At 31.6% G+C, this 61,488-nt stretch overlaps 3 protein-coding genes across 7 annotated transcripts; 1 reads left to right on the top strand and 2 right to left on the bottom strand.

Annotated features, from left to right (window-relative positions):
* On the top strand, positions 1,243-12,436 carry LOC109711807 (subtilisin-like protease SBT2.6). 3 transcript variants are annotated; one of them, XM_020235050.1, is made up of 11 exons: positions 1,243-1,555; positions 2,836-3,065; positions 4,009-4,153; positions 4,582-4,979; positions 6,066-6,161; positions 6,433-6,505; positions 8,308-8,593; positions 8,894-9,219; positions 9,797-10,064; positions 10,974-11,255; positions 11,759-12,436. In XM_020235050.1, exons 2-11 carry the CDS (start codon positions 2,884-2,886, stop codon positions 12,166-12,168), a joined length of 2,466 nt encoding a protein of 821 aa, XP_020090639.1. In that variant the 5' UTR covers positions 1,243-1,555; positions 2,836-2,883; the 3' UTR covers positions 12,169-12,436. The 3 variants fall into 3 exon arrangements, with proteins under 3 accessions (XP_020090639.1, XP_020090637.1, XP_020090640.1); XM_020235048.1 differs by having other exon boundaries at positions 1,243-1,565; XM_020235051.1 differs by having other exon boundaries at positions 1,243-1,589.
* On the bottom strand, positions 14,389-24,245 carry LOC109711211 (oxysterol-binding protein-related protein 4C-like). 3 transcript variants are annotated; one of them, XM_020234143.1, is made up of 7 exons: positions 24,088-24,245; positions 20,674-20,893; positions 16,312-16,557; positions 15,869-15,965; positions 15,309-15,603; positions 15,118-15,220; positions 14,389-14,806 (listed from the first exon to the last, which is right to left on the bottom strand). In XM_020234143.1, exons 2-7 carry the CDS (start codon positions 20,872-20,874, stop codon positions 14,537-14,539), a joined length of 1,212 nt encoding a protein of 403 aa, XP_020089732.1. In that variant the 5' UTR covers positions 20,875-20,893; positions 24,088-24,245; the 3' UTR covers positions 14,389-14,536. The 3 variants fall into 3 exon arrangements, with proteins under 3 accessions (XP_020089732.1, XP_020089734.1, XP_020089733.1); XM_020234145.1 differs by having other exon boundaries at positions 20,674-20,847; XM_020234144.1 differs by lacking the exon at positions 24,088-24,245 and adding an exon at positions 21,456-21,509.
* LOC109712076 lies at positions 57,671-58,416 on the bottom strand. Its single transcript, XM_020235504.1, has one exon. The coding sequence runs from the start codon at positions 58,289-58,291 to the stop codon at positions 57,800-57,802; it is 492 nt and encodes a 163-aa protein (XP_020091093.1). The 5' UTR covers positions 58,292-58,416; the 3' UTR covers positions 57,671-57,799.

Here is a 61,488-nt window from a genome sequence, read left to right as displayed (position 1 = left end):
CATAATAACCTCGCTCTCCCCGTGGAGAAACTATTCGCTGGACCTGGTACACCGTGGACCTGTATATTTAAAATTAGGCTAAACATACAGAAAATCCCTTACAAATACTTTTTTTTTACTTCCCCTCTGACTCTGAAAAACGTGTATTTTACTCCCTCCTTCGTCAGGGTTACGTAACTATATCGTCTTTTTTTTTATAATTTATATCAAAAATAATCTTAAAAATAATAAAAATAGATTAAAAAATTATTTATTTTTTACAGAATAAGAAGGGGTTTGGTCATCTCGCACTCTTTATTAACACCATAAATTTCTGAAAATATTTCTAAAATTTTAAGAGAGTAAAATGTAGATTTTTAAGAGTCATGAGAGAAAAAATAAAAAATAGGTATTTGCAAGAAAATTTATGTATTTTAGTCTTAAAATTATTAGATGTAATATTCAAGATCTAAATATTTATCTTAATTTTTTATAGCTTTTATAACACTTTTTTTTTTGCTTTGAGCCATTAATTTTTCTAATATTACGTAATGGCTTTCCTATTGGGAGAAAATCTGCGTGTGTACTATAGGGCAATTTGAAATGACCCCATCTTTACTTTGTTTTTTGATTGAGGTTTAGGTATGCAAACGGGGTGGATCTGTGGGCGGGAGCCCCGCCCCGCTTCCCACCCCGACTAGCAAAATTCCACCCCGCCTTCCGTCCCGAATCCGTGACGGGTTAAAAAATATATCCCATAATCCACCCCGTCTCGTAACCCGCCTCCTGCCTGCGCTTCGAATCCGCCCGCCAACTAATATTTTTTATAAAATTATAATATTATTAATATTTTATAAAATATAAATTAATAATTTTTAATAATATTATATATATAATTTAATAATATTAATTATAAAAATAAAAAATATCAATCACAATTCAAAACAAAATTGAAAAGTTTCAAATACATTAGAAATAAGAGTACAACTTATTTGTATTTTGAACTTTTTTTTGTAAATACATTACTTTTTAGAAATATTTTTTTAAAATATAAATAATTTTCGGGGCGAATTCGGGACGGATCATGGTAGGACGGATTTGGGACTAACTTGATACATTTTAAACTATAGGGTACTAAAGTGAGAAAAAGTGAAACCACATGGGGGTATTTGAAGTTTTCCCAAATTATAAAGCGGTTGAGGGATGACGTGGTGGAGCAGGTCCATGTTATTAAATTCCTCGGTGCGTGATCTCGCTCCACCACTCTCTCTATTTGCTCGCTCAGTGGCAGAACCGTAAATACCAACTCCCGAGATTCTTTTCTTTCCCTCCCCTCCATTAAAGGCGACACCGGAAACCTCGCGAAGCTTCTCCTCCTCCTCCTCTCACTCCACACTCCCCCCCTCTCCCTCCTCCTCCTCTCAAACCCTAACCCTAACCCTAACCCCCACGCCTCCCCCTCTTTCGCTCTTCGTCCAATGGCGTGATCGTACGAGTCGATCATCACCCTCACCTCGTCCTCGCTTCGACGCGCTCTTCGTCGTCGATCCAAACCCTAGCCGTTGTGAGGTTTAGGGTAAGGGAAGGTAAAGAAGTCGGTTGTTGACGAGGTTTTTTTTTATCTCTTAATCTCTCGTGCATTGTGCGTTGCCTCTTGCTCTCTGTTGGGTTGATCTGTTAGTTGCTAGCTTTCTTTTGGTTTCTGGTGATTTGAGTGGGGATAATCATGCGCTGTGTGTGATTTATGTGGAAAAGATGTGATCTCCTTTGGATCTTATGCTTCTGTGGAAATGTAGTTGGTAAGGTTTGTTTGTAGCATGTGTTAAGTTCAAACTCTTTTTCAATGATAGAGCCGCGCCCACAAAAAAAAGCTACTTTTTTTTTTCTCTTATCTCTCCCTTTTTTTTTTTTTTTTTTTTTTTTTTTTTTTTTCCAGAAACACCATCAAACTGTCGTTTTCTTATCATCTCTAAACACACCGAACTTTACATTAATTTCTACCCTGTATTATTATTATTATTATTATTATTATTATTATTTCAAAGGCATTACTAAACTATTATCTTTTACACTATTTTTTACACAACTGTCGATAAATCTATTGTTTTAAGTAAAAGCTAACAACTCTATTAAGAGGCACTAGTTAGATGCTAAGAACAAAAGAAAATGACCTCCAAAAGAGTTTAGTGGTGTCCAACAGTAGTCTTAATATTAAGGCTTAATTACAATATACTACAGTTGCTTTCGAGTATTTTTTCTTTATTTCCTACACTGTAATTTTTTTTTTCTTTTTGCGTAAAAATGTATAAAACTTACCTCAACTATCACCCATTCTGATCCGACTACCTTACCTTTTAAAATTTTGATTTACTAGCTAGCCTTTTAATTTTTTTGATTTGCGTCAGTCAGTGACTCTTTAACTTCAAATTTTGAATGCACCGTTTATCTTTGCGGGTTTAATTAGTATATTTTATACAATTCACGTAATTGTAAATTCATTAATGTAAGCAAATAACTTAATTTTATATCCAAAGAGTCATCAAATCACATAAATTAAACAAATTGAAAGATTGGGTAGGGAAAATCAAAATTTTGAAAGGTTGGGTAGACGAATCAAAATGGTCCATAGTTCAGGTAAGTTTTATACATTTTTATCCTTTTTTTTTTTTTTTTTTTTAAACAAAGAAACCACTACACTTGTTTTTTAAGCTCTTTTATATCTTGAAGAAGCATTTTGGGGACCATGGGAGTTCAAAATAAAGTGATAATGTCCTCTTAATATACCATGAACATGATTGCAGGTAGAAAGCTTTTTATGTAACTGATTCTTATACTCCGGTAGCTTTTCCTTTACAGTTGGAGTCTTCAGAACCGAAGGTTGACTATTATTTAAGCTGCCTAGGCATGAAGATGGAGGCGACAGAGTTCTTGTGTTTACATCTTATTTTCCTGTGGCACCTAGCTTTTGGAGCCCATGATGTTTATATTGTAGCTATTGAAGGAGAGCCTGTTGTGAACTACAATGGTGGCATTGAAGGTTTCACTGCAACAGCAGTGGATCCATTAGAAGAGATGGATATAACCAGGTATTGAATTCTCTGAGCATGCAATCTTAGATGTTAAATTCAATTAGTTCCCTTTTTCAGGATTTCAGCAAAGGTTCAGCATTTTTGTCGTTTGAGAACATAATTTAGTGCCTCTTTGCCTTAGCTTCTGAAATAGCTTCTGACTCAAAAAAAAAACAATGGCCAAGCATTTCACAAATAAAAAGTTTTGAACTTTACTATTTAATATCAAGGTGAAGTGAGCTTCTGATTCCAAAAAGCAGAATTCCAATTGAAGCTTCTGATTTTGCGTAATGTGAAGATTTTTTTGGTGATTTTTTTTTTTAAAAGGTATTAGTGCTTTTTGCAACAACTTTACTCAAACAATGCTTGAGAAGAAGCTCTTGCTGCTCCAAATAGGTCATTTAGGCATTATCAAGCATGTTGTAGTTTGGTGGCTGACATTCTCTATGAGCGTTACATATTATAAGTTGGGTGCGGCCTGTCTGTTTCATTGTTTATCTAAGTGTTGGGATAAAAGTAATCCGTACCATTGGTTTGTGGATTAAATTGAAAAGTTCTCTTTGGTAGGCTGATTTATGATATTACTTAAATCAGCCTAATTCACAAAAATATTCTTGAAGAACTTAGCCATACAGCATTAATTGTAGAAACCTATAGAAACAGCAACTTGTGGAATCGATGTTTTTCTTCTAGTATTTGTTGTGACAGTTTTCCCTTCGATATAATCACTCTGGCTAATCGGTCGGGTTTTTAAGAAGCAGAAATAAACTGTAATATAAAAATTATTTGGTGATATTTATGAACAGATAATCATCATATCATATTTAGAAAGAAGTTATCTGGAAGTATTTACTGATTCAGCAACATTATTTTTCTTGTAAGTTTGCATTTCTCTTCATTTTTCACTTTTGGTGTTAACAATTGATTTCATCATTTTTAAAAAATTCCTTGAACATAACAGTGAGGCTGTAACATCATATGCTCTTCACCTTGAGAGAAAGCATGATGAACTACTTGACTCACTGCTTGAAGTTGGGACATACAAGAAGCTCTATAGCTACCATCATCTGATAAATGGCTTTGCTGTGCACATGTCTCCATTACAGGTAAATTAATAAGATACTTGAAATTTCGTTACTTCACCACAGTGCATATACCCTTGTCATATGAGTTAATTGCTGATTTAATTCTAAATTTTAGTCCCTAGAGTTTGACATTTATTTTGAGTTTTGTCCTCATAATTCATTTGTAACTATTAAGTCTAATTTTGTGTAGAACATAAGTCGTTGAGTCATTTGGCTCATAGCAGGAAAATGGTGCCAAATTAGCACCGTTGTTAGACTTTGTTCTGTTAAATTTGAAACTCTCGGAGGAAGCTGAAGCTGTGGTCATACTTTAGGGATTGAATTGTGAAAAGAAAAAAGTTTAGGATGAAATTCAAATCCAGCCAAACTTCTCAGGACAAAATTATTACAACTAATTCTAAGGACAAAATAGAAGGGTTTGTAATTAACTATTAACTATTTTTTATCAGGCAGAGGCCTTGAGGAGGGCTCCTGGGGTTAAATATGTGGAGAAAGATATGAAAGTAAGGAAATTAACAACACACACTCCGCAATTTCTGGGACTGCCGACAGGAGTATGGCCGACTGGCGGTGGATTTGATAGAGCTGGGGAGGACATTGTGATTGGTTTAGTAGATTCAGGAATTTATCCAAAGCATCCGAGTTTCTCTACTAATCACAACACTGAGTCCTATGAACCTCTTCCTCGTTACAAAGGAAAATGTGAAATTGATCCAGGAACTCGGAAGAGTTTTTGTAATGGAAAAATAATTGGAGCTCAACATTTTGCGAAAGCTGCCATTGCTGCAGGAGCATTTAATCCAGCAATCGATTTCGCCTCACCCTTAGACGGTGATGGCCATGGAAGGTAAATGCTTTGAAGTCCCTCGTTACTCTCCCCAATTTAGATAGGATTTTTGTTTAGAGAAGTTCATTTTGTTCTGTTCTAAAACATGAGGCATCAAATAATAGAAAGAAGCAATTACCTTGTATTTTTCCGTTTAGAGATTTCCTTCCGAATAACATATTTTTGCATGTCTTTTTTAGTTTTTCCATCTTTTGCTTTTGCATTACACTTGGGTCTTTGCTTCTGAATAGCTTCTCGCTTCCCTTCTTGATGACCTGAATATCTCAAGATCTCAAAAAGGTTTTCATGCTTAACTTTTCTAGTTGGCAATGCATGACTGTTATGGTTTTGAAATTGAAGGAACTTCAGAGAATAGAGGAATCTTCCGGTGCCCATTTTGTTATGCGATGTCTTTGAGGTTTGTCAATACTTACAATTAGGAGTGGGCTATCCATGATTTGGGTATTACCCTATGAATGAAAACAACACTTGAGCCAGAAAGCATGCGACTCTTTGGAGCATACAGACTCTTTGGCTTCTCTCATTAATCAAGTAATCCATGTTATGAACCGTCTTTTGTGTAATTGCAAAGTTCTTGGTTCATTTTAGTTCAACAACTAGATTCGGAAGTAGACAAAAGGACCTACAGATGATACGACTAAAATCAGTCATCTAGTTTCAAGTATTCAAAGTTCACTAAGAAATAGTTAATATGAAAAGATGCCCCTCAATAAGTGCAATATCTTATAACTAATAAATGCATGCAACTAAATCAAACAGACTGGGATATTTGAAAAGTTGATCTGTACAGTGAGTCTTACCATTTTTGGAATATTGATGACAAAAACATACCATAGGGTGACATATCTTCTAGGATATCTTGTTGAACTAACCCCATCATATTGCAGGAAACATTGCATCTTTTACACAGTTAAACAAGAATAGTTCTTGCCAATTTAATGAAAATGGGTCTCTGGACAATGGAATTTCCATTGATTATTTTTATCTATATATTCCCCTTTAAGTTCAGCATGATACAATTTCTTTAGTACTTCATGGGTTGATCTGCTTTTTGCCATTCTTACTATTATTATCCTTTCTCACCAGCCATACGGCAGCAATTGCTGCTGGAAATAATGGAGTCCCAGTGAGAATGCATGGTCATGAATTTGGTAAAGCTAGTGGGATGGCTCCGCGTGCCAGGTTAGGCATCTTATTGGGTGATTTCTTTAATGAGCTAGCTTTAGAGTGCTCATACCATATTTTGGTGCCATTCCCAAATGGTTGGTGCTGTGAGCAGCTATAAGCTCCCATAATGCGTTATAGCTAGAGTTTTTGTGCTTAAACTTTCTGCACAATATCTTGCTGAAGTTGACTTGATGAGCGCAGTTTGTGTTATGGAACCTTCTTGTTATTTTTTTTTTTGGTTTGTGATTCTACAAGCATGAAAATTTTCTGTTTGTTTTCTTTGCAGGATTGCTGTATACAAGGTTCTATATAGGCTTTTTGGTGGATATGTATCTGATGTGGTGGCAGCTATTGATCAGGTAAAAATGATAAAGTAGATTAGATATCCCATATAGTATCAATTGCTTGTAACAAGATTGGTTCTGAAGTCTTCTAGCAAAGTGTTCATATTCTATGCATGGTAGCTTGTTGGGCAGCATAAATTCTTGAGAATTTACATGACACAACTTTGTTGTTTTTAGCCTGTATATGGGGTATATTATTATTATATATATTCTGGGTATATATTTATATAGGGGTTTTGAACGAGCGACAGAGGGCTAGGCTTGGCTCGTGTTCGCTGTTTATAACGACGAACGAGCTGGTCGTTAAAGTATCGAGCGAAAATTCGTGTGTTCAGTTCGTTATAATTCGAGTGAACGAGCTGGTCAGATTGGCATAAACCTAAGTTAAGATTAGATTGATGTATATAAAAAAATTTATAAGAATCTTATTCATTGACTTTGATTCTAATAGTTGAAATTTATATATAAATGAGTTTTTAAATTAAGTCTCGATTTATTTTTTATTTTTGCAATTTAATAATAAATATATATATATATATTATTAATTATTTATAATATAATTAATAATTATTAATATAAATTCTGTTTGATGCTGTTATCGAGAGACGACGACGAGCTGACCTACACTAGCTCGTGTTGGTAGTTTTTATATAGCCGAAAATTCAGCTCACGTTCGGCTTGTTTACAAAACGAGCAATTCGAGCTCATTTGAAGCCGAAACACGATGTGGCTCACGAACTGCGAGCTGGATTGCCACCCCTATATATATATATATGAAAGTTAGACTGATCTAAGAGCATAGGATTTGGGTGATGTTTTTTCTCTAGCAAGCTGATTTGGTCATGGAAGAGGAATTGCAATCTTTTAGTTTCCTTTTAACTTCTCTTTGTGTAAAATGTCAAGATAGAATCAGATTAAGCAAATTTAGGTTTAAAAGATAGCGACTTGTAAATAGTCATGTAGAGAACTCGCCAACACCTTCTCTCTGCATGTTTAACCATTGAAAGAATCAACATTTGTGTTTACTTTCCGTTTAGTTTACTTGGGTGAATTGCAATTTTCTATTTCATTGAAATGAGCAAACTTAAGTGGTGGACAGGTGGATAAGGAACCTCGCAATAACTGCACCCAAACATGGGTGTCTATACTGATGCTGAGAGATCAGGTGGTCTGCAAGTTGAAAAAAAAAAGGGGTATAGTAATCAAATTCTGTTGACAAGGGTCTGAAATATAGAAACAGAAGCTAAGCACTTGGCCATGGAATGCTCTGCATGTGGCTTAAATGAGAAGCCAAAATTGGATTCTAGATCTCCAAAAGAAATGGAAACTTTACTGTCAAGTTTCAGCAGGAAGTTTGTGGGACTAGGGTGCTTCTGAGTTGGAGCTTCTCTAACAACCTCACTCAAGCAGCTCTCTGTAGAAGCTCTAGATGGTCCAAACAACTCCAAGTTATATGAACAAAATTCCAATTTAATATATGCTGTTATGGTTAACAATACATTGCTTGAGTGTGATCCACTAGTTTGTCAATGGTTAAGTGTTCCAATCTATATATTGAAAACCAAAGCAATAATTTGAGACAGACGCTCGGGCAGGCATGGACAGCTCTGTAAGACATGGATGATTATAAGCCAATAATGTTTGAATAGACTAGAAAAATATGTCACTGATGCTTGTTTCTCTTGACTTTAGCTATTGATTTTTCTTTATGTTTCTCCTTCCTGTAGACTGAATGCAGAGCCTCACTTTAAATTAAACAGCCTTGTGAAACTTGTAATATATATATGGATGATGATTGATGAGTGGTAAAAAAACAGGCTGTTCGTGATGGTGTCGACGTACTTAATCTATCTGTCGGGCCGAATAGCCCACCGACAGCTACAAGGACCACTTTTCTGAATCCCTTTGATGCAGCTCTTCTTTCGGCTGTAAAAGCAGGAGTGTTTGTTGTCCAAGCAGCTGGAAATGGAGGCCCCTTTCCTAAAACCTTGGTCTCTTTCAGCCCATGGATTATGACTGTAGCTGCTGCGGTGGATGATCGTAGATACAAGAATCACTTGACACTGGGAAATGGACAGATACTACCTGGGCTAGGGCTATCACGTAAGTTTTTTTTTTTTTTTTTTTTCACTTTCTGCGTCTTCTAACTAATCTACTTATATAGGTTAGGGTGCTTATGTAGATAAGTTGCATTGCATAATAGGCCAAGGTTCAGTGTAAGATGAAACATTTTACTTGAGTTGTTCCTTCTATTTGCATACAGTTGTTTCTCCCTCTGTGTTGCAAGCAAATGCATGTTCTAGTTTCTATTGCCTGAGAGTTATTTTGTTTACTAATAGCCTTACTATGATGCTAATATTCTTGAGAAGTAATGGATTTATCTTTTTCATTCTCCAACTACAGCTGCTACACATGGGAATAAGTCATTCAACCTGGTTTCCGCAAGTGATGTGCTGCTAGGTTCCTCTGTTGTAAAATACAACCCATTGGACTGCCAAAAGCCAGAGCTTTTGAATAAGAAGTTGGTGGAGGGGAATATTCTTCTGTGTGGATATTCCTTCAATTTCATATCTGGTACGGCATCGATCTCAAAGGTGTCTGACACAGCTAAAAGTCTTGGTGCGGCTGGCTTTATTGTTGCCGTGGAGAATAATTATCCAGGAACAAAGTTTGACCCTGTTCCTGTCAGTGTTCCTGGGATTCTTATCACCGATGTCAGCAAAACAAAGGTTCTAAGCAATTATCTAAGTGTTTTATGTTTGCTGTTATTTTAATCAGTAACTTGTGTTGGTTTAATGCTGAATTGTTGGGCAGAATTGTGAGAATATCGATACTTAGAAACAGCTGGGCAAAGGCATTTTCTGAAACATTTACAATTCTTTGAATCTGATTTACTTGCATAGTTGTCACACATCCACCAAGGAATACTGCTTAGTGAATTTGCCATTATTGAATTTCTATCACGGGATTATTTAAACTGCCTCTTAGGTGGATATGGTGTTCTGTGAAAGCAAATATAGAGTTTCTAAACTCTATGAATCCGCTATTTCTTGTTTTCTTTCAGGCTCGCCATCCTTTTCTTTTTCCTACTGTCCTAGCTTACAATGACTGATGAGTATCCTGCATCCTCAACCAACAGCTTTTCACTATAAATCCTCATGAATATTGTATTTCATCACATAATCTAATGTCCTGGTTGAGTTATCATGATGAAGGTTTTCTGCATATCAATATTCATATCCATGTCTTTTATAAGAATGACATTTTTAAGTTCTAGTAAGTTCTTTATTAATTTATTGGTTACAGGAGCTTATAGATTACTACAACTGTTCAACGAAAAGAGACTGGGCAGGGCGTCCTGTAAGGTTTGAAGCAACAGGTAGTATTGCCAATGGTTTGGCACCTACACTTTACAATTCAGCCCCCCAGGTTGCTCTGTTTTCCTCCAGAGGACCAGGTGTAAAAGACTTCAGTTTTCAAGATGCCGATGTCCTCAAACCTGATATACTAGCCCCAGGCAATCTCATTTGGGCTGCTTGGGCTCCCAATGGAACAGACGAAGCCAATTATGTTGGTAAGATAAATATCAAGCAAAATTAGCGTGCCAGCAATACTTTTATTTATTAATTTTCTTTTTTCCTTGTGGGTGAAGTTGTACATGTAGAAATTTCGGGTACCATATGCTTGCTTTGCCTTCTAGGCAATTGGTGTATACTGAATTAAGGTCTTGGGAATCTAATTAATAAATGCTCTCTAAGTTTAGTTGCTTTAATCACCTAAATTGAGCCAACACTTGTTTAGAGTAATTTTAGCAGATTCTGTAACTATGGCCGTTCTTACGATTTGGTATTATGATCTGATCAAAGATTGTGTTATTACAAATTTAGTCCTGAAGTTCGATCTTGATTTCAATTTTGTCCACAATGTTTTCATTAACAATTTAGTCCCTCCTGTTGACCCTGACTTAGCTTTCACCCCGCCAGTTTCAATTCTTAACAATTAAATCCCTGATGTTTCACGCATATTGTGATTTTGTCCTCAGAGTTGCACTTCTAATAAAGCTAATTCCATTGCTGGTGCTCACGTTGTTTTCCTTTGATCTTAAGACTATAGAAAACTTAATTGTGATAGCAACAAACTTCAGGGCCTCAACCTTTTCAATCGAAACTATGTGAAAAAAATTGGAATCAAAGTCAAATTTCAGGGAGTAATTAGGTAATCCTAAATGACTTGTATGATATTTCCTGTTCTTTTTGCTTGTATCTTGATCTCTTGGTATGTTATAAGTTACACAATCTAAGGTGATACAATTGCTTGATGCTACAAAATATAGTTGTTTCTGAATAGGGAAAAATGTATTTGGGCTCTCCTGGCTGTAGACCATTTTGAAACAGGCCCGGAACTTTAATTCTTTTAATTGATACCCCTGCATTTGAATCAGAATCTTGGATCACTATATTGAATTCACGTTTGCCCTCTGCAGGAGAAGGATTTGCAATGATATCTGGAACCAGTATGGCTGCTCCCCATATAGCGGGTATTGCTGCACTGATAAAGCAAAAGAACCCTAAGTGGAGTCCAGCTGCTATAAAATCTGCATTGATGACTACAGCCACAATGCTGGATAAAGGGGGAAGGCCTATTAGAGCTCAGCAATATGCTGGAGAAGAGATCATGACGCTTGTGCGGGCTACACCATTTGATTATGGAAGCGGTGCTGTTAATCCGAAGGCTGCACTTGAACCTGGGCTCATTCTTGATGCAGGTAAGCCTTCTAATCCTCTAAACTGAAGATAAGAAATTACAATGATAATATCTTCTTATCAAATGAAGAACAAAGGACCCTAAATTTTCTTTCGTTTACTGGCATATGGCTTGTGTTTTCCTCCTTTTTTCAGTATTTATCAACAAATTATGGCTAGTTTTACTAAGATCTACTTTTTCCTTTATCAGGTTAAATAAAGTTGTACTCGTTTCAATGTTATGCTTTTTTATGGCTTGAAGGCTTTAGCATGCATTCTCTTGGTTTCTGAATGAATACTTCTGTTCTTTTCCATTTCTTGGTTAGGATCAGAGCTAGCGTATTTTTTCAAGTCCAGTTTAATGCTCTTTTGCGAATTTTTAGTGGGTTTTTGCCATTGTGTGCTATGTCATCTTTTTGTAAGAAACTATTGAAAAACTTCTGTTCTATTCATTCCTGGAACAAATGCAATCGGCAATGCATCTTCATCTTAAAATGATTTATACACATACATATATTTTTTACAGCTCATGAAGACTACATCTCTTTCTTATGCTCCATACCGGGCATCGATCACCATGAAATCTCAAACATCACGGGCTCCAGTTGCAACACCACGAAAACCCATCCATCCGATCTCAACACTCCATCGATCACAATTTCTCATCTCGAAGGCACTCAAACAGTAAAGCGGATGCTGACCAATGTGGCTGATGAGATCGAAACCTATACAATCACCACCAGAATGCCCCCGGAAATTGCATTGGAGGTCAGCCCTCAGGCAATGACAGTGCTCTCAGGAGCATCACGGGAGTTAACAGTAACCCTAACTGTCAGGTCTGTCACGGGCACGTACAGCTTTGGTGAGATCCTCATGAAAGGCGATAGAGGCCACCAGGTGAGGATCCCGGTAGTCGCAATGGGCTTCAATAGGTAAAGTGATAACTAAGATTTCACTCCGCTGTGAGCTGCAATAGGTAAGTAATAACTAAGTTTCTCACTTTGTGAAATCTCTTTTCTAATAGCATGTTGTTGCTATTTTTTGTAGTATTGTACAAATAAAAGCTGTATAAGTCCTCTTTTGTATGTTTAGCTATACTTGTACAAGTAGGATAGGTACTATGGTATTTAAAAATATGTGACACTACGATCCAAGCACCGACCTTTTACTTTTATATCTAAAATCTTATATTACCATTCTTGTACTTTCCCGGCATTGCCACTTAGTCCTCAAATTTTCACTTAAACAGTATCACTGAGTTTTCTATATTTCACAATTGCGTTCTTAGCATATGTGGTAAAAAAAAAAAAATCTGAGATCTGCTAGGTTAGAGAATTCATTTTACAGTAAAGGGTAAAATGATCCCTTTACTAGGTAAAATGAACGTTAAAGATTTTGTATAGTTAATGGCTTCAGAAATGCTATTGCTTAATATAATAACGATCATGGACTGGTTCTCTCAGTTGAAGAGTTTAGGGTTTAGTGGTCCTGCCTTGAAATCACAGGGACTGTCATGCATTTTACCCTAGTTATTGGTTTTGCTAATATTTTTTGTAGCTGCAAAGGTAACAGAGCCTTGCGACTGGTAACAATGCGTCAGGGTTTAGCCTTTTCCTTTACTAATACCATTATACAGTATACAAATTGATGCACTTCCATTCTATAGTTACGATATTACGATCAGATTGGGTACCAAAGATTCACGATTAAATCTGCTTTCTATGAATGAGATAAAGACAGAATAATTAGCAGCACTTTCCACTTTTACTTTACTTATATTTAGCACAGTTAATTTAATTTTTTTAATAAATCAGATATTTTTTTTGGCAGTAGTTCAATTTATAGAACAGGGTTGAATTGCATAATGGTAAAAGTAGTAGTGTTTTTTAAGTGCATACCAATATAGCTAGCTACCTATTCTCATTTTCCCTTCTTTTAATCATAATTTCACTTGGATCAACAGGGTTCAGATCCACTGTATCATAGTTAGTATTTTTTTTTATTCAATATATTCAATACAATGAAAGATTAAAGCATCCCTACGTACATTTGTACGTGTATTTATATAGCTTAGTATTTATTGAGTTAAGTTAAGAGTACTACCAAAGAATGGGCAAATTAAGTGCATCTTACTCCCATCCTACAGTGCTTTTGTTTTGCCAATTGTAGGTTTTCTCATGAGAGTTGAGATCCCAGTGATCTTACTGCTGAGAATCAGAGATTAGTGCATTTTGGACTGTGGAAATCCACACAGGATCTAATTATGTAACGATCCGACTCTCCAGCAATAATAACTTGTTGGGTCCAAATTATCGGTCCAAAATGTTTAAGCTCTGTTACTATTACCAGACTGTGAGGCTGGATGATTGGGGTGTTACAAGCTCTTTCTATTTGGACCCTTTTGTTTTTGTCACAGATACATAAACCAGAATTATCAAACGATGTAAGATTCTAAAGGTGGCTTATACGGATTCATAAATCAGAATTATCAGGCGATTAAGATTCTAGTTATCAGGTAATGTAAGATGCTAGAGGTGGCTTCTACGGGTTGGCTTCTACGGGTTCAAGAGGTGGCTCCCACCAAATCCATGGTGTGACACTTTTGTTCCACATAACACTTAGATCTTATACTTCTGACTGGTATTCGGCTCTGATACCAAGTGTTTTGGGCTCAAAATGTTTAAACCAAGTTATTATTATTCGGGTGCGAAGTCTCATATATTCGAATCAGATTTTTTTTTTTTTTTTTTTTTTTTTTTTTTTTTTTTTTTAATTCGATGTGGGACTATTGGCGTGTTACAAGTTACTACCCTCATCTTTGATGGCTATATCATCCTCCATCATTGGCGATTTTCGCCTGGCAGCTATTTTCTGCCTTCAAGATGCAGTTGTTCTGAAGCAAACTCACCAGAGGATAATCACCATAAGGCAGAGACTATCAACAACAACTGGATTAGGACCTGGTATCTGATTCAATATTCCCAAATAAACAGTGCCAAAGTTCACATTCCCTCTCTTCATTAGACAAAACTGAAACCACATGCAGTCATTCTGAAACAGAATAGGGCTGCTTAAATCAGACCAGACTTGTCATTTATCTTGCATGCATGAAATCAGCAAGCAACTAAAAAAACCTTAGTGTTACTCTTTAGAAGATAAATGGAAAGAAGCACTAGATATTAAACTTGTATAATAACTTATTTCACAGTATACACAGTGATAATAAACTCTATCATCCACTTTATCAAAGACAACATATTCAATACATCAGAGCCAAATGAGAATTCACTTTTCTTGGTCTAAACTAAATTCTTTTATCCTGTGGTGGGACAACAATTGGAGCAGGTGGGACTGCTTGTTTCAGTGGCCAACACTCCCACTGGCCTTCCTTTGTGTGGGATAAGGAGAAGTGCTTTGGTATCCACACTTCCCCCATAGACTTTCTCTCTCTCTGCTTCTTCCTTTCTCTCTCCTCTATGCTCCTCTTTGCTTGGAATGCTCTCTCCCAATCCTTGTTCAGTATGGCTTGGCTCACTTCACCCCACACCACTGCTGATTCAGTTAGCAATAAGCTCTGTTCCAAAAAAGCACTTTTTATGAGCATCCTACTATTTCTCTTTATTATAGCAGGAACAAATCATAAGTTTTAGAATCTTCTAATATGTAGCTAAATATGAATTGCAAGGCTCATTATGGGGTTTCTTTTGCCTTTTGAGCAGAACTGTTTGAAGAAGCACATATAGCTTTTTCATCAAAAACCTATTATAGCTGCTTGGCATAGTTTCTGCGTACAATAACTATTCCAAAAATTTAGGTTGAACATGCAGAGTTTAACTAGTGCTGAAATAATAATGGGTAATAAAATCAGATCTCCTTCATAAGTACCTCTCGGTCCTTTACAATCGGAGCCTTAAGTTTTGATATCGCCTCCTCGGCATCATAAAGTACCGAAAATTTTCCGCTGTGAACATCCTTCAATGAAACAGTTCTGCACAATTTTATTAGATCATAGGTTAGCGAGTATTACTCGGAAAATCACAAAAGTAACAACTCTTTGTCGAACGATGAGTATATACCTGTCCCATAGGCCGTCGATTTCATATATCGTCTTTAATGACTTGGAGTGGAAGATCTTTCCCTTTACGGCCCTCGAATTCCCACCGAAGCCTAAGAAAGAATGGCTTCTGTGGAAGCACATTTCGGCTTCTAGACCTGAATCTTTGCAGCTTATTCTGACAGTTCCTGCCCATTCAGCAGCAGGTGTAGGAAGTATTCTTATTAACAAGTTCGGTGAATTCATCTCATAGTTCTCGCCGAAGCTCAAAAGCCTTAGCTGCCTCTTTCCGTGGATAACTGCTTCAACACTAGTTCCTGCAAAGACATGGAAATGTCATGTTTAGTGTTTGTTTCTCTTAACAAAAGTCTAGGGTTTTTCGGTATGGCAGTAAGGCGAGATAACTTTCTGAGTACAAAGTGGAAGCTCTTGTTTCAATCTTGTGTTCAAACAAATGGCTTCGACTAGACTTTTATTTCTGATATGTAAGCGAATTACAAGTCAAAAACTTATAAGTGTTCCTTCGAAGTCGATCGGAATAAAAAAACTACAGTGTAGTGATTAGGGTTTTGGAACTTTTACCATGGAACTTGGGGACAGGGTTGTGGCACCATACCATCTGTATATTCTCTTCTTGATCAGTTGCATGGAGAGCAGATACTGGAGGATGATGTGCAACCTATTCAAAACATATGTGTAAAATAATATAGTTGAAGCTCATTTATTTAGTTATAAATACAGAGATCTTTTCAAATTTCAAGTCATAAGGGCATTAGATTATGTCTTTTTCATACCATACTTAACTACACATGTCAACTTTTACATACATGCATTCGAAACAACACTAGTGTTATGTTATTTCTCTGATACCATGTGAAAGTAACAGTTTCTCTCTGAGAGCTTAAGATCCGAGAATGGTGTTTTATACTTTTTTCACGTTCATTTGTAATACCATGCAAAATATTCTTCTCAATTTTCTTCACAATCATGGCATGAAGCTGAGATATTGAATCTATTAAGATTACCTGCTCAAGTAGGACATTGAGGGTTCCTTTTGAAACATGATGAGTTTCTCCGAGGATCGGGTTGAACGGAGCTAAGCCGAAGATCGCAGGCCTCGTCGTCGATATGCTCCACGCGACGACCGACGTAAATCTTTCGAGGCTGCTCTTCGCTTTAGCACACTTGCTAAGATAGTCCTCCCCAATGCAGTAAACCCCTTCACCATACAGCTGAAGCTGCGACTTCGGCATGTTGAAGAGAGGAGGTAGCTGCATTATTTGCAAAAGGAATTCATTTCATACTTTTCATTAGTTTTCTCTTCTTTCTTTTTCTAGGAGAGTAAAGATGAACTTGGTATGATTTTCATAATATGCTATAGGTTTAGTAATGCTAAGTGCCTGCATTATTAATGTTTTCTTTGTTTCTCATCTCTTTTTCCCTCTTGTTTTCAAGTTTTATGTAGTTGAAGGCATCTAGGGATGAAGTTAATTAGTTTTATCATTGTTGCTTAGGCCCTATTTGTGTGACACTCCAGGTTAGAGAATTGTAACGCCCCAATCATCCCATATCGGATCATGAGATTATGTGTGAGAATATAAGGATTAGAAATTCTAGTACTAATATCTGGGCTTAAACATATTGGGCCAATAATTTCGGTCCGACAAGTTATGTTAGCGGGTTCGATCGTTCCATTTGGTATTACAGCAAGAAAGTGTAAAAATGAAATACTATACAGGACTACGGGATAAAGTGCTACATCATCGGTCATAATCTAGGCGATGAATTTTGTAATGCCCCAATTTTCTCATATTGGGTGATGAAATTATGTTTGGTAATATAAGGACAAGAAAACCTAATACTAATGACTAAGCTTGAGTATTTTTGGCGGAGTGATTTGGGACCTAGGTGTCACGGACACTGATACGGGACACGATACGACTCGGACACCGTGACTCGACAACTTTTAAAAATAAGAACACGGACACGGTATAGACACTGCTAATAAAATATAATATTATTAATATAATAATATATTTTTATTATATATAAAATATTAATTTTGGTAAAATATTATTTTATTTCTCACACAAGTGAAAGTTAGTAAAATTTTTATTGATAGTTCATATATTTTAAGAAAAAAAATTCTCCACCATACATAATTTATTTATATTGTCAAAAAGAAATATATGCATTCATCTAAAAGTTAAAACATTTATCATCTTATATCATACATGTATAGACAAAATAAACTAAAAATAGGTATATATTTTTTTTAGTTGTAAGTGCTATGGATCGGTATTAACCGCTTGTCCAAAAAATGTCCACATCGGACATGTGTCCGACACGGACACACGAGGTTTATAGAAATGTCCGTGATACATAAATTGGGACTAATAAATATGTTATTAGTGTTAGCGGGTCGGGTCGTTACAAGATTAGTTTTACATCGGAAAGCCAAGGACATGATCTGGAATACATAAGGTTGGGTAACTAAGATCTAATAATCGGGCTCTGCGATTTTGGGCTGTTGGATCTAGACTCAATGGATTTTTAGGGCTAGGGTGCCATAGCTAACCAAGTTGTGGCCTCTGGGATGGGTGATCAATCGTCTGAGACGTTACAGTTTAGACATTGTATGATTACTTATTCGGTATGAGAATTTTCTAGTATACTTTATACAAGTCACGTAGCTATAAATTTACTAATGTAAGCAATTAGTTTAAATTTTGTATCGGAAAGCTATTAAATTATTGAAACCAAACAAATTGGAAGGTCGAGTACTAGAATTAAAATTTTAAAATTTTAAAATTTTGGATATCCGAATCAGAAAGGATCTATAATTGACATAAGTTTTGTACATTTTTACCAAAGACAGAGACATGCAAAGTAAATTCGATTCGGTTCAAAAGCAAATTTTGACTAACCCAATAACGAAAGTTTCGCAAGGGAACTGGAGCAAAGCAAAGGAATGAAGGGATGGAGGAAAAACAACAAGACTGCTTTATTTCAACAATTGTCAGATGTCTTCTAGTTCAAAATAAGAACTAGGCTGGAATACTATGAATAGCACCAAGTTATTTGTGCTATTAGTTTTTTAGTTCTTGGATTGAGAAATATACGGTTAAGATAATGTTGATCCTCTAGGGTTGAGTGAGTGGTTGGTTGAATAGTATAATCTAACGGATAAAAATAATCAAAGGATTAAATCTAACGGTGGAAAATTCGATAGCACCAAGCCTTTGGTGCTATCAATAGTATCTCAATTGGACTCTCAAAATAATTCTCAGAAAATATAAAACTTGATTTTTAGAAAGTTCAAATATTCTGGATCATGATAAGTAGTGTAGACCGTCGATTTGGATGCTCCATCAGCAAAAAGAAAATTTCTACAACACAGAGGCCTTGGTGCTATTGATATATTTTTTTTCATGCGAAGCTAGTAAAGGTAACTTCACTTCCACAAGAGTAAATGGTGTAACTCTAATTCACCTGTTTCCACAAAATACACAAGATTCATTAGGAAAAAGATGGTCTCAATCCCTAGTAATAATAGCTATGAAAGGCACATATGCTCTTCAATTCTTAGCGTTTGGTTAGGGGATAGGGATAGGAATAGACCCTTATCCCCCCCCCTATATCCAAACGCTAATTTTTTATCCGAGAATAGTAGTTCTCGGTTATCCCTACCAACACCTCCATTTTCTATATAAAACTACCTAAATTGTCCTTATTTCCGGAAACAACCCAATTCTTATCCAAACACTATTTTTCTTATCCCCATACTTATACCTATCCCTGTAATAACTAATTCTTTATACCTGAACCAAACGGTACCGAGCTCATGTTCTCTAACACAAGGAGAGGCTTTTAGAAATAAAAGAAAAAGAAAACTTCAATTATATACCCATGTGGTTTCACATTTTTGTTACTTTAGTATCTGTGGTTTAAAGTGTATTAATTTAGTGTCCTGTGGTTTTATTTTTATTTTTTATTATCGATTTTACTAATTTTTTTTATTAAATTAGTGACAAAGTTAAAACTATAGAGGTACTAAAGTGAATATTTGATAAATCTAGATAGAATATCTGAAGTTTTTTGTATATAATTTAACAAAATATTAAAAAGAAACTGATGAAAAGATAAAAATTAAACTACAGAACACTAACTTGATACATTTAAATCACATATTACTAAAGTGAAAAAAACGAACCACATTGATGGTATCTGAAATTAACCAAAAAAAAAAAGGGTAAAGCATGAAAGCTAGCTTTTGGTCTTTATTTTGATCAATACAAATTATGGTTATTATTAATGGTCAAATATTGATGTGACAATTTTGCTAGTGGACAGGGGCATCATGTGGGCTTTTTTCACCCACTACCTTTATTTTTTTTTTCCTAAATTAATAGAAATTCAAACACCTTTTCTTTTTTTTTTTTTTTTTTTTTTTTTGGGCTTTCTAACTTACTTTATTCTGTTCACATGACTATTCCATTCATTTAAGTCACTTGCAAGTTGCTATCACTTGTCTTAGCAAAAACTAGGAAAAAAAAGTTTCTTGAGTACTAAGGGTAAGGGTGTGTTACTGACATGTGGCAATTAAATAAGCAACAAGAGATTTATTGTATCTGATAATTGTTACTGATAGATTTTGATTAGATTTGATATGCTCCTATTAAAAGAGCGTGTTATTACATACCGCTTAATGTCGCAGTTAATGAGCGACAAAGATTTATTGAATCTGATCATTCATGCTGATGGATTCTGATAAAATATTCCGATCAAATTTAATATATCTGATTTGCCCCTATTAAAAGTGCTATTAATTTCAAAAAAAAAGATATGTGGAGACTCCGTGACTTTTAGCTCTTTTGCAACCAGGCGTCTGAATTTTCAATTTTAACAAAGAGACTTCTTAAAATTAATCAAATAGTTCAGTAGGCCCCGTTCATTAAGTAAACTTATTAATAATGCAATTGCTTATTTTTACAGATTTAGTTAGCACACTTCATGTAATTCTCTCGCAACTATAAATTCATTAAAGTAAGCAACTATCTTAAATTTTAAAATTATAATATTGTTGTCGATTGAATCAGATCAAACAAACTAAAAAGTTAGATAGTAAAATTAAAATTTTAAAAAATTGAATCGCTGATTCAAAATAGCCCATATTTCGAATAATTTCTATACGTTTTTAACTTAAAAATAATTATGTGTTCTCGTGTTCTCTAGAATTTTTAAACTTTTACTCCTATTTCATTTTTACATAGAATGCTAGGAGTACTCCTTAGTGTACCCCAAAGTATCCCCAATTCAAATTCCACCTACAGAGAGAGAGAGAGAGAGAGAGAGAGGCAGAGAGAGAGAGAGAGATGTATATTTACCTGGAAATGGGTGAGATCAGATCCTGGCCGTACATTCCGGAAGAGGCTGAACACGCGCTGAACCACGTTCGGCGGCCGGTCGCCGTCCAGCGCCAGCGGCGGCGTCAGCACTGCTGTCAGCCCCTCGTCTGTCGCCGCCGCCACAGCTGCCGCCGCCTCCTCCTCCTCCTCAACCTGCACAGGTGCAGATCTCCTCCTCATCAAAAATTCAATTCAACTTCTGCGCTGACCAAACTAATATATCATCATTCCCTGAATCTGCAACTGCTCCTCTGCACTATGTTTAGGGATACAATATTATACTAAGTTTGGTTCAGAGCAACTGCTCCCCTAATTAACAGAAACAAACTAGTATATTTCCAAACCACGGTGTTTTCGATGATGAGATTACTGAATCGACGATTTGCTCCATTAGATTCAATCTAGAGTATCTGAAATATCTAAAAAATAAAATTTATAATAATTTTTTAATATCATTTATCTACTGATCGAAAGAGTTTAAAGTTCATAAATTTAGTGGTGTAAAAATATTCAAATCATGTAAAATTTCTAATGTTGTAATTTTATTCAATAAAAAACAAGATCAATATTTGATGCAAAATTTGTGTCATAACTTTTCGAGAGATTTTTATTTTAGCCCTTTGATCATTAAATAAATAATATTAAAAATTATAATTTTTTTTTATATACTTCAAATACTTTAAATCAAATCTAATAGAGTTAATGGTCAAATCGAAAGCCCCGCCATTAAAATAACTTAAAAGTATAAAAGTTCTTCGTACCTTCGAAAGCATATAAGCCGAACTCATCTAATGGCTAATTATTCCGATAGGACGTTGATTGAATTAAACTTCTAAACTCGGAAGATTCAATTTGTGACTCGAAACAACTGTTAGTGCTTTCTCAAACAACTTAAACCATTTTGCTCCATAATAAGCTTACGGACCAGATACATCATATCAAGCACTATATATTTATCCACGAGTAGATATAAGTAGAATCAAGACGGCAAAAACTGTATCAAAAAAGGGAACAACACACATGATTAAGGTATGTTTGTTTTGCCAAAAAAGTGAAAAGGATTGAAATTGTTTCCGGTCGTAAATACTCACTTTCGCTGTTTGGTCTACATTATCATAACTTTCCTCGGTCGAAACTTAAACTCTCCAGAATAGCGTAATTGATTTCGATCCATCTCAAACCGAAGTCGATTACGGGGAAAAAAAAAGTTAAATATTAATTCATCTTTTACGCCTTCAATTTCTTTGTCATTTATTTGTTACCAAACAAATAACGCAGAATGGGAAAATTTTAATTCAACGACTATATAAATAAACAACGGAAAAGGTCTCCTCCTTTTGCCCTTCCTTTTAGCGGATTGGAACGGATTCAGGACGATTTGATTTTTGATTTGATTTTTATTATATATATTTTTTTACTTTTATTTATTGCTCCATTCAAGACAGATAGTAAACTTTCGACACATAAGAAAGGATCAAAAGAGGAAATGAATTTTTTTGCGTTCCGCTTCACTTTCTTAGCAAATTAGAATGGATTTGAGATACAAAAATTAATATTTATTTATTTTTGACTTTTATTTATTGTTCCATTCGAAACGAATCAGAACGGGAGCTCTACCGACCCGGATCCGCTTGCATACCTACTAAAGCACTGATGTCAAAAAGTACGGAATACTCTAGTAATTTACGACCTGAAAATAAAATATAATATAATATAATATAATATAAATATATTTTTTAAAAATAATTAATAATAATGATTTATGCATTGTGATCTCCGCAGAATACGCAACCGATCCATAATCCACAAAAAAACAACGTACGAATTTTCTCATTTCGACCAATGGTTCGTCGCCACGTATGCGCATGCGTACATACCCAAGCCAATCACAAAACGCCACGTAAGGCAGCTATCTACCACAACACTCTGTTCCACCGTCCATCCTGCTTTGGGATTCGCGCTTACTATTTACGTGATGGATGATAGATTGGTAGAGTCGTTTCATTACGGAGGTCGTTCTCCATCGTAGCTAGAATTTTTGTCCACAAAATACGACAAAAAAAAGTCGCCAAAATAATAATAATAATAATAATAATAATAATAATAATAATTGCTTGAAAAGAACAAGAAAACAATAATAATAATAATATTAATAATAATAATGATAATTCATGCATAGTGATTAATTTATTTTCACATAATAATTTGGTTCTTATACTTTTAACTTTAAACATTTAATATTTTCACATATATTATATTTTTAGGTCTTGATTAATTCTCTAGTAAAAGTTAATATATTCAAAATAAGAACATTTCTAATTATGTTAACAAAAATAAATATTATTTTATAAAAATACAAAAATTTTTATTAATATTTAGAAATTAATTAAAATGTTTATTTTTATGTAAAAATATTTATATATGTGTTGGTGAGTTGCAACGTGTGTTGCCGGCGAACAAAAGTGCGCTCGCATCGAATTTCCCGCGACGATGATATTCTCACCCCCTATATTTTTATCTCATAAATAGAAAAAAAAATACAAGAACACTAAATTTGCTTTTAATATCTATAATAATAATAATAATTAAGTCCTCTAAACTTAATAAAATAATTTAACAATTCTTTCAATTCAATTAAAATTATTTATTACATAGCTATTTTGGTTATATAGTTTAATATATAATCTTATTACAAAACTTCAAAACATTAAAAAAAATTATTTTTACTTTTAGATAATTTTATTTTTATTAAAATCGATGGCTGTATAATTACTAACTTCCATTAAGAAAAGAAATATATTAGACCATTTGATGTAATTTAAGAGATATAATTATTAAAATTAAAAGCTTATACATAAAAGTTCAAGCTGTCTTTGTACATTCTTTTTTTTTCGAAAAAAAAAGAAATTAAATCAAACTTTACAAATAAAATTTAAATTTACTTGCTAGCATCATCAAAACAAACTTACTACTAATAACCTTTTATTTTTTTGTATAATTATTGACTTTTTTTTTTGCATTGAAATAAAATGCAGGTAAAAAAAAAAAAGGAAAAATTAGTGACCTTTTTTAATTCAAACCCCCCACCCCAAATACTAATAAAAATAATATATATATATATATATATAAATATGGGGTAGGAATATCAAACTCCTCTAAAGTAAAAACGCGTGAACGCGCCGAATCATTCCCACCGGGTTTCGCCGAAACCGCGGCGGTTTCCCGGTCACAAAAAAAACCAGGGAAAAAGCGGTTTTCCGTTGAACCGAATACCGCTTCTGTAGCCCCAACATATAAAAAAAACCACAACACACACAAAACACCACATAAAATTAAAGAAAAAAAAGAAAAAAGTAGTAGCACGTAGGAGAAAGAATATATATACATACTTACCATTTGTGGAGACGTTTCAAATCCAAGCAATATTTAATAACGCATGCAGGTTTTAGAGAGAGAGAGAGATTAGAGAGTTTTTAGAGAGAGAAAGAGGGAGGGGTTGTGTTGTGAATTGTAATGGGTTTTTGGGGGTGGAGAGAGAGAGAGAGTATTGTGTGGGGGGGGGTATTTATTATTTTTTGTGTAGAGGAGAATGAATGAGAGATCACGCGTAGTACAACATGCCCTGGCCCTGGGAAAGAGTATGATGCACTGCATGTTTATATAGTTATAGTAGTATTATAACCATTTATTTATTATTACAACTACTATTATTATTATTACTATTATAAGGAACTAGGCTACTATGCTATTGGTAGCATGGAGCTCTTCGTGCTACTAAGTTGTTTTCGATGATGCAGTTTTCAAATCGACGATCGGCCCCGTTAGACTTGATCTGTACTATTGAAAGTATTTGGAAACTAAATTTCAGATTTTTTTCGACATTATTTGACTAGTGATCGAAAGATCTCAAAATTGACAATTTTAATGGCCGATGTAGTGTGTTTGTGAGTTTAACGGTGTAAAACAATCCAAATGCGATGAAAATTTTATAGAAAATTCTTTTCACTATTTAGAGTAAGATCAGTATATCTGATCTTGAATTTAAATCTTTTATCATCATTTTTTATGAGATTTTTATTTTCAGCCGTTCAATTTTAGACTACTTGTTTGATAGGTAAATGATATCGAAAAATTATGAAATTTAGTTTCTAAATACTTTTAATAGTGTAGATTAAGTCTAACGGAGCTGATCGTCGATTTGGAAGCCGCATCATCAAAAACAACTTGGTAGTACGGAACCCCCTGTGCTACCGATAGTATAGTAGCCGGACTCCTAATATAACTATTATTATTATAATGATTCGTTGTTGCCTTATTTGCTACTAGGAAAGCAAGGTGATCACTCCCTATCATATTTTTGCTATTACTTTCCTTTTTACCTCAGGCTTTCGTTTGGTTCGGGGTTAAGTAAGAACTAGTTATTTTAGGAATAGGGTTAAGGAAGGGTTAAAGTAATTTTATGTTTAGTTGAGAATTGGATTTAGTGCAGATATAAGCAAAATAGAGTTTGATTGGAGTAAATGAAATAAAAAAATAGTGGGTAATTATAAATAAAAAATAATAATATTGTTCCAATTATTATATTTGAATTTAATTTTTTTATTTTATATTTAAAATTTTAAATTTAAATAGATAACTTTTAAAATTAAAAATTCAAAATTAAAATCTATATTTTTAAATTTCAAATTTAAAAATTTAAATAATTAAAAAATAACAATTTAAAATTTAAAATTTTAAAAAATAAATATTAATTTTAAGATTGCAAATTATACATTTTTAAAATTTCAAATATAAAATGTCAAATTTAAAATTTAAATAATTAAAAATAAAATTTAAAATTTAAAAATTAAAAATAATAATAATATTAATTTTAAGATTATAAATTATAATTTTTTAAATTTAAAAATTAAAATTAAAATTAAAATTTTAAATTTATATTTAAAAATTAAATTGAGGTGGGATTAACTTAACCCCACCCCAATTCTGGGGGATCATAACGGGTGTTAACCCCTTAATCCTCCTTTTATCCCCGAACCAAATGGTGACCTAAAGTTTCTAACTACTATACCATCGATGACACCAAACGCTTGGTGCTTTCGAGTTTTTCACCATTAAATTTATCTTTTTAATTATTTTTATCCATTAGATTGTACTATTCAATCAATTATCTACTCAACTCTATGAAATTATTAGCATCTTAACCGCACATCTTTTCATCCAACAGTCGAAAACATAACAGCACCAATCACTTGGTGTTATTAATATATATAGTTCAACTTGTAAACTATTAATAATAATTGATATAAAAATTAATAAAATTCTTATTTTAGTCATCCTCAATTTTTTGTACTTTTTTAATGAGTGCAATTACTTATATGCCATTCTTAGGTGACTAATATGAAAATTATCCTTTTAAAATTTTGCTATACTAAAAATTAGCCTTACAAAGTTTCAAGATCTTTTAGATATGCCGTTAGAACATGTTTGGTTGAAAAAATTTGAGGTTTGGAATGAGAATCAGAATGAGTCATTCTCATTATTGGGATTTAGTTTCAGAAATACCATTTCAATTTTCATTCTGGAAGAATCCAATCTCTCCAAAATAACTCCCAACTTGGAGGTAGGAGTACTCATTGATTCCAAAAGGAATTAAGAAAAGAACAAATTTTTTTCAATAATAATTATTTAAATTTAAATATACATATAAATTTAAATTTAGATTAAATTATAATTTTAATTTTAAATTTATATTATATATTAAAATTTAAGTAATCATATCTTAAATTTTAATATAAGTTAAATATTTGAATAAATTCTATTATAAACGAAACAATTTAAGAAATTCATCATTTTTATTTTGTTAGGTTCTGTTAGTGCACCGTTAAAAAAAAATTATTATCCCTGTGAAATAATTATTTTGTTCACTTAAATATATATTCTAATATTATTTACTTTTTTTGATTTGTTTATAACGTTTTTTTTTTTTTTTTACTTTTCTTATTTGCCCTTAAACGGTCTCCTATTTATTTTATTTACTCTTGGAACTGTTATCTTCTTTCTCGAGCAGAAGAAGAAGAGCTTCGTCTTCTTTAGCCATGGCCGAAAAAGATGAAGCTCTTCATTTTCTCACTATGCCCNTAAATTTAAATATACATATAAATTTAAATTTAGATTAAATTATAATTTTAATTTTAAATTTATATTATAAATTCAAATTTTATTATTTTTAAATTTAAATTTTATTTTCAATATATGTCTGATATTTGAATTTAGATATAGTTTTAGATTTTGATTTTGAACTTATTTAGATTAAAAAATTAAATTTAAATTAAAAATTTAGATTACGAATTAAATTTAAATTTAAATTTAAATTTTTATTACAAATTTATATAATATATTAAATTTTTCTTAATCATATAATAATAATAATAATAAGTTGATTCTGATTCCAAATTCTATTATAAACGAAACAATTTAAGAAATTCATCATTTTTATTTTGTTAGGTTCTGTTAGTGCACCGTTAAAAAAAAATTATTATCCCTGTGAAATAATTATTTTGTTCACTTAAATATATATTCTAATATTATTTACTTTTTTTGATTTGTTTATAACGTTTTTTTTTTTTTTTTACTTTTCTTATTTGCCCTTAAACGGTCTCCTATTTATTTTATTTACTCTTGGAACTGTTATCTTCTTTCTCGAGCAGAAGAAGAAGAGCTTCGTCTTCTTTAGCCATGGCCGAAAAAGATGAAGCTCTTCATTTTCTCACTATGCCCTCATTCATTGGCGCCTCCTACTTAATCAAAATCATAAAACCGAGCTCTAAATATACAAAAACTCTTTGCTAATAAAAAAAATCTAAAATAATAAGATCTTACGCAAGAAATTGATCGAAAGATTTATGTCATCTTCGTTAGAAGATTAGAAAAATTGATTATTAGAGGAATTCTCGATACTGTTACGGCAATTACCCCTTTTAATTAAATCACAGATTTTTTTGATTAGAAACAACATATAAGTACAGTTGAATGTACATTAAATTAAAATTAATTAATTAGAACAAACTAAACTATACAGATAATAAATATAAAAAACTAATTTAGACAGTAGAAAATATTGGATGTGACCCACGTGATTTATTTAAGGTGATCTATAAAGATACAATCGGTCTAATTAAGTCGATTTATAAAGATACGGAAGATCTAACGAATGGGATGTATCTGAACACGTTTTTAATGGACGGACGTGATTTAACATCCTTACATTAAGTTATATTTAAATATGTAACATATGAAAGTTTCGGTCTAACCCCAATCCTAATTCCTGTGACGGTTACATCTTCGGGGATAAGAAAATTAGACTCGAAATGTCCCACTCTGCAAATCGCGAGCGAGGACGAACCACGAGTAAGGATCATTGTTTACAATCCAGGTATTGAAATCGAAATCATGACAGAATGTACAATCTTAGTTTCTAATAAAGTTTCAACAGAAAATAGATTCACAAAAGTATAATATGTCTTTAGTTGTAATTAATTATTAATTAAAATCAGCACGAGGCCTTATGATAGAGAATTAAGCAAATAAACTTAAGGCACAAAGATATTCACATACGTGAAATCATAAATAAAAATTGTGTGAATTTACCGACCATCTCTAGAGCAAGTGGCAAAGAGCTTGGTGGTTGGTAACCGAGACCCAAGTTCGAATCTTAGTTGATTCACATTTCCAGCGAAGTTTATTTCTAGATGAAATAAATGAAGCGGGTAACGTGCTACCTATCTCTCAAAAAAAAAAATTTGTGTGAATTTTGGATGAGAAATAAATTTGTTAGACCTATATGATAACACACAGTAATTTATAATTATGTGTAAACAAAGGCAAAAAAGCCGACAACTTTTAATCAGCGTGATATATTTCATTAATATATAGTGGTAAAAATAGTATTGATAATTTTGAATATATATATATATATAGAATTAGGCTGGAATACTATTAATAGTAAAACGTTCTTTTTGCTATCAAGTTTTTAACCCTTGGATGAAAAATTGTAAGGTTAGGATGATATTAGTCGGTTAGATTTGAGTAGCCCCCTAGGGTTGAGCGGTCCCCACTGGGTTATAGTATTTAATCCAATGGTTAGAAATAACGAAAAGAGTTGATCCAAAGGCTACAAACCTGGTAGCAACAATAGAATTTTGCTACTAATAGTAGTCCAGTCCAACTTTATATATATATATATATATATAAGAGTGCGGTTCTTGGGGTGTAACTATGGCAAGGCACGGAGGCACTCCGTGCTTACATTGTTTTCGATTTTGGGACTTATCGACATCGACGATCGCTCGTTAGACTTTGGATCTACAGAAGTAATTTGAAGTATCTAGAAAATTAAATTTCGGCGAATTTTTCGATTATCATTTGCCTAGTGATCGAAGGGGCTCAAATGAAGGATGAAATAAAAATCTTACAAATATGATGACGAATATTAAAATTTAACTCAAAGTTATTGATTTGTTTTATATGGTATAAAGAAGTTTTCATATCAAAATTTCATGTGATTTGGATATTTTACATGTTATAACTGCAAAAACTGTCACCATGCGTTAAAATTATATGATTTTGAGCCCTCGATCACTACGCATAATCATGATCGAAAATCGCGAATGTTATTTTCGTAGTACTTCAAATACTCTAGATCCCTTCAACGGAGGGCCAATCGTCGATGCGAAAGGTCGAAGCATCGAATGCTAAACTTTTTGTAAAGCACGGAGGCTCCGTGCTTCAAAAGCATACTAGCACTTAGCATCTCGTTCCGTTCCAGGAATACTCTGCCATCCATCCTCTCTCGCTTCTCATCTCTCTACTCTGGCTCTCTCTCTAATATATATATATATATATATAGTATATAACTATAATATAGAGTTGATCTACTATGACTATCATAGTACAATCTTTGGTACTATTGATTGTTGCTCATTGGATGAAAGGATGTGCGGTTAGGATGATAGTGGTCCCCGGTTAAATTAATAGTGGTCCCCTAGGGTTGAGTGGGTGGTTGGTTTAATAGTATAATCTAACGGGTGGAAATGATCAAAGGATAGATCTAACGGTAGAAAACTCAATAGTACCAAGGGCTTGGTACTATCAATAGTATAGTAGCCGGACTCTCTCTCTCTCTCTCTCTCTCTCTCTATGTATATATATATATATATATATATATATATATATATATATATGATTTTTTATAACCTTTGAGGTGCATATTTGAAATTGTTCCTGTATTATCATATGTTAGGACTTCATTGTGTAAATAAGAGTTAGACTGGTATATTATCGGTAGCACGAAACGCTCTGCGACCAAATTATTTTCAATGGTGTAGCTTCCAATTCGACGATAGGCTCCGTTAAACTTGATCTATACTATTGAAAGTATTTAAAAACTAAATTTCATAATTTTTCGACATCATTTATCTATCAAACAAATAGTGTAAAAATGAACGGCTGAAAAAAAAATCTCATAAAAATGATGATAAAAGACTTGAATTTATGGTTAGAGATATTGATCTTACTCTAAGGGGCCGTTTGGTTGGATGTAGTTTCAAAAACAGTGTAATTGGAAGTACATGTAGTTTTAAATGCTGTAGTCATAACTATACATAGTCTGTTTGGTTTTATACAGTTGCAGCTGCTGCAGTTATATTTCTTCTGTTTGGTAGTCTGCAGTTGAGATTTGTATTTGTAAATTTTATGAATTTTTAGATAGAAATGTGAGATTACCTCTTCTGAGCATAACGTAATCGTATTTTAATTATTAATTAAGACTTTTATATTTATATATAATTTATATATTATAAAATTATGTATGAATTTTAATAAATTTTAAATGTAAATATATTATAAATTTGATCAAAATAAAAATTAAGATACTATTAAACTAGCAGACTGAAAAATAAGAAGCATATGAAAAAAATTTATTGACCCTAACAGGCATTACTAAATCCTATCAAATTTCATGAATACGTATTTTTGAGAAAAAAAGAAAAAAGAAAAAATAGCGTATGAAAAAAAAAAATCACACTTTGCTTATATTTTTAATGAGTAAGCCGATTCCTGCTCAACTGCTGCAGTTGGACCTTCTCATGCAGATGCAATTGCAGCAGTTGGGCCTAACTACACCAAACCAAACAAAAAAATTATAGATGAATACGCATTTCCAACTGCAATGCAGTTGGAAATGCATGCAACCAAACAGCCCCTAAATAGTGAAAAAAATTTTCTATAAAGATTTCATCAGATACCGACCATCCCTAGAGCAAGTGGCAAAGGACTTGGTGGTTGGTACCCGAGACCCAAGTTCGAATCCTAGTTGATTCACATTTCCAGCTAAGTTTATTTCTAAATGAAATAAATGAAGTGGGTAGCGTGTTACCTATCTCTCTCTAAAAAAAAAAAAATCATCAGATTTTGATTGTTTTATACCATTAAACTCACAAATGCATCACATCTACCATTAAAATTGTCAATTTTGAGACCTTTTGATCACTAGCCAAATGATGTCTAAAAATTATTAAATTTACTTTCTAAATATTTTTAATAGTGTAGATCAAGTCTAATAGAGCCGACTGTCGATTTGGAAGCCGCATCATTAAAAATAACTTGGTAGTATGGAGGGCTTCGTGCTACCGATAGTATGTATACTAGCCTAGTGTAAATAATTCAACATCGAATTATTATTATTATTATTTTTTGAGAGAGATAGGTAGCACGCTACTCGCTTCGTTTATTTTATTTAGAAATAAACTTAGCTAGAAATGTGAATCAAGTAGGATTCAAACTTGAGTCTCGGGTACCAACCACCAAGCCCTTTGCCACTTACTCTAGGGACGGTCGGTATTCAACATCGAATAATTAGTTAAGAAAGAAGATGATTGATATATATTAATGAACCAGGCATAATAGGTTTAACCTTTTGTTTTCATCCTTGGGCATATTTTGTTATGATAGATCTCAATTGGCATGTAAAAATAATAAAACTATATATATATATATAGAGAGAGAGAGAGAGAGAGAGAGAGAGAGAGAGTGTCCGGCTGGGGTACTATCGATAGCACTAAGGATTTGGTGCTATCGAGTTTTCCACCGTTAGATTTAACCCTCTCATTATTTTTATCCGTTAGATTATACTATTCAACCAACCACTCACTCAACCTTAGAGGGCCCACATCATTCTAACTGTATATTTTTTCCTTCAAGAGCCGAAAACCTAATAGCACCAATAGCTTGGTGTTATTGATAGTATTCCAACTTATATATATATATATATATATAGAGTCCGGCTATGGTGCTTGTAAAAGAACCAAGCACTTGGTGCTTGTAAATTTTTTACCGTTAGATCTACGCCTCGGATCATTTTCATCCGTTAGATTATACTATTCAACCAACCACCCACTCAACCCTAAGGGGCCCACATCATCATAACCGCACATTCCTTAATCCAAGGGCTAAAAACTTACAAGCACCAATGANTATATATATATATATATATATATATATATATATATATATATATATTCAGAAGGGAAAACTTCAAAAAAAACCTCTGTGGTTTCGCACTTTTTCATTTTAGTACCATGTGGTTTAAAGTGTATAAAGTTAGTACCCTGTGGTTTCGCACTTTCTCACTTTAGTACCCTGTGGTTTAAAGTATATCAAGTTAATACTATGTGGTTTTATTTTTGTATTAGGTTAGTACCCTGTGGTTTTTAAACCACAGGGGCACTAAATTGAGAAAATGTGAAACCACAGGGTACTAAAGTGAGAAAGTGCAAAACCACAGGATACTAATTTGATACACTTTAAACCACATGGTACTAAATTGAGAAAGAATGAAACCACAAGGGGGGTATTTGGAGTTTTCCCTATTCAGAATGATAAATAGAATAAAATAAATCTCGCAAAGTGTCATAGAAGAGAAAATTTTGATCAATCTACGAAAGCTTAAAATCTGACTGCAATATGAACATGAGTGCCATAGAAGAGAATTTATTAAGCAATCTGCGAAAGTGTAAAATCCAACTATAATATGAATGTCACTATTCGAATTTGGACAAACTGATTTCTCTTCCTATCTCAGATACTTTTTCATTGAAAAAGATGATAATATTTTACTAAAATACATATAAGAAGATGCTAGCAACAATTCATATGATATACTGGATCTCAACAAATAGGAAAAATTGCATTATTTTTTATAAGTTTTTGTAGAAATTGATGGATTTTTATGATATAATCTTAGCAACTATAATTAAATATGGTGATCAAACAGATTATGATAACACTCTCATAGCATCCGGAATACAGTTATAGTCTCAAACTAGCTATCTGTCGCTGTCTATTGGCCTCCAGGGCATCAGCATTTTAATTTCTACAGTCCTTACACTACAACAGAATTAGGTTATAGGGACACATGTTTGGGACACTTTTGAGTAAGTGTCCCATTTATGCTAAAACTTAAAAACACATCTACTAATGCCTAAATATAAAGCCCAATCCAACAAAAAATAAAAGATTACTCTACTCAACCCACCACACCCAGTCCATTTGGCCCGATTACAAACAAAAAAGAAAAAAAAGAAAAAAAGAAAAATCAATTACCATATTTTCTTCTCTCTTCACTCAATCTACTGAAATTCTAGACGAAGAGTTATTCCTGTCATCCTCCTCCGCCACCGCAGCCAACGAGATAGAGTTTCGGCGGTTGCTAAATGCTTAAATAAGTTGTTGGTAAATTAGCAGCACTCTTTTAAGTTATAGCGACACTCTTTAACTGTCACTATATACCTAGCGACCCCACATATAGCAACACTTTTTAAAAGTGTCGGTAATTTTAGCTAGCAGCACTTTTTTGACATGTATCTACACTTAAAAGTGTCGCTATAGACCGTTTTTGTTGTAGTGTTAATTGAATTGGAGACATTTCTGGGGCGTGACAATTCACTTATTATTTAGACTCCAGATCGACTTCTCATTAAAGTTTGATTAGAATTTTATTTAATTTAAATACATAAAAAGAAATAAAACTTACCACATCAAGCATCCCTTTATATGTTAGGATTTACTTTTATTTATAGTAAATTTAAACTTAAATGATTAATTAATTGAGTTACATTTACAAAAACCTAATTATCAATATCAAAGTTGATAGTTTGATGAATCCGAATCATCTGTAGCTATTGAGTTAGTTGTGGATTTAAGCTTTTGGATTGAATCTTATTGATTTTCTTTTAGATATTTTATATCTTTTGACTCATGCACATGCATGTGAATTTGAGCTGGATCAAAACTTTCTAGTGAAACTTCCTAACATGCATTGGATACGTCTACAGTTCTCGAAATCAATGAGAGAGAGATTCGAATAATTCATAATTCCATGCACGTTGAAAATGATATAAGCAATTGATGTTATTTGGAACATACTTTTGACATGCAATAGTTTAAATAGTTATTGAAAACGTGGTTGTCGGTAGTACGATTAAATGTAATTCAAATGAAACAAACATTCGACGTTAGATGCTTTGAGACGTCCAAATTGGTGACGCTTATCCGATATTGGATTCCTCCTTTACACAGTTGGTTAAGAACTTGATAGTTTGATAATATTTTTAGTTGAGTTTATCTCCAAACGAAATGAATGGATTATTTGCTTTTTTTTTTTCCTTAAAAGATGTTACTATTTATATTTGTCTTTACTTGATGTTTGGTTTTGTCGAATATAAATGTTAACATAACGTTATGTATATAAAACTTAATAGGCTTTTAGCAACTCTGCATATATATACTTTATGTTTTGGCCAAAACCAGAAGCAAATGTACAATAGAACTCTTCGCATAGAGACCTTCAACCTAATACTTTTGTTTTGGAAATGCAGGATATTTGTGTTGTATGTGTGGCTCAAAAGTATAATAGAAAAATACATTATTTATTTTCGTAACAAATAATACACTTTTCAGATCAACGGTTTAGTTAAAGTATTAATATTTCTGCGATTTTATTGGAAAATAAAGAAACCAATTCTTTTTGACATGATAGCATTAGATTTCCCTTAATACCTACCAAACGGTTCTCAAATAGGATTTTCACAATTGTTTATATAAATTCAAACTTTGTAAGAGAATTTTTGCAGTTTAATTTATATGCTAAAAAATATATCAATTTTGAAATATTGCCAGAAATCTAAATATTTAAGAATAGTATGGGGAGAGATTTGGAGTAGGGATGTCGGATACTCAAAATTTTATCCGAACCCGAACTCGAATGGAATGGATATATTCAATGCTAAATGGATATGAATTTGGATATGGATATCAAAAATAAAAATCCGACGAATATAGATTAGGATATGGATTTTGACTGTACCCGATCCGAACCCGACATGAACCTGAATTTATTTTGCACTATATATAATATACATATAAAAATTTGATGTTATATTTAAATTTGTATTTTAAAAATTTAGATTTAATGTAATATATTTTGAAATATTGAAAAAAGAAATAATTGTTTCGGGTTCGAATTTTCGGGTTCGGGTTCGGGTTCGGATTTCGAATTTTTTATCAGGTTTAGGTTCGGATTCGGGTTTGGATCTCGGGTTTGGAGTCGGGTTCGGATTCGAATTATTGAAAATCCGCCCCGAATCCGACACATTGACATCTCTAATTTGGACACTGATGGTAGTGATCATATAACAAAGAAAAGGCCAGCAATTGAGCAATACTATAAAAGGAGCTTAATTTTTGTCATTCTCTATTTTTTTTTTTTCTTATTAGAATCACTGAATTTAATTTAATACCTAGGTTTACAAATTTTTTTTTTTTCAACCAAAAAATTGAAGCATTATCATCTAAATGATTGTGAGAGTGACATGTGGAGATTTAGATGTGGGTAGTGTTTTGACCCTCAAATCAACGAGTTAATGTTATAGGTCCAAAAATTTATTGATTCTACTAGTGCATGGGGAATATTGAGGACCACAGCATGTGCTACAAACTATGACCTTACATGTGTTATAATATCTTAGTTATTTTATAAAACATACCATTTATATGTATGAAGCGAGATGTTTGAATTTCTTTTTTGGATATTGTCTCGATACAAATCCTCTTTATTTGTGTCGGCACTACCACACCCCTCTCTCTCTCTCTCTCTCTCTATATATATATATATAATCAAACTCGATACTTATAAAAATATAAGATTTTATTTGTAGAAGCAGAAATGTACATAAATACCACCTGACAGGAACAACTTACGTACAGAATAGGGCAATATAGGAAGAGTGAATGTGATTCGAATATGAATTAATGCATATGACACATAAAATAATGCAGATTTGTAACAATATGAACTAACTATTACTAAGATGTAAGCAATTTGCACTGTATCAACTTACCATGAAGTCCACACTCGATCTAGAGTACATTAGTTAATCTGAAACTGCAAAATAAATTGTGCACGGGTCTCAGTGATTAGGATACGATCGCAAAGAATTAATAATTGATCCTAGTCGAACAAATAGAACGAATAATAATGTGATGTAACTAAAAAATTATAATATGAGGAGTTTGGTTTAAATGACGCAATAACAATAGCAAGTAGAGAGAAAAAGTATGTGTTACTAGTATCGATCACAAGACTCAGCTTAACCACAACACGATACTCGAACCTGTATCTTCGACCTTCATACGTCGTGCATCACTTTAGAATAGCTCGTCATAATGATGTGTCCACCCTCACCTGAGTTATCCTCGATCTATTGTCGCAGTACTCTCAGACGAGAATACGTTATTCATCCTCGCTTATGTTATTTGTAGTATTTCCCACACGATGCACACTAGTCTCTCGGCACTTTACCTCTACTTTTGGACGCTAAGATCTGATCTAAACATGTCCCATACCAGTGTTAGGTTTCTATGTCCCAACCTACTAAATTCGGCATGCATCAACTTACAATATCCTGCTCTAAATCTCTACTCTACATACTGCGCATGCAATACCCACAAGATATGAGCAAATTAATAACCTAGGGAGCCCGAGCCTCAATGTTTCTCACAACAAAGCCTACCCAACCATCACATAACCCACTCAAGCAATGTACCTTCAACTGAGAACTCATCTGTATGTAATATATATATACAGGCTAATGCTACTATACTCTTATGAGTATAGAGCACTTCGTACTCATAAGTTGTTTTAAATGATGGAGCGTCCGAATCGACGATCCACTCTGTTAAATATGATCTAGAGTATTTGAAACTTCTACAAAATAAATTTCGTAATTTTTCAAAATCATAATAAAATTCATCAAGCGGGTATAAAATGAATGGTCAAAATCGAACGACGTCTTAAAAATGGATGATCGGATCTTTCAATTTAAGATCGGAGTTATTGATCTTTATCTATGTAGTTATTGATCTTATCAGTATATACAGAGCACTTCGTATTCATAAGTTGTTTTCAATGATGGAGCTTCCGAATCGACGATCCACTCTGTTAAATATGATTTATAGTATTTGAAACTTTTAGAAAATAAATTTCGTAATTTTTCGAAATCATAATCAAGTTCATCAAGCGGGTATAAAATGAACGGTCAAAATCGAACGACGTCTTAAAAATGGATGATAGGATTCTTCAATTTAAGATCGGAGTTATTGATCTTTATCTATATAGTGAATAAAATTTTCTATAAAAAATTCAACCGATTTCGATTCTTTTACACCGTTAAACTAGTAAATATCCCACACCGACTGTTAAAAATTGTCAATTTTGTGACCTTTTGATTGTAAGGTACGTAAATGATGTCGAAAAATTATAAAATTTAATTTCTAGACGTTTTAAATGCTCTAGATAACGTTTAACGGCGTAAATCGTCGATTTGGAAGCTCAATCATCGAAAACAACTTATGAGTACGAGGGCGATCGTACTCATAAGAGTATAGAAGCTGAACTCTCTCTCTCTCTCTCTCTCTCTCTCTCTCTCTCTCTCTCTATATATATATATATATATATATATATATAGAGTCCGGCTACTATACTCTTATGTGTACGATCGTCTTTGTACTCATAAGTTGTTTTTGATGATAGAGCTTCCGAATTGATGATCCATACCATTAAACATTATCTAGAGCATTTAAAACTTCTAAAAATCAAATTTTATAATTTTTCGAAATCATTTACTTTACGATCAAAAGCTCACAAAATTGACAATTTTTAACGGTCGGTATGAGATATTTGTTAGTTTAATGGTGAAAAAGAATCGGAATAGGTTGAATCTTTTATAGAAAATTTTATTCACTACCTAAATAAAGATCAATAACTCCGATCTTAAATTGAAGGATCCGATTATCTATTTTTAGGATGTCGTTCGATCTTAACCATTCATTTTATACCCGCTTGATGGACTTTATAATGATTTCAAAAAATTTCGAAATTTATTTTCTAGAAGTTTCAAATACTCTAGATCATGTTTAACGGTGTGGTTCGTCGATTCGAAAATCCCAACATCGAAAACAACTTATGAGTACGAAGGGCTCTATACTCATAAGAGTATATATAGTAGCCATATTTATATATATATATATAGAGTCCGGCTGGGGTACTATCGATAGCACCAAGGATTTGGTGCTATTGAGTTTTTCACCGTTAGATTTAACCCTTTAATTATTTTTACCCGTTAGATTATACTATTCAACCAACCACTCACTCAACCCTAGGGGGCCCACATCATCCTAACCACCCATTTCTCAATCCAAGGGCTAAAAAATCAATAGCACCAATAGCTTGGTGCTATTGATAGTATTCCAGCCTAATTATATATATATATATATATATATATATATATATATATATATATTGAGAGTAAGGTAGCATGCTATTTATTTTGTTTATTTTTTTAAAAAATAAACTTAGCTGGAAATATGAATCAACTAGGATTCGAACTTGAGATTTCAGGTATCAACCTACGCCCTTTACCACTTGCATTAGAAATGATCGGTTTGTCTGTATGTAATATATACAGTGCAAATAGCAAGTCACTATAATGTAAAAAAAGATAATACAAATGTATCATCAGAGGGCCCGAGTCATCTGATATAGGGATGATATCAAGTGAATATTCTCATACCAATTCAAGAATCATGTTCAAAAGTGTTATTGTTTACTAGGAATTATATGAAACTCCAATAGTCCCATATTAGATGATGTTGGAAAATGTGAGGGGCATATATGTGATGGACATACTAAAGCTAATAATTGAGTTTAAGTATTTTATATTAGTACGTAGTTTGGGCCTAGTGACTTATTAGTGCTAGTGGCTGAATTGTTAAAGTTGGAAGGAGAAAAGAGTAGGATGAGAGAGAAGAAGAGAATGGAAGAGGGGGGAAACTAAACTGAGAAAATCAGAAAAAAATAAAAAAAAAATAAGTGCAAAGAAATGAAATGTCGAGAATCAAAAAAAATAAGTGCAAGGCCAATTTTTTTTTCTCTCAAAATGTGCATATAGAATGTTACATATTATCCTTTTTTTTCTCCCCCTTCCAAACAACAAAAGAAAAAATTGAATTTTTTTTAATTTTTTTTTCCCCTCTCGTATCCTCTTTGTTGAAGCCAAAGGCTTGATTATTTTACAATCCATGCCTAAACTATGGATCATTTTGAGTCGACAACCTAATCTTTTAATTAAACTTTTGAGTTTACAATCCAACCCGTAATATACTGATTCTCAATAAAATGCTTTGAACTTCAGCCAAATTGCACAAAGTGCAGGTAAAACAGCACGTGAAACTATTCAAATGGATCTAATGAAGTTTGGTACCTTATTGTCAAGGAAATGACATAAGTTCTTTTCCTAGAACTTCATGCTTGGACATAACATAGTTTGAAAATGACAAATGTGATTGTGCATCTTGATAGAGGCATACATAGTTGGCATATTTCTTATTGTTATTCTTTCACATTATAGTAGTAGCTTCATGTATCTTATTCTTTACTATATATTTATGTCTTAATTTTTAGGATGAGGTAAGTCTACGCCATCGTTGGTGACATCTACTGAAAATTTATTAAAAGTTCTCATCCAACATTATTGATGTTTTTACAAAGTCTTCCACTACGCAATCATGGCAAAAATGTCGCAAGTTAGATAGGCCATCTTGAATCAATCTAAAGAGAGTACGTCTTTTGTGAGAGTGAAATATTTATATTTAAAGATTTTTTGAAATGGGAAGTAATAGTTAAGCCGTAATTGATTTAACTCTGATGCTTCGTAGTAACCATTTCTTGTATGAGATGAACGCGTTAGTGTATACTATGTCTTGTGCAGGTAGAATATAATATTTTGTCCATTCGGCAGGTCTATTCTATTGCAGACAATTCAAGCATGTTTCAGAGCGTGACACAATATTTTAATTATTTGATTTGAATAAATCAACAATGTTTTGACTTTAAATTTTAAAAAAACTATTTATTTTAATAAAATTATAGTTGCAAAAATTTCATAAAGTATACTAACTTATTTACCGGCTAAAATCAAATAAATAAAAAGATTGATAAATAAAATTAAAATTTTAAAAGATTAAATAATCGACTCAAAATGAATCACAATTCAGATATATTTCGTACGTTTTTTACAATAAATTGTGTACCATCTTTTTTGACTCCTGAACTGTTTGATACCACTGATTTTTAAAATACTTGGTATAATTCTTATTATAAAATAATTTATTCCACAAGTTGTACGTTGCACCATTCTAGTCCATACACTTTTATATTTCATCTACAGCATCAATCAATTTAGTGTCTTTTCCTCATTACTTAGTGACTGGCCCATTTGGACCAAATAATCTCTATTCATATTCCTCGCAGGTACATACAAATTATCTACAAATTTACTAAGCACTATTTTTTTTATCCAAAAACTTATGAATAAAACTTCTAGGTATTCGTTAAATTATGCATTCATCCACGGATATCATATTTTATTCTAGATTTATTAGATCACACTCCTTTTCAATCAATTATATATACAAATCTCTTGAACAAAATTAGGATATATACAAATTTCAAGTTAATTTCCTAAAATAATTTAAATTATCTCATAGTTAAAATATATAATATCCTACTATATATATCATGGATAAAAATACATTTGAAGAAACAAAAATCAAACTCGTTACTTTAGAAGAGTATTTTGGTAATTTTAAGATAAATTTGAAAATTTTGAATAATAGTAGAGGCAAATAAGCAGAAGCCCCATTTAAAATTTTTTTTTACCGCATTTGGATGTCGAAACAAGTTATTTTGGTATAAGAATTTTTTAGTATGATTATAAGTAAGGAGTTTGATTTTTATTTCTTCGAATATACTGCTATCCATGAGTTGGTAGAAAGTCCGAATATATATCATATTTCATTCTAAACATTTGATCACACTCTTTTTCAATCAATTATACAAATTTCTTAAACAAAATAAGAATATATACAAATTTCAAGTTAATTTTTTAAAAAAACATAAATCGTCTCATAAGTAAAATATACTATCCTACCATATCATAGATAAAAATACATTTGAAGAAACAAAAATCAAACTCGTTACTTACAATTATATTATAAATTTTCAAACAGAATAAGCTATCCTGCAGAGAGATATTTGCTCTGATACTATTTGTTGGAACCAGTTTTGATTAGTATCGATTGTATAATTCGGAATAAAAAATACGAAGAAAACTAAACTTTATTTTTATATAATAATTTGGATTCCAATTACTGTCTTCTTAAGAGAATAAAAGTCTTTATCCTATCAAGCCATTTTGGATAAATCGGGACCTCAAATTGATAATCCGCATAGTTAAAATTGATCTACACTATTAAAAATATTTATAAACTGAACTTTATAATTTTTAAAAATGATTATAAAGTCCATCGGAGAGTCAAAAAATGAACAGTAAAAGATGAATAACCATATGAAAATAAAGGTTAAACTTTCTCAATTCACGATTGGAATTATCAAATGTTATCTAAATAGTATAAAAAAAAGTTTTATAAAAAATGCAAGTGGTTTGGATTACTCTATATCGTTAAATAGATAAATGGCTTATTTAGGTCGTAAAAAACTATCAATTTTATGATCCTTTGATCACTATGCCTCCGTTTGGTTCGGGGTTAAGGAAAAAATAGTTATTCTAGAGATAGAGTTAAGTTCAGGGTTAAATTGGGATTAATATTTTTTTGTGTTTGGTTGGGGATTGGAGTTAGTCTAGAATAATGAAAAATAGTGTTTGGTTGGGTAGGTGGGATAAGAAGATAATGATTGGTTGGAATAGGTGTGATAAGAAAGATAGTGGGTTATTATGAATAGAAAATAGTGTTTGGTTGGAGTTTAATTGGTGGGGTTAGATGGGGTTAGCTAACCCGGAATAATTTATTTGAGGTGGGGTTATGTGGGGTTAGCTTACCCCACCTATTTTTTTGGGTGTTTGGAAATAAAATGGGGGTTAAGGGGTGGAATAGGGGTTATTCCACCCCTTAACCCCCAACCAAACAAGGGCTATATAAATAATTTCTAAAGATTATGAAATTTAGTTTTTAAAATTAAATTTTCAAATATTCTAAAGATTATGAAATTTAGATCAATTTTAACGGTTCTGATAATCGATTCGGGATCTCTATCATAAAAAATAATTTGACAAGACGAAGATTTTCGTTGGCCTAAAAGGATAGTAGCTAGATTCATAATTTTGCTATAAAACTCCCATTTCGTTATCATGCACCCAACTACATTTATTATTGTTGGAACTTTAAATACAATTAGATACTTTCAAAATAAAATTGTAGTTGAATTCTAATTAAGTATGGATTGTGACTCTAACATGTAGATCATATTTTAATTACTGGGTAGAATTTTATGGTGGCCTTTTGAATTTTTGGGAAGCTCTATTGACATTGATGGCTTTTTTGAAAAAGGATAAATTAAAATCATACTCAGCATATGTAAGTGATCTATTCATATCCTTTACATTATCAGTCATTAATGAAACTAATGTTGCTGTTGTAAAACCTATGCAAATAATATTTCAAGGGCTAAAATACAGAAAAAAAATCATAAATATTCATTTTTGTATTTTAAAAATTTTAGATTGTCATTTGATAATTTAAACTTATAGCATTTAATCCAGAACCGTTATATTCCGTCACTATTTCGTATATAAATTATGTGGTATAGCCGACTAGTTTATTGAGACATTTATTAGACCTTTAGAAATTATAGTAGAAATTTATTAAATATTTTATTTTTTAAATTAAATAATTTTATTAAAGAGATTCTCTATTATTTATATAATAATAGATATGATTTACAGTATTAAAAGTATCTAGAAATTAACTTATATTTTTTAATATTATTTGAGTAGTGATCAAAATATTTCAAAATTAATAATTTTCACGGCCAATATAATGTATTTGTAAGTTAACAATATTATAGAAAAATTCAAATTCAGTAAAATTAATATATATATATATATATATATATATATATATATANTGTTTGGTACTATCAATTTTCCGCTGTTAGCTTTAACTCTTTAACTATTTTTATCTGTTAGATTATACTATTAAACTAATCACTCACTCAACCCTAGGAGATCCACATCATCCTAACCACACATCTTTTAATCCAAGTGCAGAAAGCTTAATAGTACCAAGTCATTGGTGCTATTAATAGTAGTCCAGCCTAGTTATATATATATATATATATAGATAGAGAGAGAGAGAGAGAGAGAGAGAGAGAGAGAGAGAGAGAGAGAGAGAGAATTGAACTGAAATACTATTAATAGTATTGAGCTTTTTTGCTATCGAGTTTTTAACTCTTGGATAAAAAATTATAGGATTACGATGATAGTGGTCCCCTAGGGTTTAGTAGTGGTCCCCTCGGGGTTGAGTGGGTGGTTGGCTGAATAGTATGATCTAAGAGATGGAATTGATTAAAGTGTAAATCTAACAGGTTAAAAAATCTATAGCAAAAGAGTCCAAATACTATTTAGCATTACAGCTCAACTATATAGAATTATGCTGCCTTACTATCGATAGTACCAAGCATTCGGTGCTATCGAGTTTTCGACCATTGAATGAAAGAATGTGCGGTTAGGATGATAGTAGTCACCGTTTAGAATAATAGTAGTACTCTAGGATTGAATAGATGGTTGGTTGAATTGTGTAATCTAACGAATGAAAAATGATCAAAATGTAGATCTAACGATAGAAATCGATAATATTAAGGACTTGCTGCTATATATCGATAGTATAGTAGTTAAACTCTCTCTCTCTCTCTCTATATATATATAGAGAGAGAGAGAGAGAGAGAGAGAGAGAGAGAGAGAGAGAGAGAGAGAGAGAGAATAAGGTCCACACATCTCAAATAAAATTTAAGTCTTTTATTATTGTTTTTACAAAATTTTATTTTGAATTATTTATTCTGAGACTATTCATTCTACAGTCAAATGAAGTTAAAAAAATATAAAATATAATTTTTAAATAATTTTAATTGTGTTGATTATATATGATAGAGTATATTGTTAACTCAGATGTCTCATCACTAAAAGCAAATCGTTAGTACGGGAGGGTCCTGTATTAACAAAAGCATACTAGCTGGGCTCAAAAATTAATATTGATTTAATTAATTATATATTATATTTTATATAAGTAATTAGCTTAGGGGCTACTTGGTTTCTCAAAAACGTGTATAAAAATTTATTCAGAAAAAAAAAAAATTAATGGAAAACTTTGTTTCCAATTTGTCGCATGTTTTATTTGAAGGAAAATAATTATAGAAATATTTTTTCCCATATTTTATAAAGAAAAAAGTAATTTTGTTTTCCAAATTATTTCAGAAAATTAAAAATACTAGTTTTTTTTTTATAAAATATTAAAAAAAATTATAAAAGTTTGTTTCGAGCAATGCTCCTATGCACCAGAAAGATCTCGGCCTTTAATTTTTTTTAAACTAAATGGTGGAGATGTCATTTAGTTAAGAGGGTGACCGGCTTTTGTTGCCATAGGTACCGGTCACCCTCCTACCAAGGGTAAATTATTTCCTCATATGTAAAATTAGTATGAAGGGCTTTTTTTGTAAATTTCTATTTTCATTCCTATAATACTTTTCTAGTAATTTGGTAAGATATTCCATTTTATTCTTAGAAACTTTTTACCCACAGATATTTTTCCCGAAGTTATTTTACCCTTTTTTTTCTTTGTTGAGAGAGAAATCCATATCCAATCTACATTTAAATCTAAATTTAAAATTTAATTTTAATCAATATTTTTAAACTTTAATGTTGTTTTTACTATCGAATGAGCAATTTGAATTTAATTTTAAAAATAGAAACCTTTAGTTTAAATAAATAATAAAAATTATGTTTATAAATACAACATAATTTACAATTTAAAATAAGTTAATATATTTGAAATTTCGTGTCGTTTTAATATCAAATTTACAATTTGAATTGAAATATACTGTTCATTTAAATATAAATTTTTCGTTCTAAAAATTTAAATTAAAATTAAATTTGAATTTAATGTACACAATTATAAAGTTTAAATAAAGGTTTATTACTTATCAAATTAGCACTTGAATTTAATTTTAAAAATAGAAGCCTTTAATTTAAATAAATAATAAAAGTTATGTTTATAAATACAACATAATTTACAATTTAAAATAAGTTAATATATTTGAAATTTCGTGTCGTTTTAATATCAAATTTACAATTTGAATTGAAATATACTGTTCATTTAAATATAAATTTTTCGTTCTAAAAATTTAAATTAAAATTAAATTTGAATTTAATGTACACAATTATAAAGTTTAAATAAAGGTTTATTACTTATCAAATTAGCACTTGAATTTAATTTTAAAAATAGAAGCCTTTAATTTAAATAAATAATAAAAGTTATGTTTATAAATACAACATAATTTACAATTTAAAATAAGTTAATATATTTGAAATTTCGTGTCGTTTTAATATCAAATTTACAATTTGAATTGAAATATACTATTCATTTAAACATAAATTTTTTCGTTTTACAAATTAAAATTAAAATTAAAATTAAATTTGAATTTAATGTACACAATTATAAGGTTTAAATAAATGTTTATTACTTATCAAATTAGCGCTTTCTAATTTGGTAAGTAACAAAATTAAATAAGAAAACAAATATTTGTATAGGGTTAATCAAATTTGGTAATTAGCTTGTATTTGTTTTCCCATATTACCACTACAACAGAATTAGGTTATAGGGACACATATTTGGGACACTTTTGAGTAAGTGTCCCATTTTTGCTAAAACTTAAAAAAACATCTATTAATGCCTAAATATAAAGCCCAATCCAACAAATAAGTGTTGGTAAATTAGCAGCACTCTTTTAGGTTATAGCGACACTCTTTAACTGTCACTATATATCTAGCGACCCCACGTATAGCAACACTTTTTAAAAGTGTCGGTAATTTTAGCTAACAGCACTTTTTTGACATGTACCTATATTTAAAAGTGTAGCTATAGACTATTTTTGTTGTAGTGTACCCTTACGAATGGTAACTTGTTGAGCAGGTAACTATTATGCAAAAGTCAATCTTGCCCCTCAAATATGAACGGCTAGATTTAATTTAGCCGGTGTATTGAAGCATTCCTCTTTTCTTAAAACTAAACCCACCGATGACTAGATAAACGATTATTCATGTGAAAAAAAAATTTGACATTTTTTGTTTCATACTTTTTAGATCGAGGAAGCGAACATTCACCTGTCGCATGCTATAAAATAAATAAAGTTTTTTAAAATATTCAAAATGTAACTTTGTTTGATTGAGAGTAAATTAAAATGCATTTACATAATTCTAAAATAAAACAAAAAAAAAACCAAAAAATTAATGCTAGCGAGTTATTTATTAACTATTATGAAATCTTATGTTCTTTTGTCTATGTAGCGATATTAGTTTAATTTGAATCTTTATGGGACCTGCTTGTCAGCCCAACATATTTTGTTTAATTGTGGATTTATGTTGGGGACCATCTGTCAGTTTTGTTTTAATCGGTAAAGAGACTTTTCAAAATTTTATTTTGTGGGACCTACCTATCATCTTAAAACATTGGCTTTTGTGGGAAGTCAACTGTCATCTTAACTTATTTGCCCATGGGACCGATCCTTCAGTTTATTTTTCTCATTTTCTTCCCATTTAATTCCTTCAGAAACTCTTCATTCCACTTTCGTCTCTAGCGTCGCTTCGTCTCCCAAGTTGCCCTCCCTAGACGGAAAATTGGGGCGACTTCGTTCTAGCGTGTTAATTCCTCTCCGGTCGTAATAATGGTTTGGATTCATCTCATCTACTAACTACTATAAAATCCCATATCCTTTTGTCCACGTGACGATATTAGCTTAATTTGAATCTTTGTTGAACCTACCTGTCAGCCTAATATATTTTGCTTAATTGTGGATTTATGTTGGGGCCTATCTATCAGTTTTTTTTTAATTGGTTAAGAGACTTTTCAAAAAAATTTTGTGGGACCTACCTACCATCTTAAAATATTGGCTTTTATGGGAAGTCAATTGTCATCTTAACTTATTTGCTCATGGATCCCACCCATCAGTTTATTTTTCTCATTCTCTTTCCATTTAATTCCTTCAGAGACTTTTCATTCCACCTTCATCTCTAGCGTCGCTTCGACTCCCGAGTTGCCCTCCCTAGACGAAAAATTAGGGCGACTTCGTTCCAGCATGTTAATTCCTCTACAGTCGCAATAATAGTTTGAATTCATCTCATCGGATATATTTATTTACCATATCCGAAGGATCATCTTACGTTTAATGCGGTATTTTTTGTTGACTTTTTTTTTTCGTGCGGCAAAACATCTCCACTCCTCTGCCAGTTTTATCTTCTTCTCTGATTTGGTTTCCACCTTTCATTGCTGTTGTAATTTCAATTTATGTACTTATTGTTCTTTTCTCAGGAAATACTAAATACTTTTATTTTCTCTCAGGAAATTGATTGCTTCTGACTGCAATAATTAATCATATTAACAGGTTTCTTTTTATTTTGAATTTGATCTTTTATTTGTTTACTCTAATTTTCCTATTGTATATTACATTTTAAATTAATATGAATATTTTTTTATTAGAAATTTCTTGTTTCTGTATCTACAATTGATTGTCATAGATTTTGTAAGTTTCTTGGCCAAATTTTTAGGTATATATTTATTTTTTTGCAGGTTTTTTTATACTGTTACAACTGTAAATTTCGTTATATCTGTGGCTACCACTACTGCTATTACTTCAGTTGCTTCTGCTTTTTTTTTTTTTCTTATTTAATTTTTTTTTCCTCTTATGTAATTACTATTTTTTCTTTCTCTATTTTTTTTCACAAGATATCGAATATTTCTTCAAGTTATTTATACATCAATTTTTTTAAAAAAAAATTAATGTATAAAAATATAAATTAAATATTAAATATTATCTATCAACAGTATTGTGCGGGTCAGTGCACTAGTTAATTTGATTGCTCGTTAACTCTCTGACAGATCACTTGTCAAATGAAATAAATAAAAGTCATGCCGGCCGGCACTCAACGTGGGAGCCACACGAGCGCCGACAGCAACATCGAGTAACAAAAATGCTGTCGGCGGGGCTATCGAAGATTCTATGACGAGGAGGACGAGACTGGAATAGATGTTGAAAATTGGTTCGTCATTTATTTTAAAAAAAACCTTCAAATACCATTCATGTTGTTTTTTTATTTTCTCATTTTAGTATTTTGTATTTTTTTTTTTCGACAGCAATTTTGTTAATTTTTATATTAAATCAGTAACAAAATTAAAACCACAAGATACTAAAGTGAAAATTCGGTAAACAAACCGACTGTCCCTATCGCAAGTGATAAAGGGCTTAGTAGTTGATACCCGAGGTCCCGAATTCGAATCCTAGTTGATTTAAATTTTCAGCTAAATTTATTTTTAAATGAAAAAAACAAAGCGGGTAACGTGCTACTTATCTCTCAAAAACAAAAAATCGGTGAACTACAAAGTGTTAAAGTAAATATTCGATAAACCAAAAATAGGGGTATTTGAAGTTTTTTTTTATAATTTAACGAGGAGTTAATAGAGGTGCTGACAGAAACAAAAAAATGAAACCACAGGATATTAAAGGTAATATACTTTTAGGTAGCGTTTGGTTCGAGAACAAGGGGAGGAATAAGCCTTTGTTCCTCCCTTTGTTCTCAAACGCATCGTTTGGTATCCGAAAACAGTAATTCTCGGATTTCTGTAATAAGTCGGTATAAGGCTAGAACTATTGTTCCACATTTTTCCTGTAACAAGCTTATTTCCAGGTGAGAATAAGATTAATTAAAGTCTAAAAATAATTTTAATTATGGTACTAAATAATTAATTAATTTAATTAATATACTTAAATTATTATTTATCGCTTAAATAATAAATTAATTTAGTATTTATAATTATTAATTCAATTATTATTAATTATAATTATTAATAATTTATTTATTTATTTATTTATTTATAATTAATTAATTATTAAATAATTTATTAATTTATAATTAACTAATTTATCATTAATTTATTCTTATTTAATTAATTTTTTANCTTGTTTTCAGGTGAGAATAAGGTTAATTAAAGTCTAAAAATAATTTTAATTATAATATTAAATAATTAATTAATTTAATTAATGTATTTAAATCATTATTTATTGCTTAAATAATGATTTAAATTATTCTTAATTTATTATTTGTTTTATTATTAATTAATTTATTTATTATTTATAATTATTAATAATTATTTTATAATTTATTATTTAATTTATTATTATTTAATAAATTTATTATTTATTATTAATATTAATTTATTATTATTAAGTAATATTTTGATCATAATTAATTAAATAAAATAATTTTAACTTAAAATTATAACTCTTATTTCCTTTGTTCTAATCTAACTATTCAAACACTATTTTTTTTTATTTCTAGGAACAACACAATTTTCATCCAAATACAAAATTGGTCTAGTTCCTGTTTATACCTGAACTTGTATCTATTCCTGGAATAAGCAGTTCTTACTTACACCCGAACCAAACGCAACATTAAACCATAGGATGCATAAGTGAGAAAGCGCGAAACTATAGAAGTGATATTGGAAGTTTATCCTTTATTTAAATTAAAGAGGACTGCCAATGGTATCTCCAAATTTCTTCTAAAATATTGTTGATGACAAGATAATATTATTATTACACTCTCAATAATAATTGCTAAATCTCAAACATTATTATTAGAGTACGAATATGATGCTTCCGGAAGCACTATTTATATGGTCCTTTTAAATTTTTAACCGATTAATTTTTTTTATCATTTTTAGTTCTTGGTTTAATATTATTTTTTTAAGGAAACCACTAAACTCTAGACCGTTTAGTTCGGGGTTAAGAAAAAACTAGTTATTTTAGGGATAGAGTTAAGTTCAGGGTTAAGGTGGGGTTAGAGTTTTTTTGTGTTTAGTTGGGGGTTGGAGTTAGTCCGGCATAGTGAAAAATAGTGTTTGGTTGGAGTAGGTGAGATAAGAAGGATAGTGAGTTATTATAAATAGAAAATAGTGTTTGGTTGGGGTTTGGTGGGGTTAGGTGGGATTAGCTAACCCGGAATAGCCCATTTGAGGTGGGGTTAGCTAACCCGACCCATTTTTGGGGTGTTTGGGGATAATATGGGGGTTAAGGGGTTATTTCACCTCTTAACCCCCAACCAAACAAAGGCGGGACCACTAAATCCTAAAAAAAAACTACTATAATTCCAACCCTACAATGTTTGATCCGAGGGCCAAAAAGTTAGAAGTACCAATTACTTTATGTTTCCGAAAGCTAGTAGCTCAACACTGTTATTAAACCCTAAGCTACATCCTCAATAATATTGTGGGATACTACTTACTATTAAAAATATTTTAATTTACTTCTCAATATCCAAATTTTTTTAAAAAAATCTAATCCCATTAGTATTGATTTTTTTAAAAAATCAATAAAAATATTTCAATCGTCCAAAAATAAATAAAATATTTTTAAAATTTTGAAAGATATATTAAATATTATTCCTAAAGTAAAAGTCATGTCAGCACTCAAAATCAAATTTCTTTGACAATTTGCACCCGCGAGCGAGAGACAGACGACAGACAGTTATGTTGCCAGCAATGAGTAAGATACGGCGGTCAGCAGGGATGGAGCTATGTGTAGGCCCAAGGTGGTCATGGCCCCCCTCGACTAGGGATGTAAATGGATACGGATACCCGAATTTTATCCGAATCCAAACCCGAACGAAGTGGATTTTATTCGATATAAATGGATATGGATTCGGATATGGATATTAAAAAACAAATCTGATGGATTCAAGTTCACGTACGGATATTTTTAAAAAATACGAACTCGAATCCAAACCCGAACCCAACCTGAACCCGAACAAATTTGATATGATATAATATATAAAAAAAAATTCAAACCATTAAATCCAAATCTAAAGGCCAAACAAATACTTACACTTTTATAATCTAAATCAAAATACATATATCTTTATAACCCAAACCCTAATATTCAAAAATCAAACCTTTCCATTTTCTAAACCCTCTCCATCTCCGAACCCTAATAGTTAAAATCTCAAATTTAATATGATATAATATATATAAAAAAAATTCAAAACATTAGATCCGAATCTAAAGACCAAGAAAATACTTACATTTTTATAATCTAAATCAAAATACATATATCTTTATAATCCAAACCCTAATATTCAGAAATCAAAACCTTTCCATTTTCCAAACCCTCTCCATCTCCAAACCCTTAATAGTTAAAATCTCAAAAGAGAATTACTTTGAAGCCTTCTCATTTTTCAAATCCTTTCCATCTCCAAACTCTAAAGTTAAAACTTTAAAAAAGAACTAAAGAAGTGGTTGTAGACTTGTATAGCCTCTTATTCATTATGTTCCAAGAGGGTATTTTGGTTTATTGTTTTCTCTCCTAGAACCACAACCTCAAACTTAAGAGAAAAAAAGATGAGAATTTTTTTAAAAAAAATTAAAAATTAAAATTGCTTCTTTGATGTAGATTTTTTTATTCTTCATATATATCTTTTTTTTCTTATTTTTTAAGTTTAGCCTTTTAATTCTTGTAGGTTGTTGAACAATGGAACTATCTCTTTTTAAAAAAAATTAAGAATTTTTTTTTAATTTTTATCTTAATTAGTATTTTTAACTTTACTCTCTTAGATCTTGTGGTGGGTTGTTGGACAGTGAAACTATATTTTTTTTTATTTTTAGAAATTTTTTGTTTTTAGTCTTTTTATAATATGTTTCGAAATTTGGTAAATATTTTTTAGGTTTGGATTTTCGGGTTTAGAATCGGGTTTCAGATTTTTGGTTGGATTCAGGTTTGTTTCGGATTCGGATTCGGATTCGGGCTTTCGGGTTCGGGTATGGGTTTCGAATTTTTGGTCAGGTTCAGATTTGGATATGGATTTTAAAATCCGTCGGGTTCGGGTTCAGATTTCGGATTTGGTAGTCGGGTTCAGGTTCGGGTTTTTAAAAACACGCCCCAAATCTGATCTGCTGACATACCTACCCTCAACTTCTCAATATTTACTTTATAGTCCTTGGTATTAATTCAACTCTCCTTTTGAGATAGCTGTGGCCTCCCTAACTTTTCAATATTTGCTTAATAGCTTGTGGTGTCGGTATAATTCTCTCTCTCTCCTTATTTGTATACTCTTTTGTAAAGATGAAAGTATATTAAGAATCTCTTATTTATATATAGAGCATTTTGAAATATGTTTCTCTGCTCTAAAGTTTTTGTTTAATGATTTTTTTACTTCTAATTATCTTAGGTGAGCTATTTTTTTAAGTAAATAAAAGATTACACTAAATTTAATAGCCATGTTAATTTTATTTACTAAAATAGTAAGAAATTACTATTACATTTAGTAAAATTTTTAAGTTATTTGAATGTAATAATATAAACAAAATAATTAGAAGCTAAAATGTCTGAAATAAAAAAATAAAACTCATATTTTTATATTATTTATTTAATTAATATTTTTTATTAAAATTTTTCACTTAGGTAAAATTTTATTTATTTACTAAATTTTCTTTTTAAAAATATTTTGGCCACTCTCATAATTGAATACTAACTCGGACATTTTTTTTCAAAATACCCTATAAAATTTTTTAATTGGATAAATAATCTCATGAATTTTTTTTTTTAGCAANCCACGTAGAAGCTTCTCTTAAAGACAGTGAATGAACCATCTTTATGAAGACAGTAAATGATCCATCACCTTTCTAATTTTTTACAAAAGCGGTGAATCATTCACCTGCCTTTCGCTTATTTTCTATATCTCATATATAATTCTAACAAACATATAAAAATTTCAACAAATCATATATAATCTTAACAACTTGAAAATCCTAATAATTTATCTATACAATTTTAACAATCAAATAAAAATTTTAATAAATCACATATAATCTTAAGAATATGAAAATTCTAATAATTTTTCCATATAATTCTAACAATCAAATAAAAATTCTAATAATCCACGTATAATCCTAACAACCTCACTTTTTTCTATTTTTTATATAATCCACGTACAATTCTAATAATAATTATGAAGACGATAAATCATTAACTGTTTTAATGAGTGCAGGAACGATTCTCCGTCTCTAAGAGAGAGGCCTGAGAGACTTTCAGAATGTGGTGAATGATTCACTGCGTTTCGAAAAAAAAAATCTACATGACACCTACGTGACGAAGAGATCTAGAATTAGCTAGCAAAATATAAATTTACCAAAATTATTCACAAATTATAAAATTTTAGAAGATTATTTTGTAAAAAAATCCTCGAAAAAGACAGTGAAAAAGATGAAAGGTTTATGAAAAGAAGTAACCATCATCGATCTATGATTGGTTACAAATATTCAGTTTAAGATTTTAGAAGTTTGAATCTACTTGGTTGCGATAACAACGTGGTACCAAATGCAGGTGATATATATAATAAGCTAAGACATTTCAGTGTTCTTATGCACTACAATTTGTTTCGATAATCAACTAAAAGTAAGTATGATAATAATATTATGAGTAATTTACATTTTTTGTTATTACAAGACGCGTGATACTTTAGTTATCAAACTTTAATTAATAATTTTTGGCTCGAGCTTTGATGCATGTAATATTTTAGTTCGCAAACTTTTTTAATAATAATAATCATCGGCAAAATCAGAATTAGCTTTATTCAGACTCTATTCGACGCACAACTTAAAACAAACACAACTTTTAATAAATACTAGATATTTTCCATTTTTTTTCGAATTAAACAAGTGAAAAATTTTAAAAATGTTTCGCAAACCTTTTGTCCTAGAGAAAAAAATTTTAGGTATTTTCGAGGAACCAAACACTCCCTGGATAAAAATTTAGGTTTTTTTTTTTTTTTTTTTTTTTTTTANTCCCATCAAATTATTACACATGTTTTAAAAAATTAAATTTTATTTTTTTTTTCTCATGGAACAGAATTTATTTTAGTCCTCAAACTATAAACCAGAATTTATTTGTTTAGTAAATAAGTTTTAAATAATTCTTGAGGACGAATATTGAAAATTGTGAATAGAATTTAACTATATTTGATAGAAATGTTTTACAAAATATAAAAAAAAAAAAAGAAATGTCCCGCGGTGGGTTCGTGGTGGGCTGCGGGCTGGCCTTATGGCATGGTAGCACACATTTTGATGCAGGCCGTCCCATGCCGGGTTGTGGGCCAAAAAAGAATGGCCCAGTATGGCCCGCTCATGGGGCACGGGTGGGGGCGTTAACGGGTTGGATTCGGGTCAGATTTTCAAAAACTCCAATCCGAATCCGGCTGACTGCCAATCCGAAACCTGAATCCGAATCTGACGGCTTTGAAAAATTCATATCCAAACTCGAACCCGAATCCCACTACCAAATCCGAAACCCGAATCCGAATCCGTATCCGTATCCGAATCCAATGGATTTGCAAAATTCATATCCAAACTCGAATCGGAATCTAACCACCAAATCCAAAACCTGATTCTGATTCCGAATCCGAATTTGATGGATTTTAAAAATTCATATCCAAAATTGAATCCGACCAAAAATTCGAAACAAAAAGAAATCCGAACCCGATGCAGTTAATTCTTTTTACCATATTTCAAAATATATTACGTTAAATTTAAATTTTTTTAAAATAAAATTTAAATAGGGCATCAAATATTTATATTTATTATATAATGTAAAATCAATTTGAGTTCTACTTCGGATCAGGTAGAGATAAAATTCATATTCGAACTCGAATCTGTCGAGTTTTTATTTTTCATATTCATATCTGAAAATATATCCGTTTAGTATCGAATAAATCCATTATGTTCAAGTTCGGACTCGGATCCGAATGAAATTTTAGGGATCCATATCGTGCTGTGCCGTGCCGGGCTAAGCACGGTCCCTTAGTTGTAGGGCTAGGATTGCTCTTTAAGAATTAGTGGTGCAATTTAAGCGACAGTCCGTCGAGTTTCAATAGTACGAGATGACGGAAAGGACTTGCATAAATTATTGGAAAAACTTCAAATGCTGCCTCTGTGGTTTTGCAATTTCTGTGGTTTAAGATGTGTAAATTTTGTATTCTGTGCTTTTATTTTTCTCTTTTTATTATTCCCTCTACTAATTTTTTTTTATTAAATTAGTGATAAAGTTAAAACTAAAGGGTACTAAAGTAAATATTCGATAAACTATAAACAGGGTATATGATATTTTTTGCATATGATTTAACCAAAAATTTAACTGAAAGACTGACGAAAGGACAAAAAATAAAACCACAGGATACTAAATTAATATACTTTAAAGCACAGAGAGAGCGAGAAAGTACGAAACCATAGGAGCGATATTTGAAGTTTATCCTAAATTATTTATACTTTTTTGTATTCTTTTGAAAGGTCGGGGAGTTAAACGAAAGAAAGTATTTTGAATCAATTCATTTATACTCTAAAATTGACTTTGATTAATACTAAATTTCATTTAATATGAGTCTCAAATACTATACTACTGAAAAAATTGGTGCAACGCTGGGAATTGTGACTATATATACTATTTATAGCATAAATTATACATAAAACATAAGTAAAAAAATTATTAAAATAGGTATTAATTAAACTATAGTTCAATAATATTTTTGACATAAGTTACGGAGTTCAAAATTCTATCCTTTTTCAACATCACACATTATGATCAAGCTTATTCTATATTTATCCACGAAATTTTTTAAAATAGTATAATATATACATTACATTTTTAAAATTATAAAATTAATTTTACAAATCAGAATAATATTTTACTAATTATATTATTATATATGTTTTTTTGAATTTTTATTGATTTTGTGTGCTTTAAATTGTACCTTAATTTTAACAAGATAAGAATGAATCAAAAAGCGAACTAATACTAATAACTTTGAATGCAATTTGAATAGCAATTAATTTATATAACTTCGAATAGCTAATTTTTTATTTAGTTTATAATATGAATATTTTTAAGTTTCAATTTATGGCATTAACCTTGTTAGCTTAGTACTTATTTCAATTGTTATATTAGATATTAAAAATTATCAATTTTGAAATCGCTTAACCGTTAGGCAATTGACATAGAAAAATTATAAAATTTAACTTTTTAAAATTTAAAAAATTTAAAATATATTTAATAATGTCAATCTAGTTTACTTCAAGATATATTATAGCTTTACTATGTTATATAAATAAAGAACAATAAAGGAGTGGTTTTATTATTAGGTTTTTATTTTTTATTTTTTGAAAATCATCTTACACATTATGAGAATTTATTAGCCAACAAAAAGAAAAAAAAAATAGTGATCACTTTCTCCCTTTATTTTAATTTTTAAGAAGATATTTGTTGGCCACTTTAAACTACAAGCCACCCAACAATAATAATTATGATAATAATAATAATAATAATTTTCATAAAATAATATATCTAACCACATGGAATAATTATTTATAAAAATAAAAATAATACCAAATAAGGTCTCAAAATTTATCATCTTTACATAAACCTACTATCACATCACATAATTGGATTAACCATTAAAAAAATAAAAATCATTATGCTCTACTTGGTCAACAAACAACAACTACCCAAGAAAAAATAAAATTAAATTAAATCAAAAAAAATTCTTACTTTGTCCCTGTCTCAATTACCTCTGTAAATTAAAAATTACATTAATTACCTTCATGCACTTTACTATTATTTCAAACAGATTCAAAATATTAGAATAAATATTGTGGAATTTAGCTGTAAAATTCAGTAAAAACAAATTGTAGATGTTTAATACATTATAAAGTAATATAAAATTGAAAAAAAAATTAAAAATTATTAATTTTGATAGTATTAGCAAAACAGGATATTTGCGTTATCTAATTTTATACAGGTCCCTACAAATATAATAAATTACTAATATGCCTCTATAAAGTTGAACTTTTATTTTTTATTTATGTAAAAGTCTTAATGTTTTCAAATATATCCCTACCGTTAAAATTCGTCAGAAAAATTTAGTTAACCATAGTAAGTTAATGAGGCGAATTAATCTTTTGACCCCTCTTCAAATAAAATTGGGATTTTCGAAAGGACATAAATGCGGCAAAAAGGTCATTTCACTTATAAAATAAATAGTATTTTAACGGTAACAAATCAGAGGAACATATATGAAAAAATCAGGACTTTTACGAGGACAACATATAAAAATTAAATTTTATAGAGATATATTTGTAATTTACTATATTTGCAGGGACCTGTGTGAAATTAATCCTAAATAAATAATAATATACACCGAGATGACACACACACAAACAAACAAAAGAAAAAAAGAAAAAAAAAGAAGGGGGGGAGAGAGGGAGGGAGAGTTAGCACGTGTCCCGCACGTGCCGGATGTGGGCACCTCGGAGCGCGTGCGTGCGTGCGGAGTCAGGTGCTGGCGGTGCTCCGCATGGAGTCCCTGGAGCGGCCGAAGGAGCGCTCGTCGATCCGGTCGAGCTGCGGGCGCCAGGCGGCGCGGCGCGACGGCATCGGCGTCCAGGCGGGGAAGGGGCGGGGAAGGGAGCGGGCGGGGCTGGGGCTGGGGCGTTTGGCGAGGGCGGAGAGGCGGTTGAGGAGGCAGGCGAGGTCGAGCGGGGAGGAGTCGGAGGAGAGGAGGGCGGCGTGGGGGAGGAGGAAGTACAGCCGGCCGGGCTCGAGGACGTCGTCGGGGCGGAAGGGGCGGGGGCCGGAAGGGNGGGCCGCCGTGCACAGCACGTGGCGAGCAGGCTGCTGCTTGGCGCGGCCGGTGACGTCGCCCGCCGTGACGGGCGCGGGGCCGAAGTCCTCCACGTAGCCGTTGATGTGGACCACGCGCACGCACTCCAACGCCCGCGATTTCCCGCACGAGCACGAGCACGACGAGGACCACCCGCACCCCATCGATCCACCTCCTCCCCTCGATCGATGCTATCTATCTATCTATCTATCTATCTATCGAAAGTGCCTTCTGCTTCTGCACGAAGCTAGCGCTTAAATTAATTTTGTGGCCAGCGAGAGAGAGAGAGAGAGAGGCGATCAGAAGGGTAGGAATAATATATAGGAATAGTACGTAGTAGTTCGGTGACATATATATATATATATATATAGAGAGAGAGAGAGAGAGAGAGAGAGAGAGAGAGAGAGAGAGAGAGAGTGAGTGTGTGTGTGTGTGTGTGGCGTAGGAGGTGGTGCAAGTGGAAAAGAAGGAGTTAAACTACTGAAAGGAAAATTTAATTCTACACAACAAGGAGCTGTAATTTTTTGACTCATTTGGCTTGTAAATTTTAGAATTTTATTCTAGTAATATAAAAAATAACACTGGATTTAGAAAAAAAAAACCTGCCACGTGGGAATAAATGGGAGTCACAAATTTCCCTTAAATATCATTAATTAAATAAATGTGGACCCCACCTTGAGTGTGAATATGTAAATGGAAATTCTTTAATGTTGTGACTATGTAGATGCCGTGTGCAAAACTGCTGTGGACCGAGACCAGGTCCATCCACTCACCACTCCATCTATTTATCTTTCATAATTTAAGTTTTTTCTATAGATAAATAATTAGTTTGTTTATATGGCATCAGTAACTAAGTAAGAGATGTTATATTATTTTTACATCAATGATACGTAGTATTTAGTCGACAAAATTATATTATAACACTTAATAGCAATAATTTTAAATCTTCTAAATAAATTAAAATTTAAAAACCAAAATGTTACCTGCTGTATAATTTTGAGGACCAACGTACAATTTAAATTATCTTTCATAATATATATAATTTTAATAATTTTGCATGACACAAATTAATATGTTTAAAATGGAGAAAGCCTACAATATAGAAGCTTATATATATACCATGCACATTATCTATATCCAGTCAATCATAACAAATAATTTATTTTGTTACATGGGATCGGTATGAGATGCTACATCACTTTTACATTAACAATGCGTTAATATTTAGTCAATTAAATTTAATTATATAATTTAATAATAATAATTCTAAAATTTAAATAATAATTATGATAAATTAAAATTTAAAGACTAGGGTATTAACCCCTTATAATTTGAGAACCAAACGTACAATTTACTCTAATTTTCATGTTATATAATATAATTTACCATTAAGATTGAAAATAGATTGAAAATGACCCATCCACTTGAGCTAAGTTGACTAGTATTTTCTAAAGGTGGAGATTGGCTACAAGTCAAATCACTGAGTATACTCTTTTTTAAGTTTAGGGCAAGCTTTAATTATGGTTTCGCACTTTTTTTACTTTCTCACTTTAGTATTATATGATTTAAAGTGTATTAATTTTGTGCTCTATGATTTTTTTTTTTTTTTTCGTCTAGCTCCTCCGTTAACATTTCATTAAATTTTATACAAAAAACTTGAGATACCCTATTTTGGTTTATTGAATATTCACTTTAGTAGCTTTTAGTTTTCACATTATTACTGATTTAACGAAAAAAAAATAGTGGAAGGAATAATAAAAAAAAAAAATAAAACCACAGGGTACTAAATCATACACTTTAAATCATAAGGTACCAAAGTGAGAAATTGCGAAACTATAGGGGTGATATTTGAAATTCTCCCTTAAATTTATTGTTTATGAAAATTAGTAAGATTATAGAAAGGGGATTAGTTTTGCCGTCACAACCACTCCATAGACTTTTTCTTGGGCAATTTTGATAAGAAAGAATTGGCACACATTACACCCATTGAATAATCATAACAACAAAGCATTTTACTGTTCCTTTTAGGGTCTTTTTGTTTTTCTATATAGGAAATTAATGGAGGTTTACCTGTTCTCATATTAGTTTGTCAATGATGTAAAAATTGAAGTTATTCATCATTAAAACTTCAATATTTTCTTTCTCATTCCTTTTTTTTTTTTTAGAGTTTGAGTTTTGATCAAAATTAAAATTTGGTAAACCAGACACCGAAAGTGAGTATTTCGTCATTATCATCTTGAATAGTACACGTACTTCTTGTTAACATGCACATTGCACACCACTAATTTATAATTTATTTTTTGTTTATATATATAAGAGAGAGAAACATAGCAAAAATAATATATTAATCGAATCACTGCAATCTCTGCAGCTTTTCACCTCATATGTATAACGCATATCCTCACAATCTCAAACATAGCCTAGAAATATAAACTATTACTATTTTTCACTGATGACAAACGACAAACACTATCTGGACCAAAAGAAACAATAGTATTTTCAGAGCAAAATACACCACACCTTACCTGATGATCGAACAGATTAAGTTACTGATGCAAGATTGGATAGAAAACTGCTAAAGAATGCTAGCTGCTTACGGTTGACGGTTTACGGGCCCTTTTACGACCCACCTGTCTCTTTTTTCTTTTCTCCTTTTGTTGCTCTTTTATCTCGCTGTTACGTTTCTCTTTTTTCAGAAAGTCTTGGATGCTTCCATCTCATTTGTTTACTTCATCTCTCCTTTATTGAATGAAGCGAATAGCTTGCTATCTTTTCTCTTAAAAAATAAAATAAATAAATAAAGACAAACTACAGACACTGGACCTGTGGATGCATCCTTGACAAAAGTCCTTGTAAGATGATATGGATTTGTCTATTATTATATTAATATTATGTAAAAATAAGTTGGAAATAGGCTATACAAGACATAGCAATTAATGTAGAAGGATGGTGCATTAATTTATCTTTTTTGCAATATGTTAGGCTCCTTCCACTCTTTGAGATCTATATAATATAATATGGGGACATTGGATTTAGTTATATTTAGATCTATATAATGTGTCCCTTGTCCAAATGTGTTGGTTTAGAAGAATCAACACTTTTTAACTCCCTTTTTTAAAAAAAAGTTTCCAAATCACACTCTTTGAAGAACCAGTCATTTGGGTCCCTTTCAATCTCTTATTTGTTTCCAATTTCCAACTCATACCTTGTGGAGAACTGGTCCAAGGGTTTAGTGTTTTAGAATTTATTAAAAGATATTTATTAAAAAATTTATAAGGGTCAAATTTGTTAAAAAATATTTATCTCATTTAAAAGGTTTTATGCTATATTTTATATATTTATCCTAATATTGTAAAGTTTT

This window comes from Ananas comosus, linkage group 6, assembly GCF_001540865.1.
Source record: "Ananas comosus cultivar F153 linkage group 6, ASM154086v1, whole genome shotgun sequence".
Classification (NCBI taxonomy): domain Eukaryota; kingdom Viridiplantae; phylum Streptophyta; class Magnoliopsida; order Poales; family Bromeliaceae; genus Ananas; species Ananas comosus.
This window is presented reverse-complemented; position numbering and strand designations above follow the sequence as displayed.

Bases quoted from the DNA above. Each gene is read 5' to 3' on its own strand.
- LOC109711807 (XM_020235050.1), top strand. From the start codon at position 2,884: ATGAAGATGGAGGCGACAGAGTTCTTGTGTTTACATCTTATTTTCCTG. The intron at 4,154-4,581 runs GTAAATTAATAA...ATTTTTTATCAG, and splicing joins TGCACATGTCTCCATTACAG to GCAGAGGCCTTGAGGAGGGC. The intron at 8,594-8,893 runs GTAAGTTTTTTT...CTCCAACTACAG, and splicing joins ACCTGGGCTAGGGCTATCAC to CTGCTACACATGGGAATAAG.
- LOC109711211 (XM_020234143.1), bottom strand. From the start codon at position 20,874: ATGAGGAGGAGATCTGCACCTGTGCAGGTTGAGGAGGAGGAGGAGGCG. The intron at 15,604-15,868 runs GTAAAAGTTCCA...ATGTCTTTGCAG, and splicing joins CCCTGTCCCCAAGTTCCATG to GAACTAGTGTTGAAGCAGTT. The intron at 14,807-15,117 runs GTACTTATGAAG...TTTTTGGAACAG, and splicing joins CGATTGTAAAGGACCGAGAG to AGCTTATTGCTAACTGAATC.